We start from the raw sequence: 72,089 nt of genomic DNA on the forward strand, positions 1-72,089 counted from the left end.
AGGCAATGGCACCCAACTCCAGTCCTCTTGCCTGGAAAATCCCATGGGCGGAGGAGCCTGGTAGGCTACAGTCCATGGGGTCATGCAGAGTCAGACACAACTGAGTGACTTCACTTTCACTTTTCACTTTCATGCACTGGAGAAGGAAATGGCAACCCACTCCAGTGTTCTTGCCTGGAGAATCCCAGGGACTGGGGAGCCTGGCGGGCTGCTGTCTATGGGGTCGTGCAGAGTGGGACATGACTGAAGTGACTTGGCAGCAGCAGCTTGGTTTGTAGAAGTAGTTGATGAGTAAAAACAGATCAACTTTACCAGTGTCAGAGTTGAGCTCAGGTTATTCAGTCCCAAAGCCAGTGCTCCAGACCCGTCCACACAGAGTAGAGCTCCCTGAGCAGCAGCATCGGTGTCACCTGGGAGCTTGCCGAAGAAGAATCCTAAGAAGCCCTGTCCTAGTCAGACAGAATCAGAAACCATTTTAAGAAGACCCCAGTAATTCATATGCATATCGGAATTCTAGAAGTGCTGAGGAAAAGAGCACTGCATAGTCTCTCTAATTGGTAGGAGCTTGTATCAGTCAGTGATCTTCAAAGAAGCAGAACCAACTGTGTGTGTGTGTGTGTGTGTGTGTATGTGTGTGAGGTGAGAGAGAGAGAGATTTTAAGGAAGTGATTCACATGACTGTGGAAGTGCCAACCCAAAATTTGCAGTGTAGACCAGCAAGGTGGCAATCTAGGGAAAAATTGAAGTTTGAGTCCAGAGACTGTCTGCTGGCAAGAATACCTTTTTTCTTGGGAGAGATCACTCTGTACTCAATTAAGGCTTTCAATTGATTGGCTTTGACTCAAAGTCCACTGATTTAAAGGTTGTTGTGGTCTAGTTGCTAAGTCGTGTCCGACTCTTTTGTGACCCCATGGACAATAGCCCACCAGGCTCCTCTGTCCATGGGATTTCCCAAGTAAGAATGCTAGAGTGGGTTGCTATTTCCTTCTCCTTAGAATCTTCCTAAACCAGGGATCGAACCCGTGTCTCCTGCATTAACAGGTGGTTCTTTACCACTGAACCATCAGGGAAGCGAATTTAAAGGTTAATATCACCCAACAAACACTTACGCAGAGACAATGAGAATAACTTTTGATGGGATACCATGGACCAGGCCAGCCAAGTTGACAAATAATACTAGCCATCACAGCATCCAATAAATATTAGGTCTTTTTGTTCTTTTTAAATATTGAGGGAATTAAAGCCTGATTTTTCTGCTTGTAAATATGCAAGTTATACTGTTAACAGAGTTGTAGATGAATGATTCTGCTGGTTTCAGAATTCTAAGTAAAGAACTTCTGATCACATAGAGACCAAGGAGCGCAACTTGTAGAAGGAGAATCCATCTGAGCAGGAAGGTGTGTCAGTGGAACTAACTCATGCTTTGAATCCAGACAGGTCTGGGTTCAAATCCCAGCTCTGAAATCCCCAGTGCTGATCATGGGCAAAGTACCCTGCCTGTGTAAGCATCTGTTTCTTCATCTGAGACGGAGAGGAACAGGAAACACATTTCAGGGCTCTTGTGAGGGCAGAGGAAGGTACCATCTCTAGCGCACCACTCGGTGCCCGACACAGGCCTAGGGCAGCTGATTTAAAACTGACTCACTCATGAGTCTGCCTTTCCTCTCTCCCTCCCTCCATTCCTTCTTTCCACCCATATTTGAAGAGCTCATGAATACTTTTTTTTTTTTTAACTCTGGATACTATGGTAAGGTTGGTGGCACAGAATAAATAGAAACATGATCTGACCTTCTGTGGTTTACAACCTAGTAGGAGAAAAGCAAACAGACATGTGTGATGTTATGTGAAAGTCTGTTCAGAGTGAAGGTGTATTTACAATGCAATGATTTTATTGAAAAGAAGGCCAAAGTCCAGCTGAAGAGATCAATGGGGGGCTTTAGAGAGTGGGTGGTATACGAGGTGAGGCTCGGAGGATGCATCAGAACTTGCAGGCTGATGCTGGGAGACGAGAACCCTCTGGGGCACACTGTCATGAAAGTCTTTCCTGGGAAGGGTGCGTGCCCTGTGGTGTGGTTGGCATACAGTGTGGGAGGGAGAGAAGGCCAGAGGTGGGGCAGGAGGGGCGAACAGGTAGACACATCAGATGTGGAAGAGCCTTCATTGCTAAGTGTCCAGGAGCCTGGACTTCAACTGATAGGCAGTGGAGAAAGAGAGGAACACAATTGTTTATATTTATGTTTTACAGATGATCACTCTGGAGCACGGAGTAGTGTAAGAAGGGGAAGAGTCCTTGCCACTCTCTCTGTCTCTCTCCTATGACTCCCTTCTTTTTTTGTACCATGCTCCATACTCTTCTCTGTCTCTCTCTCTCTCCCTCTGTCTCTATTTCTCTCTCTCTCTTTCTCTCTCTCTCTATCTCTCTCACACACACACACACACACACACACACACACACACACATTCCCTCATAATTAGCATTTACCTGGAAAGAAGTCCAGGTGACCTGGAATGATCAGTCCAAATTCTCTCTTATTAAGTACTTCTGAGTCCCTCATTTCAGTAGTAGCCAAAACTTTGATAACCAGAGTTTCTGAGGCAGCTCTAAACTTAGCAGAGAAACAAATCATAAAACTAAAAAAGGAGAATTAAAGGAGGCTATATTTTTCAGTCTCACCTCCTTTCTTAAGCAGGTAGTATTTCTGATCCAGTAGAAAAGCTAAACTGCCTTGTGAATAAAAGTCACATACCCTAATATTAACACTTGCCCCAAAGCCCCAGAAGCAAGGCTCAAGTTATGCAGGGGTAAAGGCATGCAAAATTATTGGAGTATTAATTAATTAATTACTATAATAATTCTCAAGGTTGGAAACCACTCAAGTCCATGTCTTAAAGGTTCCCACAGAGCTCAGAATGTGGGAATGCCTTGGACTTGAGGCAAAACTGAAACAGAGGCCAAGGTTGCAAAAGGATGTGTCTGGCACCACCAGTCCTGTCGAACCTGTGGTGCAGTTCTCTGTCTCTAAGGACAAGATCAGTAGTACCAGGCCCTTGAAGTCTCTTGGGTCCTAGAAGCCAGGCAGACCGGCAAGAGAATCTGTCAGAGGCCGGGGACCAGAGCATAGACAGTGGAAGCAGACAGACAAGCCTGGGGTCAGGGCAGCTTTACACAGGGCATCCCTGTGACTACATCACTTCACTTCTCAGCACCGGCTGCCTAACCTATGAGATGTGAGGGAAAAAACCCATCTCACAGTGCTAGGTTGAAATGAAAACGAGATGGTATATCAAAAACACTGGGTAAAAAATTGATACCAAATAAATACTTTTTGAATAAATGAATGAAGGGATATATTGTCCGTTCAGTCGCTCAGTCCTGTCTGACTCCTTGCAACCACATGAAATGCACACGCCAGGCCCCCCTGTCCACCACCAACTCCCGGAGCTTGATCGAACTTTTGTCCATTGAGTTGATGATGCCATCCAACCATCTCATCCTGTGTCATCCCTTCCCCTCCTGCCTTCAATCTTTCCCAGCATCAGGGTCTTTCCTAAGGAGTCAGTTCTTTGCATCAGGTGGCCTAAGTATTGTAGTTTCACCTTCAGCATCCGTCCTTCCAATGAACACCCAGGACTGATCTCTTTTAGGATGGACTGGTTGGATCTCCTTGCAGTCCAAGGGACTCTCAAGAGTCTTCTCCAACACCACAGTTCAAAAGCATCAATTCTTCAGTGCTCAGCTTTCTTTATAGTCCAACTCTCACATCCATAGATAACCACAGGAAAAACCATAGCCTTGACTAGGCAGACCTTTGTTGGAAAAGTAATGTCTCTGGTTTTTAATATGTTGTCTAGGTTGGTCATAGCTTTTCTTCTAAGGAGCAAGTGTCTTTTAATTTCATGGGTGCAGTCACCATTTGCAGTGATTCTGGAGCCCAAGAAAATAAAGCCTGTCACTGTTTCCATTGTTTACCATCTATTTACCCAGAAGTGATGGGACCAGATGCCATAATCTTGGCTTTTGAATGTTGAGTTTTAAGCCTGCTTTTTCACTCTCCTCTTTCAGTTTCATCAAGAGGCTCTTTAATTCTTCTTCATTTTCTGCCATAAGGGTGGTGTTATCTACATATCTGAGGTTATTGATATTTGTCCGGGAAATCTTGATTCCAGCTTGTGCTTCATCCAGGCCAGCATTTCACATGATGTAGTCTGCATATAAGTAAAATAAGCAGAATGACAATATACAGCCTTGTCATACCCCTTTCCCAGTTTGGAACCAGTCTGTTATTCCGTGTCCAGTTCTAACTGTTGCTTCTTGACCCGCATACAGATTTCTCAGGAGGCAGATAACGTGGTCTATCTCTTTAGGAATTTTCCACAGTTTGTTGTGATCCACACAGGAATATATGAATGGACAGAAAAATGACTTTCCTCCAACTCCCAAAACTCAAGGAGAGAGAGAGATGCAGGTGACAGAGCAAAGATATGTTCAGCAAAGGATTTTGACCTGAGGAGGGCCATGGTTCAGGATGAGGGTGAGGTCCACTGGGGAAGTCCACCCACGGGCTTGCTGCTGAGAGAGAAGCCTATGAGGCTTCTGCCTCTCTGGTTCTTAGAACTTAGAGAGCTCACCCACTTCTAAGCCACTTTTTTTTAGAGTGACTCTTGAGAGAACCCCAGAAAATGTTCCCTTCTCATGAGAAGTGGTGCCGTTTCAGCAAAAATAAATAAATAAAATTTTAAAATAATAAAAAAGCCTCTGAAGAGATCCAGATAAGATGAGCCTCCCCTCATCTCATGTTAACTTCATCTCTTATTCTCCTCAACAACTATTCCAAATTCTATTTTCCTCTGCCCCACCGCTGACCAGTCAGCCCCTTATTTTGAGCCTCCGCTCTGAGCTGATGGCTCCCTCTCACTTCTGAGGAGAAGGGACTCTTTGGATCCTGTCTGTCTCAGTTTCCCTCGTCTCCATCTTAAGCTGTGTCTCACTTGGTCCTCCTCTCTCCTCCCCGCTTCTGTCTCACAGGAGGCAGCCTGCTAGAGTGAGGAGCCCCATGGGGAAATACAGAGCTGCGGATACCTGTAGATTTTGCATAATATCCTATTATCAGTTCAGTTCAGTCTCTCAGTTGTGTCTGACTCTTTGCGACCCCATGAATCGCAGCACGCCAGGCCTCCCTGTCCATCACCAACTCCTGGAGTAGTACTCACCATTTATATAAAATTGAGCCTCAGTATTTTCATCTGAAAAGTGAGGGGTTTAAATAACTTGCTCTATTTTTCTCAAACAGCATAAAATACATCCACTTGTTGGACTGTAGTTATTAAAATTAACAGCCATTCTAACTGTCCTTCCACACATCCACATATGTTCAGCTGTCCTTAATCCCTGTGTGGTTTATTGCATCCTCCAAAATTGTGTCAGTTGGGTTTTCATCTAAGCAGGGTCATTCATTTTTTGTCTTGTTTATTTGGCAGGGGAGGGAGGAGAAATCAATGAATTGAGGCATTTTCTGTATATTTTGATTAATAATTAAAAATGATAATATTTTACTTGACTTTTTATATGCCTGGCACTGTAATAAGTGTTCTCCAAGTTAAAATGTTTGGTGAAGTCCTCATACAGGCCTATGGAATTAGTACTATATTCTCCACTTTTTTGGTGCTGTATAAACAGGCTCAGTGGCACTAACTGGCTTGTCCAGGTTCACAAGACTAAGAGTGAGTCAGACCAGGATTCCAACCAATGTGCCTCGAATCTAGAACCTTATTCCTGAACTCCCAAATCTACGACCCCTTTCCATGATCACTTTGTCTCCTCCCCACCTTCCACATCCAGTTTCAGTTGGCTTCTCCTCCCCCAGTCTATTTACTTTTCCATCTCAGGCTCATGCCCAGTGCAGAGACTGTCACATGTACCGCCCATCGATCGACAGATTCCACAAATATTCACTGAGCCCTGCTAGGTTCCCCTTAGGAACATCAGGAATAAAACAAAATAGAAGAGCTACAGTAACAACAAAACAAATAACAGCAATGTGAGTATAAAAACGAACTACATTCCAAGTCTGGCGCAGCACAAAAAGGCTATGTAATTTATATCATTTTAGCATAGGGGCCATGTGAATCATCCAATATATGAGATGAGAAAATATTCTTTCTAAATTATTCAGTTGTTAAAAGAGTATGAGTGTATTTTATTTCTGCGACCATTAAACAAAAACATACAATTATTAAAAGAAAAAAAAAATGTAGAAAAATCTTCTAGAGCCACTACTGTGACTGGCCTGCTGGGTCCTCCTCTAGCTCACTCACATGAGCATTTGTTTTCAGTTGTACAGGTAATGTCCCAGCACACCTATCCCCACCACAAAACTCTTCTCTGTGTTATAAGTCAGAGAATATCAGTGGACATTTATGAACACCTCAGAGAATGAGGAGATCACAGAGAAGCCATGCATTCTAGAATACGGGGTGAAATGTAGAAATTTAGTCTTGCTAAAGGAGCATTGGAAAGACAACAGTGAGACCACTTCTTACTCCAGCTCTAAGTAACCATTAACTTGTAGTTTGACCAGGTTGACGACCCTCACCTGGGCTTGACCTCAATTTTCCTATCTTTAAAAGGAGGAGATGGATTAGATTTGGTTTGTGACGTTATGATGCACTGAAATATAGATTAGATCAGAAATCAAGGGAGAAAGACTCCAGGGAAAGATTCAGAAAATTATTCTAAATCCCTCCCTTTGACAAAGGGCCAAAAATTTAAAAGAAAGAGAGCCATGATTTTTCAGCTGGATAAGCAGGTCTTCTGTCCACCCTCACCTCTGGGACATTTCTGAACTGCAGTTCTGGTGACAGTCTCTGCTGAGGCAGGATTAGCAAGGTGACACAGAGGTGTCACCTTGATTCAAGAAGGAGGCAGTTAGATGAGGATCAGACAGCATCGTTATCTTCACTAAAGTGATGTCTCACCTTGTCTGTGAGTATTTGGCCGACATCTCAGTTCTCTGAAGCTCCCGATTCAGAATGACACCCTTAGTAGGACTCTTCTCTTCTAGAAATAATGCTGACTTAAATTGGTTACAATTTTACCTGGATGGTAAATGACAAGACAATCTTATGTCATTTAGCATCCTCTTGATAACATTTATGTGAAAACTGGAAATTGTTATTGCATCTAAACAGAAGAAAGCCATGTTTACAAAGTTATTATTAAATGTGAGAGCTCTGCCTTACCAGCTCCACCTGCCATCAAGCCTTTTTGGAAATGGAAGTAGATAATTATCTTATTCACACTTATTTAGCAAGCATTTTGCAGCAGTACTTGGAATTCAGAGAAGAGGAGACACTTGTGGGATGATGGGCTTTAGCAAATGCTTGGGCTTTGTTCAAGGGACCATTGCTGAGCACTTTATTCAGGAAAAAAGAAAAAAATCTCTAGGTCTCCCAGACAAATTCTTAAGTGGGGAAAGATGGCTGAAGTAGAGGATGGGTGTGAAAAAGGAATTCGACAGATTCTTTTTTCCCTTTTTCCAAAGCTCAAGTGCCCTGGTGAAAAGGAGGGGTATTTGTACATGGAGAAGCTACTTTAGGAAATTGAGAAGGCTTTCCTCTACTTACAGAGTGAGATACGTGAAGTGAGGCATGTAAAAGGAATTCACTTCAGAGTCTCTCCAGTCTTCACCCTTCTGCAAGGATGGTGGTGGTGGCAGCTGCCACTTGCAAGAGTTATTTTAGTGAGAATTAATCCCCACCGTCACCACTGAGATGCAAAATCACACATTTGAAGACCAAGGGAGACAGCCCAGTCCATTAAAATGAAAGCTGGTGCTAGCCTGCACTTTGCCTTTGACTCAATGTGTTAACTACCTAAGTCTTATTTTCTTCACCTGATTGGCATCTCTACCCTCCCATCCCTTTGCTTCAGTGTCTCTTTTCCTTCTAGAGCTTTCAAGTAAAGTTTCATTGCAGGCAAAGGGCTCCACTGCTAAAAGCATTTGCAAATCAAAGGAATGGATGAGCTCTAAGAGTACTTGAGGTTTTCCTATCTAGGATTCTAACATAGAAATTTCTACTGTTTATGAAGGCTCTGAGCAAGTGATTTTACCAAGCACTGATGTTCTCTCTGCCAGTTGGGCTACTATTCCTACAGGAGGCCCCTTCCTAAGAGTCAGCTGAATTCTTAGTATGAAGTTATGGTCATCAGAATTCAACAAACAGTTCCCTATGTTTTGTGACATTCCCTTTTGCTCCTGTACTACAAATTCCCAATGGCACTAAAAAAGCAAAGAAATGCACATAGTATTCTAGGAGAACCAATATATCAATTTATTGTTTTTGGTCAAGTCCAGGAAATGCAACGGGAGTCATTCTTATCATGCCCATTTTCCAGACAAGGGCACTGAGCCCTCGGAGTAGACTAACTTGCAGAGGGCAACATGGAGAGTAAATAGCAGGGTTAGGATTTGAGTCCGGGGCTTTCTGAACTAACTGCAAGATCTGCTCCATGAGGACACACTTGCATTTTGCACCACTCTATTTAGGCTAAAAGTGCAAAACTTCAGACAGCTCACCTAAGGTCTACACTGGAATCCACCCATCTCAGACTGTGGCTCCTGCCAGCAGTTTTGCCTGAGCCACAGACTCCAAAAAACCATTCAGCATGCTCAGTGCTCAGAGGTGGGGGAAAACCGGGGCCTCTTCTCAGAAGCCAGGGATGCTGAGTGTTACTGGAGGTTTTAAGGTAGTTGAGGAAAAAAATGTCAAATGTATAAATGAAAACAACTTCATTTTGTTAATCCTGAAATGCAACAGGTCTCAGACTGAGCTCAAATTAGAGAACAGATTTAAATATACACCCCAAGTAACTGACAAAATGACAATTGTTGTCATTCGGTTGCTAAGTTGTGTCCCACTCTTTGCAACCCCACAAACTGCAGCACCCCAGGTTTCTCTGTTCTTCTCTATCTCCAAGAGTTTGCTCAAACTCATGTTGATTGAGTTGGAGATGCCATCCAACCATCTGATCCTCTGCTGACCCCTTCTCCTCCTTCCTTCAATCTTTCCCAGCATCAGGGTCTTCTCTAATGAGTTGGTTCTTCACATCAGGTTGCCAAAATATTGAATGGATCATGGTAGAGAGTTCTGACGAAATGTGGTCCACTGGAGAAGGAAATGGCAAATCATTTCAGTATTCTTGCCTCAAGAACCCCTTGGGAAAAAAATGGCAGTAAGGATCATAATCACTATCATTTATTCAACACCTATTATGATCTGGGTCCTTTACAGATGTGACTTCATTTAAGCCTCCCAACATTTAAGCCTCACTGGCCTGTGAGGAAGATAATATAAAACCATTTTCAAATAAGGAAATTGAGGAATAGCAAGGCTTAGTATTCAGATGGTAAAGAATCTGCCTGCCATGTGGGAGACCCGGGTTCAGTCTCTGGGTTGGGAAGATCCCCTGGAGAAGGGCATGGCAATCCATTTTGGTGTTCTTGCCTGGAGAATCCCATGGACAGAGAAGCCTGGTGGGCTACAGTCCATGGGGTCACAAAGAGTCAGACTCGACTGAACAACTAACACACACAAAGCTTAGTAACCTACCAGAAGTCATATGGGGGGGTATGTGGAGTTTTCATTCTCTTTGTAGGAAACTCATTGTGATTCTATCGTTTTGTTCTGATTCCCTTCTGATCAAAGGGTGATAGGACTTAAATCTGTGCCTTGTACCTGAGTTCTTCCAGTTTAGGCTTTTTTTTTTTTTCCCCCTCCACTGGAACCAGATAGGATGGAATCTCATTATGATGATTGAGCCAAAGGACATTCTCCTTCTGTGTTTGGTACTTCATGTCTGGAATGATGGGAAGAAAGAAATTAGCCAAAAATTCATTTGCACACACAGTTCTCTGTCAGTGTCTGGAGACTTTTTTGATTGTCACAGTTGTGCACAGGGTGTAAGGGGGAAAACTGCCAGCATGTGGACATTGATAAACACTCCATCATGAAGAGAACAGTGCCCCACAACAAAGAATCATGTAGCCCCAATGAAAATAGTGGGAAGGCTGAAAAATCTTTCCCTATCTCAATGCCAGGTGCCTAGAAGGAAATAAGCAAGCAGCGCTTTCCTTACCATCCTAGTTAAACCTGCACCCCCTGGTCACTATTCTCTTACCAGTCTGATTTTATTTTATGCTTGTTCACATAGATGTCTGTTTACCTGACCTGGATACAAAAGGGCTTGAACTAGTTCTGCCTGCCCAGAGTTCTCTGTAGGGCACAGTCAGTAGAGTAGAAACTGAACTTTACAAACAGTCAGTGAATGAATGGATGAGTAATCACGGTGTAGAGTGTTCAAACAAGTTACATCTATTCTTGTAACTGAAGACAGAGACCACAGTTCTCCCATTTATCCACAAAGTGTGCTCTGGACTTTGAAAGCCCACTCTGGCTCCAAGCCATTAAACACCACACATTCAGTTTGGAATCCTTTATTCTCTGATTTGCTGGGCAATTTCATAGATCTAAATAGTTACGCTGAACCTTAGTGCCACTGTGTGATTTTCCTAACTAGGCACTTTACTGCTTCCTAAGACTCTCATCATTTGTGATTCAAGGAGAAATACTGATATCTACAGACACTTATCCCTCATAGTCTGAAGACTTCAGAGACTTGAGCCTTGAGGAAATGAGGCCCCTCTGAGACTCACGTGAAAGTGAGACACCTGGGGGGCACGTAATCCCAGCTGTAGATAGTACTAAAAGGAGAAGATGAAATTTGGACTAGTTCCAAATTGGGAAAGGAACACATCAAGGCTGTATATTGTCACCCTGCTTATTTAACTTATATGCAGAGTACATCATGTGAAATCTGGGCAGGGTGAAGCACAAGCTGGAATCAAGTTGCCCGGGAGAAATATCAATAACCTCAGATATGCAGATGACACCACCCTTATGGCAGAAAGCAAAGAGGAACTAAAGAGCCTCTTGATGAAACTGAAAGAGGAGAGTGAAAAAACTGGCTTAAAACTCAACATTCAGAAAACTAAGATCATGGTTTCTTGTCCCATCACTTCTTGGCAAATAGATGGGGAAACAGTGGCAGACTTTAGTTTCTGGGGCTCCAAAATCACTGCAAGTGGTGACTGCAGCCATGAAATTAAAAGACGCCTGCTCCTTGGAAGAAAAGCTATGACCAACCTAGACAGCATATTAAAAAGCAGAGACCTTACTTTGCTGAGAAAGGTCCATCTAGGCAAAGCTATGGTTTTTCTAGTAGTCATGTATGGATGTGAAAGTTGTACCATAAAGAAAGCTTAACATTGAAGAACTGATGCTTTTGAACTGTGGTGTTGGATAAGGCTCTTGAGAGTCCCTTGGGCTATAAGGAGATCCAACCAGTCTATCCTAAAGGAAATCAGTCCTGAATATTCATTGGAAAGGTTGATGCTGAAGATGAAGCTCCAATACTTTGACCACCTAAAGTGAAGAATTCTCTCACTGGAAAAGACCCTGATGCTGGGAAAGATTGAAGGTGGGAGGAGAAGGGGACAACAGAGGATGAGATGGTTGGATGGCATCATCGACTCAATGGACACGAGTTTGAGCAAGCTCTCGGAGTTGGTGATGGACAGTAAAGCCTGGCATGCTGCAGTCCATGAGGTTGCAAAGAGTCGGACACAACTGAGTGACTGAGTTTGACTGAGGTTTTAGGAAGAAACTCTTTCTGTTGCAACCTTCTTGTCAGGATTTTTCAGGGGTCATGGAGGAGGGAATCCAGGGAAAGTGTGGGTCAAAGTAGGTGAGGGATGCTGGGATTTATCTTGGAATAAAAGCCAGGATCTCAAGGTAAGTTAGCAAAAGATAAATTGTGTGCAGACTGGGCTACCGAGGGAAAGTGGCTCCAGGGGAACACTGTGGTCAAGATAAATATAGGCCTAGCGCAGGACTAAAAATCTGTATCTGGTTGTAAAAACGCAATCAAGAATGGAGATGAACCAGAGCCTGAAAGACTGAAGAGATAAGACCAGGTTTCCAGACAGAAGGCCAAATGGATGGGAGAATGGAAAGGAAAGGAAGATGGAAAGGGAAAGAGTGGACCTATGTATATGTATAACTGAATCACTTTGCTATATACTGGAAACTAACACAATTTTTAAAATCAGCTATTAGTTCAGTCACAGTCCTGTCTGACTCGTTGGAACCCAATGGACTGCTGCATCCCAGGCTTCTCTATCACCAACTCCTGAAACTTGCTCAAATTCACGTATATAGAGTTGATGATGCCGTCTCATCCTCTGTCATCCCCTTCTCCTCCCGCCTTCAATCTTTCCCAGCATCAGGGTTTTTTTCCAGTGAGACAGTTCTTCACATTAGGTGGCCAAAGTGTTGGAGGTTCAGCTTCAGCATCAGTTCTTCCAATGAATATTCAGGACTGATTTCCTTCAGTTTGATCTCCTTGCAGCCCAAAGGACTCTCAAGTGTTTTCTCCAACACCACAGTTCAAAGCATCAATTCTTCGGCACTCAGCTTTCTTTATGGTCCAAATCTCACATCCATATATGACTACTGGGAAAACCATAGCTTTAACTAAGCGGATATTTGTTGGCCAAGTAATACCTCTGCTTTTTAATATGCTGTCTAGGTGGGTCATAGCCTTTCTTCCCAAGAGCAAGCGTCTTTTAATTTCATGGCTGCAGTCACCACTTGCAGTGATTTGGAGCCCAAGAAAAGAAAATCTGTCACTGTTTCCATTGTTTCCCCACCGGTTTGCCATGAAGTGATGGGATCAGATGCCATGATCTTAGTTTTCTGAATGTTGAGTTTTAAGCCAGCTTTTTCACTCTCCTCTTTCAGTTTCATCAAGAGGCTCTTTAGTTCCTCTTTGCTTTCTGCCATAAGAGTGGATTCATCTCTCTATCTGAAGTTATTGTTATTTCTCCCGGCAATCTTGATTCCAGCTTGTGCTTCATCCAGACTTGCATCTCACATGATAGACTCTGCACATAAGTTAAATAAGCAGGGTGACAATATACACCTTTGATATACTCCTTTCCCAATTTGGAAGCAGTCTGTTGTTCCAATCCAGTTCTAACTGTTGCCTCCTGACCTTCATATAGGTTTCTCAAGAGGCAGGTCAGGTGGTCTGGTATTCCTATCTCTTTCAGAATTTCCTACAGTTTGTTGTGATCCACACAGTCAAAGGCTTTTGGCATAGTCAATAAAGCAGAAGTAGATTTTTTTTCTGGAACTCTCTTGCTTTATCGATGATCCAGTGGATGTTGGCAATTTGATCTCTGGTTCCTCTGCCTTTTCTAAATCCAGCTTGAACATCTAGAAGTTCACGGTTCATGTACTGTTGAAACCTAGCTTGGAGAATTTTGAGCATTACTTTGCTAGCATGTAAGATAAGTGCAATTGTTTGGCAGTTTGAACATTCTTTGGCATTGCCTTTCTTTGGGATTGGAATGAAAACTGACCTATTCCAGTCCTATGGCCACTGCTGAGTTTTCCAAATTTGCTGGCATGTTGAGTGGAGCACTTTCACAGCATCATCTTTTAGGACTTGAAATAGCTCAACTGGAATTCCATCACCTCCACTAGCTTTGTTCATAGTGATGCTTCCTAAGGTGCACATGATTTAGCATTCCAGGATGTCTGGCTCTAGGTGAGTGATCACACCATCGTGGTTATCTCGGTCATTAAGATCTTTTTTGTACAGTTCTTCTGTGTATTCTTGCCACCTCTTAATATCGTCTGCTTCTGTTAGATCCATACCATTTCTTTCCTTTATTGTACCTATCTTTGCTTGAAATGTTCCCTTGGTATTGCTAATTTTCCTGAAGAGATCTCTAGTCTTTCCCATTCTGTTCTTTTCCTCTATTTCTTTGCATTGATCACTGAAGAAGGCTTTCTTATCTCTTCTTGCTATTCTTTGGAACTCTGCATTCATATGGGTGTATCTTTCCTTTTCTCTTTTGCCTTTTGTTTCTCTTCTTTTCTCAGCTATTTGTAAGGCCTCATCAGGCAACCATTTTTCCTTTTTGCGTTTATTTTTCTTGGAGATGGTCTGATCAGTGCCTCCAGTACAATCTCACAAACCTCCATCCATAGTTCTTCAGGCACCCTGTCTCTTAGATCTAATCCCTTGAATTTATTTGTCACTTCCACTGTATAATTGTAAGGGATTTGATTCAGGTCATACCTGAATGGTCTGGTGGTTTTCCCTACTTTCTTCAATTTAAGTCTGAATTTAGCAATAAGAAGTTCATGATCTGAGCCACAGTCAGCTCCCAGTCTTGTTTTCACTGTCTGTGTAGAGCTTCTCCATCTTTGGTTGCAAAGAATATAACCAATCTTATTTCGTTATTGACCATCTAGTGATGTCCATGTGTAGAGTCTTCTCTTGTGCTTTTGGAAGAGGGTGCTGGCTATGACCAATGCACTCTATTGGCAAAACTCTGTTAGCCTTTGTCTTGCTTCATTTTGTGTTCCAAGCCCAAATTTGCCTGTTACTCTAGGTATCTCCTAACTTCCTACTTTTGCATTCCAGTCCCCTGTAATGAAAGGGATATCTATTTTGGGTGTTAGTTCTAGAAGGTCTTGTGCATCTTCACAGAACCATTCAACTTCTGCTTCTTCAGCATTACTGATTGGGGCATAGACTTGGGTTACTGTGATATTGAATGGTTTGCCTTGGAAATACACAGAGATCATTGTGTCGTTTTTGAGACTGTACTCAAGTACTGCATTACGGACTCTTTTGTTGACTATGAAAGCTACTCCATTTCTTCTAAGAGATTCTTGCCGACAATAGTAGATTTAAAGGTCATCTGAGTGAAGTTTGCCCTTTCCATTTTAGTTCACTGATTCCTAAAATGTTGATATCACTCTTGCCATCTCCTGTTTAACGACTTCCAATTTACCTTGATTCATGGACCTAACGTCCAGGTTCCTATGCTATATTGTTCTTTACAGCATTGGACTTTACTTCCATCGCCAGTCATAACCACAACTGGGTGTTGTTTTCACTTTGGTCCCATGTCTTCATTCTTTCTGGAGTTATTGCTCCACTCTTCTCCAGTAGCATATTGCGCACCTATCAACCTGGGGAGTTCATCTTTCAGGGTCATATCTTTTTGCCTTTTCATACTGTTCATGGGGTTCTCAAGGCAAGAATACTGAAGTGGTTTGTCATTGCCTTCTCCAGTGACTTTCAAATTATCCAGAAAATCAATTATACCCCAACATAGAATAAAAATTAAATTAAAAAGAAAAAAAAGCAAAGGATGTTCCTCTATAGTATGATGTGTGCTCTGCTAGGTCTTTCTGCTTTCTCAAAACTAGAGTTATACTCATTCTCATATAAAGCAGAGTGAGTCTTAGAGAAGTCAATTGGCTAACTATAGTCCACTAGAGAGTGAACTCCAGGAGGGAAGAGACCAGACTAGGCAGCTGTGTCTGTGGCTGCCATATCCACAGTGCCTAGAACATGGTAGCTGTGCCTAGTGGGAGCACAGAAAGTTCTTACTGGATGATTTGAAAGTCACCCCACTGGGAAGAGGTGAATAGCAGGAAGGTCGTATTTAAAACCATCAGCAGAAGGCGGTCTTCCTTGCACCAGCGGCTTTCTTAGCCAAAGGTGCCTGTGTGCTCAGTGACTCCATTGTGCTGACTCTTTGTGACCCCATGGACTATAGCTTGCCAGGCTTCTCTGTCCATGGGATTTTCCAGGTAAGAATATTGGAGTGGTTGCCATTTCCTACTCCAGGGGCTCTTTCTGACTTAGGGATTGAACCCCTGTCTCTTATCTCTCCTGCATTGTTAGGCGAACTTTTTACCACGGTGCCATCCAGGAGCCCAAAGTCATAAATCAGAGAGAACTTAACAGGAACAAAGATATGTAGGCACCCAGCTTATCTAAAATAGAGTTGTTATTTCATTTGTCTCCAAGCCTAAAAGGTCCAGTTCTTAATTTTTGTTACTTTGAAATAGATCAAACCATTTCAACATTCCTCTGTTTTAGGAGAAGAAATATTATCAGTTAAAAGAAAAACAACCTTTTTTTTTTTTTTTTTTGCAAGTATGTTGGTTTTTAGCCAACGTAATGAATGGCTGAAAGATTAGCATTATTTCAAACTACTGGTACTTTGCAAGTTGGCTTGTATCACTTCCAAACTGCATAAAATTATTTTGGAAGTACGTTATATATATTCCATGACAGGTTTTTATAAGATCAAATAAGGTCCCCATGGTATCAAGTGTCCAGTTGTTATTTGGCCATTGAAATTTCAGTTATAAACTTGGCCCTTTGTTTTTTCAATATAATTAAATTTAAAATATATTTATTGAAGAGCCCTTGTGTTTAGGGCCTAAAGCAGTAAGACATGAGGGAGAAAGTGATAGAATCCAACCAGGCTATTTCACTTGGACCACTTCCCCAGGGGAGAGTCACTAACAAATCCAGATGGCATCCTTAAGACCGAGAAGCCTGGAAGAAGCGAGGCTATCTACTCAGGGGTACAGGTGAAGTTACAGTCGCCAGAGTAGTTAAGTGCCACTAATGTTTGTTCCTATTAGCTGGGACAGAACAGACCATTTCCCCCTAAATCCTTAGAGTATTTCTGGAAATTTCTAGTCTGTACCCCCATGTGCTGTTTAGCCATTCTGATCTAGCTAGTCATTGCTGTTCTTTCCTGAGTGTTATCACTGATATGCAAACTGCACGGGGGACCTAGCAGAATGAGGGGCTTGACCTTCTCTTTTTCTTTAGGTTGCCTTGTAGAGTCAAGAGCCTGAAACAGGACTGCTTCTCTGTGTTCCCAAATCACTTACAACATTCTTGGTGAAACAGTTCCTTTATTCTTTTGTTTAATACAGTTTAGAGTAGTAGTTCAGAGTATACGTTTTAGAGTCAATCTTCCTAGGATCAAATCCTGGCTCCACCACTTGCTAGTTGTGTGACTGCTGAAATTATTCGTTTCTCTGTGCACTGGGGATAATATTAATTCCAGCTTCATAGTGTTGTAGTGAATGTTAAATGAAAACATATGTGACATTTAAATATGTCAGAAGAGCAAAGACAGAGTAGGCACTATATTTGTGTTAGCTATTGTAAACATTATTGTGAATTAGCAATGATTGCTCCTAAGTGCTAATAGCTAGATTCATTGAATGCTTACGTGTGTGCATGCTCAGTCACTTCAGTCACATCCGACTCTTTGCGATCCTATGGACCATAGCCCTCTAGGCTCCTCTATTCATGGGATTCTCTAGGCAAGAATACTGGAGTGGGTTGCCATGCCCTCCTCTAGGGTATATCTGCCTGTTTCTGCTGCACATCAGGCAGATTCTTTACCCACTGAACCACCTGGAAAGCCCCACTGAATGCTTGCCATGTGCCAATTAGTATATTAGGCATTTATACTTAATCCCCTCAGTATCCCTGAAGGCAAGAATTATTGTCATTCCACTTTTACAGCTGAGGAAACTTGCCTTAGAAAGGCAGACAACTGAGCCAACGCAGAGTTAGCACATGAACCCCACTCCTGGTTGGCAGGATGACACCAGAATCTGCTGGGCTTGGTGGGAATGTCATCTCAGGGCAGCTGCACACACAGCTTCTCTTCCCTGAAGTCTTGATCCTGAGTCAAGTGCACTGCATCTGAATCCTCCCTTAAGGCTGAGTTCTCTCCCAGGAGGCCTCTCAGATCATCACAAGAGCATCATAAATTTAGGGAACCTCAAGTCATTCAGTGGGACGAGATTTGGGATGAGAAAGAAAGATGGAAGATAAGGCTGATTTTGGAAGATATGGATGATGAGGACCTGGGTCATAAATGTTTGCCTTTCTTAGAAATGTGTAATTAACTCACTTAATCCCACTTTCCAGCATTTCCCAAACTGGGCTCTGTGAACAGCTCCTGCCAGTGCATAAAAATATGGGGAAAAAAAGAAAGGACAAAACAAATTCAATGATTAAAATGGCTATGAAATTCTAGGTTAAATCAAAATGTTTCTTTAACTGCAGGGCTTCTCAGAACAGTTAAGGTCCTGGTATGTATTCCAGAAGGAAGGAATAAAATGAAGTGATCCCCAGATATGTTATCCTGGAACCCTTCATGCCCAGCAGCCCACTCTCACCCCTTCCATTCCTGGCCCCAGAGCATTTCCCAGAACAAACATTTCCAGGGGCAGCTTTGCAGGACAGCTCTTTAAATGAAAGAAGATCAGTTAAGGGTTCTAATAGCAGTTTCACACCATCAGATATATGATAACCATTCTCCCAGAACTGTGGAAATTGTCAAGCTTAGAAACCAGAAGACTTTCAGAAGAAACCCCTGTGAAGAGAAACAGGGTCTAAATCAAGGCAGCAGGAATGAAGGTGTACAGAGAAGACAAATGTGCCTTTCTCAACCCTCCTTCAGCCCTACCAACGCTGGCCCTCTCCTCACCAAACTTCTCTGTCTTCCAGCTTTACTGAACCCCCATACACTTTGGCCTCCTTGCCTACTTAAAGTCTCCTTCTTGGAACAACTTCTTAATGACTCCCCAGAACACACGTGCTCCCACCACTGCCTGAAGAACTCACCAGGGACCTCTCTGAAGACTCTTACTTCAGGAAGCCTTCCCTGACCTTCCCAGATCTAGACGAGTAATGTTTCCTTAACACTCTTCTTCATCACAGCACTCATCCCAATGTTCCCAATGGTCCCACTCATTGCTTTTCTCCTGCTCTAGACTTTAAGATCCTGCCAAGCTTGAATCAGGTCTCAGCCTCGAGTTGCCATCACTAGACTGAGAGGCATACAGAAGAGGGGCAATGAGGGTTATTATAGGAATGAAGAACTTCACAGCAAACCTGAGAGGTAGATTTTATTTCTCTCACTTTATACGTAAAAACAGAATATCTGGTAGCTGCAGAAACTAAACTAAGCTCATCCAGTTAATGTTCACACTTAATAGATCTAATTCCATTCCGAAGAGCATTAAATGTAGCTTGAGGCTAAAGAGAAAGAGCGGTGACTTCTAGGCGGTATTCAGTGTGTATCTGTAAGGCTCCCAAGGCTCAACGCTGTCTTCCCCCCATGATCGAATTATCCTATAAGTTTCTTGAGCTCTGAACACTCAGAGAACACTGAGGACCATTATGAGGTCAAACAAATCATAGACAGTAAAATGGAAATGTTATTGAAAAAGATATCAAGGAACTTCAGAAGGGGCCTACAATAATTTAAAATGTAAGTCAATTTTCAGATTCAACCATAACAAAGTATTTGTTATCAATCTGCATATTTTCTGTCCTCCAGGGATATTCCAGCTAAACTAACACTGGCATAGAGAATTGGCTTTCCAATAGTTGACAATGCAGGCATGTTGCCTCCCTGAGGGTGCTGGAGGCAGGAGGAGCCAGCTCTTAGCCTTAGAGAGTAAAGCAGACTCTCTACAAAATGCCAAGAATATATTCTAATGGGGATGCATGTTTCTCCATTAAAGACAAGGTTAAGTGTCAATATCTAGGCAGAGACTGGGAGCAAGGAGGGTCCTGAGCTTTCACAGGGAAGGTTAGATGAGCGCCCCCAGCCACTACCTTTGTGAAACCACCCATGCATTTTGCAAGACTGTGACCTATGAGACAGTTGGGGTACTTAAAGGACCTAAAGGTACAAGTTAGAGCATACATCACAGGCAGAACTTAAAAGTTTCAAATGTCATTTTGTTTAGTCTTCACAGCATCCCTATGAGAGTTGCAGTTATTATATCCATTTTACAAATCAAGGAGCTGAGTCTCAGAGAGGTTACCCAGACTCGTAAACAGTGAAGCAAGAATTTGGTCCCATCTGTGCCTATCCATAGAGCCCTCAAACGAATCAATAAACCAACACTACATGCAGTAATACAGCTATTACCGATCTGGTCTCTGTCTGTTTCTTTCTCCCTTTTCCTCCTTCCCCAAGGAGTATTTTTTCTTTTCTTTCTTTCTTTCTTTCTTTTTTTTTTTTTTGTCAGTTATGCCAAGAAAAACTTCTCAATTTCCAGAACTGGAGAAGGAAAAGTGAGTGAAGGTTGAACCTAAGTGAGTGAAGGTTGTTAAATGCAAGACTATTAAATACAAGCTTTTTTTAAAAAATGAGGTATTAATGTTATGCTAATATATTGTTTCTCATAATGGCTAGATGATGGCACTAATTCAGCTTGCCATCCTGTTGAGTATTAAGTTTCTCAATCAACCAAAGGGCCTCCATCTCTAAAGTCTGCCAATTTAGTGAAGCAAAATATAATATTTAAAGTCACTATTAGTTGAAAAGAGGGGTTAGTTGGAACACTCCTGAGTGTTCAGGAAGACAGGAAGTCAGAAGCCCTGGCTTTGAGTGCTAGTTTCTCTCATAGAGAACACAAATATAAAATTGGGAACAAAGAAGATTTTATATATATATATTTATAAGTATGTATATATGTATGTATTTTGTAAACTAAAAAGGAAAGGGGGCTGATGAAGTGATCATGATATAGCTGCATATTTCCCCCTGAGTTGTAGCCACTGATAAATTAAATTTTAATCTATAAGTCATTTGAAAGCCTAGAGTGAAGGGTCGTCTTTTCATAAGAACCTGAAGGTGCTTGTTTTACCAGCTACTGGAGTTTCTTCATATTTTTGAAGGTCAGGCAATCTGTACCCAATCCCCAATCTTTAGTCATCCTTTTGTTCCATCAGCATTCTTAAATGGCCTCACAGAATACAGAATTGTATTATTACAAGGTTAACGATAGTGCTGGGGTAAGCCCGATTGAGAGGATGGAAGTGGACCATTAACCAATAATTTAAATTTGCATTAGTTTCGGTTCAGTTCAGTTCACTTGCTCAGTCGTGTCCAACTCTTTGCGACCCCGTGAATCACAGCACACCAGGCCTCCCTGTCCATCACCGACTCCCGGAGTTCACTCAGACTCACATCCATAGAGTCAGTGATGCCATCCAGCCATCTCATCCTCGGTCGTCCCCTTCTTCTCCTGCCTCCAATCCCTCCCAGCATCAGAGTCTTTTCCAATGAGTCAACTCTTCGCATGAGGTGGCCAAAGTACTGGAGTTTCAGCTGTAGCATCATTCCATCCAAAGAACACTCAAGGCTGATCTCCTTCAGAATGGACTGGTTGGATCTCCTTGCAGTCCAAGGGACTCTCAAGAGTCTTCTCCAACACCACAGTTCAAAAGCATCAATTCTTTGGCACTCAGCCTTCTTCACAGTCCAACTCTCACATCCATAAATGACTACTGGAAAAACCATAGCTTTGACTAGACGGAACTTAGTCCTTAAAGTATTGTCTATGCTTTTGAATATGCTATCTAGGTTGGTCATAACTTTTCTTCCAAGGAGTAAGCGTCTTTTAATTTCATGGCTGCAGTCATCATCTTCAGTGATTTTGGAGCCCCAAAAAATAAAGTCTGACACTCTTTCCACTGATTCTCCATCTATTTCCCAGGAGTGAAGGGCCCAGATGCCATGATCTTCGTTTTCTGAATGTTGAGCTTTAAGCCAACTTTTTCACTCTCCTCTTTCCCTTTCATCAAGACGCTTTTTAGTTCCTCTTCACTTTCTGCCATAAGGGTGGTGTCATCTGCATATCTGAGGTTATTGATATTTCTCCTGGCAATCTTGATTCCAGCTTGTGTTTCTTCCAGCCCAGCGTTTCTCATGATGTGCTCTGCATAGAAGTTAAATAAGCAGGGTGACAATATACAGCCTTGACGTACTCCTTTTCCTATTTGAAACCAGTCTGTTATTCCATGTCCAGTTCTTACTGTTGCTTCCTGACCTGCATACAGATTTTTCAAGAGGCAGGTCAGGTGGTCTGGTATTCCCATCTCTCTCAGAATTTTCCACAGTTTATTGTGATCCACACAGTCAAAGGCTTTGGCATAGTCAATAAAGCAGAAATAGATGTTTTTCTGGAAATCTCCTGCTTTTTTGATGATCCAGCGGATGTTGGCAATTTGGTCTCTGGTTTCTCTGCCTTTTCTAAAACCAGCTTGGACATCTGGAAGTTCACGGTTCACGTATTGCTGAAGCCTGGCTTGGAGAATTTTGAGTATTACTATACTAGCTTTTGAGATGAGTGCAATTGTGTGGTAGTTTGAGCATTCTTTGGCATTGCCTTTCTTTGGGGTTGGAATGGAAACTCACCTTTTCCAGTCCTGTGGCCACTGCTGAGTTTTCCAAATATGCTGGCATATTGAGTGCAGCCCTTTCACAGCATCATCTTTCTGGATTTGAAATGGCTCTACTGGAATTCCATCACCTCCACTTGCTTTGTTCGTAGTGATGCTTTCTAAGGCCCACTTGACTTCACATTCCAATATGTCTGGTTCAAGATGAGTGATCACAACATTGTGATTATCCGGGTCGTGAAGATCCTTTTTGTACAGTTCTTCTGGGTATTCTTTCCACCTCTTCCTAATATCTTCTGCTTCTGTTAGGTCCAGACCATTTCTGTCCTTTATCGAGCCCATCTTTGCATGAAATGTTCCCCTGGTATCTCTAATTTTCTTGAAGAGATCTCTAGTCTTTCCCATTCTATTGTTTTCGTCTATTTCTTTGCATTGATTGCTGAAGAAGGCTTTCTTATCTCTTCTTGCTATTCTTTGGAACTCTGCATTCAGATGCTTATATCTTTCCTTTTCTCCTTGGCTTTTCACTTCTCTTCTTTTCACAGCTATTTGTAAGGCCTCCCCAGACAGCCATTTTGCTTTTTTGCATTTCTTTTCCATGGGAATGGTCTTGATCCCTGTCTCCTGTACAGTGTCATGAACCTCATTCCAAAGATCATCAGGCATTCTATCTATCAGATCTGGGCCCTTAAATCTATTTCTCACTTCCACTGTATAATCATAAGGGATTTGATTTAGGTCATACCTGAATGGTCTAGCAGTTTTCCCTGCTTTCTTCAATTTCAGTCTGAATTGGGCAATAAGGAGTTCATGATCTGAGCCACAGTCTGCTCCCGGTCTTGTTTTTATTGACTGTATAGAGCTTCTCCATCTTTTGCCACAGAGAATATAATCAGTCTGATTTTGGTGTTGACCATCTGGTGATGTCCATGTGTAGAGTCTTCTCTTGTGTTGTTGGAAGGGGACATTTGCTATGGCCAGTGCATTATTTTGACAAAACTCTATTAGTCTTTGCCCTGCTTCATTCTGTATTCCAAGGCCAAATTTGCCTGTTAGTCCAGGTGTTTCTTGACTTCCTACTTTTGCATTCCAGTCCCCTATAATGAAAAGGACATCTTTTTTGGGTGTTCTAAAAGGTCTTGTAGGTCTTCATAGAACCGTTCAACTTCAGCTTCTTCAGCATTACTGGTTGGGGTATAGATTTGGATTACTGTGATATTGAATGGTTTGCCTTGGAAACGAATAGAGATCATTCTGTCGTTTTTGAGACTGCATCCAAGTACTGCATTTCGGACTCTTCTGTTGACCATAATGGCAACTCCATTTCTTCTGAGGGATTCCTGCCCGCATTAGTAGATATAATGGTCATCTGAGTTAAATTCACCCATTCCAGTGCATTTTATTTTGCTGATTCCTAGCATGTCGACGTTCACTCTTGCCATCTCCTGTTTGACCACTTCCAATTTGCCTTTGATTCATAGATCTGACATTCCAGGTTCCTATGCAATACTGCTCTTTACAGCATCAGACCTTGCTCCTATCACCAGTCACATCCACAGCTGGCTATTGTTTTTGCTTTGGCTCCATCCCTTTCTTCTTTCTGCATTTATTTCTCCACTGACCTCCAGTAGCATACTGGGTACCTACTGACCTGGGGAGTACCTCTTTCAGTATCCTATCATTTTGCCTTTTCATACTGTTCATGGGGTTCTCAAGGCAAGAATACTGAAATGGTTTGCCATTCCCTTCTCCAGTGGACCACATTCTGTCAGACCTCTCCACCATGACCCGCCCATCTTGGGTTGCCCTGCGGGCATGGCTTAGTTTCATTGAGTTAGACAAGGCTGTGGTTCTAGTGTGATTAGATTGAGTAGATTTCTGTGAGTATGGTTTCAGTGTGTCTACCCTCTGATGCCCTCTTGCAATACTTACCATTTTACTTGGGTTTCTCTTACCTTAGGCGTGGGGTATCTCTTCATAGCTGCTCCAGCAAAGCACAGCCGCTGCTCCTTACCTTGGATGAAGGGTATCTCCTCCCACTGCCCTTCCTGACCTTCAGCGTGGGATGGCTCCTCTAGGCCCTCCTGCACCTGGGCAGCCACCACTCCTTGGACTTGGGGTTGCTCCTCCTGGCCGCCGCCCCTGGCCTTAGGCATGGGGTTGCTCCTTCTGGCCGCTGCCCCTGGCCTCAGACGCGGGGTAGCTCCTCCCGGCTGCCATCCCTGGCCTCGGGCGTGAGGTATCTCCTCCCAGCCATCGCCTCTGACCTCAGACGGGTTCCATTATTCTCCTGGGCAGGTTTGTGCCAGATAGCCCCCCATCTGGATGTGCTGTGTGGAAGTGGCATGAAAGGAGGCGGGTAGTGAGGTGGGATTAGAGGGTAGAAGGTAAAAGTCTTGCTCAGAAAGAGATGTCTGTAGACTGGAGGGGACAATATACTGGCAAAAATAAGTGGTTCCAGTAGCCCTACATTAATGCAAAACCCAATGATGTCTCTTTCTGCAATTGGTATATTAACCCCTGCCTGGACTCCTCCTTTACAATCACATCTCTTCCATACATCCCACTTGGGCCACCAGATCTGATCATTTTACTTTATCAGCCGCAGTCGCCACAGAAAATGAGGAGCTTGTTAAAATTAGATCATTCAAGGTAGACTTAATAAGCAGACTATTTAAGATGGTGTGGACAGGACAGCACAGCCTCCCAGGGCTAATGACAGTGAGATGCACGATCCTTAAGCCTGGATTAAGGGAGCAGGAAGGAAAGAGAACTAGAGAACTGGCTTCCAAAGAGGATCAGGGATGTTGGTAGAGGGATAAACCTGTTTGGGGTGACCCTGCAGGAACAGAGCCTGAAAGGACCATATCTTCCCTTTCTTCTCTCCTTCCCTCTCCTCTCCTGTTGAGGCATCTATTGGCCAAATCAACCAGAAAACAGAGCATAAGGAGACTATTCATGTAACGGACAGAGTGGAAAGCCGATTAGGAAGGACAGGCAAAAGATTTCAGCACAGACCCTTTATTTAAAGCACATCTATGTGCTGGAAACACAAAGAGATGAAGTTCTTTCCACCCTGGAGGAAGCTTCAATTAACAAAGACTTTGAAGACAGAAGAGCTACAAGGAGTTTCCAACCCTGAGAATGTTATAAGAAATTTATTTCCATTTATCTGTTCTTTCATCAGCCCTTCCCTGAAGGCCTCCTCTTTGACAAGCAGATGCAGGCCCTGAGGACCCTGCATTGCAGGGTGTATAATGAGACACAACCCTTACTGTCTGTGAACTCATTATCTGTGTGCAGAGAAAGACGCGTAAGTAGTGAACTACAATACACAAAGCTCCAAGGTCTTCCTTTCAACAGCAGCTTCTTTCCAAGTACCCAAATGCCCAGCTCATAAAGCACAATTAGGTCTGTCCATCTTTGCACATGTTGGATGGTAAGTGGTTTGGACAGCAGCCTATGGTCATTAGGCTTAGAAACTTTCCTTGTCAGTTAATTTGATTAATATCAGAGAAAACTCAATTAGACTTGTCAACTTTTTGCATATGACATTTAATATCTATTAAAATGATGTCACCTCCATCAGCCAGGAGCTGTATCTTCAGTTTCTACAGACTGTCAACTTGAGAATGATGAAGACCCAAACAAGGGTGACGAAAATTTTATCCCTATCATTCTTTCCACAATTTAACATAATGATGAGAAACACAGCTACCCTGTTCATATGCCCCTTACTCTTATTTTCCTACAGAACCCCACTTGAAAGAAGAATCTATAAAGCTGAAGGTTAATTGTCCGAATAGTCCTAAAGAGTGAGGTAGCATAAGAGAAGCTTCATATGCGCAGGGAGAATAATTAGGTGAGTGGGATTGTTTGGGGGTTATTTATAGACCTGGTTGTCACTTCCAAACAACTATCCCATTTCTAGGTTAAAATGAGGCTATGAACTCCCCAAAGAATATTATTGTAATCCTTAATAAAACAGAAAAGAATGTAAAACTGTATATACTAGTGAAATTTCTTTATATTAGAAGCTTTAAAGCTCTAGATGAAATTACCATAAAATATGTAGCTCACATAGAAGTGTAACTGTATTACTCTACCCTTTCAAAGCAGGAAAAAAAAAGCTTAAGGATCTCTATATTTAATGTCTGTGTTTATCTTGTTTGCTTTTCTACAATAATTTGTTTCTTGTGCCTACTCCACAATTTACATTCTATCTGCTGGAAAGCTCAAATAATTAGCTCTCAGAAAGGAGTGTATTTGTCAGATTTGTTTGGGATATCTCCTTCAAAACACATACATTCACATCCCGATACAGTAGATGATGGTGGGGCCTGGGAGTCTCCATTTTGTAATGCACACAGCTTCTTTTAATGGGCATCCATAAACAAAAAAGAATGCACTAGAATGTCTGTCCCCAAATAGTCCATACTAATTCACATTTCTGGGCATTTGCTCAAATTCTTTCATGAATGTTTCTCTTGCTTGTTTGCCTGGCAAATGTCTAACGCTTTACTGAAGCCTGGCAATGTCTTTGAAGCTTTTGCCATCACACAAAGATAATTGCCCCACCCTCTTTATAGTTAATATACTTTTAAATGTAAACATTACTGCCTTGCGATTGAAATGATATCCAAAGGAAACTGTAATTCTAAATGTACGGCCACCCCAATGTTCTTAGCAGCATTATTTACAAAAGTTAAGACTTGGAAGCAGTGTAAGTGTCCATTGACAGATGAATGGATAAAGAATATGTGGTATATATATATATATTCAATGCACATATAAATATACACTCAGCCTAAAAAAAGATGAAAATAATGCCATTTTTCATGGCATTGGATGAACATGGATGAACCTAGAGATTACACTAAGTGAAGTAAACCAGACAAATGATATCTCTTATATGTGGAATCTAAAAATGAAACAAATGAATTTTTTCACAAAACAGAAACAGAGTCACAGACATAGAAAATTCACTTATGGCTACCAAAGCAGAAAGGGTGAGGGGAAAAATGGAGCATGGGGCCAACAGATACACACTACCATGTAAAAACTAGATAAACAATAAGGATTTCCTGTATAGTACCAGGATTCATATCCAATATCTCATAACAAACTATAATGGAGAAGAACTGAAAAAAAAATACAGATATATATATACACATATATATGGATAACTGAATCACTTTGTTGTACATCTGAACCTGTAATAACAATGCAAATCAACTACTCTTCCAAAAAAAAGTCAAATAAAGATAGAAGATTCTCTTACAAATCATTCAAAAAAAAATACTCTCTGAGATTCTTAAAGGCAGGGAATGAGTTTTACCTTTGTATTTTGAACAACAGTGTCTAGCCCATAATAACGGTCAATAATGCTGTTGACTAGCATTGAACTGAATGGATATTGAATATATTTAGGTCATCTATTACTTCCTTGGCTTTGCTACTCATAATTCATTGCTACTCAAAGATTATTTATACAACACTTAAAAATTTAGAGGCCTCATGTTGTTCAAGTTGCCTGGAGAATCCCATGGAGGGAGGAGCCTGGTAGGCTACAGTCCATGGGGTCGCAAAGAGTCAAACACGACTGAGCGACTTCACTTTCACTTTCACTTTCAGGTGGTTCACACTAACTGGGGTAGTATGTTATTAAAAAGAAAAGGAAATAGGAAGACTACCATCTTAAATCTACCATTGTAGCATCTGTAAGAGACATTAAATTAGATTCAATGTAACCACTGTGTGGCTTGCAGATATTTTCCTTCATCCCCTTCTTTCTTGATAGCTCAGACCTTGCAGCCACCCAAGCCCTTTTCCCCCTAGCTTTCACGTTTCCTAGTACCCTACCCAAAACGTCTTCTCTTTTCCTCTCCTTTCTCCTTTCTTGCTGCTACTGATTCCCTCTCTCTTCTCTTACTTTCTTCCAAATGTTTTAGGATACCAAGCGTCAGACCTACCCTCACTGTGCTTTCCCAGTATTCAGCCCAGCACTACTCTGGTCCTAATTCTGTAACTTGATCTGTGACTTTGTACAACCTCATAATTAGCCCTCAGTCAGATTCCTAACTATGGATAGTCCTCGGAAAAAAATTTGCATTTTGAGTTTCAAAATGTCAAAATACGATGATAAAGTTTGTGATGTATTTTAACTGTTTACATTTTATGAATGAACCCATTTAAGGTAAAATGGAAATGTATTCCAAGAATAATTACAGAACATATAAAAATCCTCACTCATGGTACACCACAGGTTGTGGATTTTGACAGTGGAACATACATTGAGTGTTATTTTCCTTTAATCCCTCCAATATATCTATTTATCTGGATGTCTTCATTTAGAGAGAGTATCTAAAAGACTTTATTTGGAGAGTGTTTGTAAAAAAAAAAGAGAGAGAGAGAGAGAAAGCAAACACAGCCTGTGCCCAATTTCCCTTCTGACCCTAACTCTCACTGCTGCTAATAAAAATCAGAAAGGAAAATACACATGGAAATATCTTGTGGCAAATCTGGATTCAAATCATTGCTCTTCCACTTCTTAGTTTTGTGATCTTAGGCGCCAAACCTTCACTTCCAAAGAGGGCTGTCTTGAAAAGAGAGAGATTTATGTTTTCCCTTTCCTGAAGGATTACTGTTTCTCAAGAAGAGGGTATGGATGGAATACTTACAGGAATGCCTGACTAGAATGAGAAAGTAAATACCAGAAGGTCATACAGGAGGGCTCTGGAGTCAGATGACTTATTTCCAGTGGCAGACAAGTTACTCCCTGGCTGAATGACTTCAGGCAAGTAGCAGCCTCTCTGAGACTCACTTTTCTCATTTGTAAAAGAACCATTAGCCAGACTCATCAAGAAACAAAGGGAGAAAAATCAAGTCAACAAAATTAGAAATGAAAATGGAGAGATCACAACAGACAACACAGAAATACAAAGGATCATAAGAGACTACTATCAGCAATTATATGCCAATAAAATGGACAACGTGGAAGAAATGGACAAATTCTTAGAAAAGTACAACTTTTCGAAACTGAACCAGGAGAAAATAGAAAATCTTAACAGACCCATCACAAGCACGGAAATTGAAACTGTAATCAGAAATCTTCCAGCAAACAAAAGCCCAGGTCCAGACAACTTCACAGCTCAATTCTACCAAAAATTTAGAGAGGAGCTAATACCTATCCTACTCAAACTCTTTTAGAAAATTGCAGAGGAAGGGAAACTTCCAAACTTATTCTATGAGGCCACCATCACCCTAATATCAAAACTTGACAAAGATGCCACAAAAAAAGAAAACTATATGTCAATATCACTGATGAACATAGATGCAAAAATCTTTAACAAAATGCTAGCAATCAGAATCCAACAACACATTAAAAAGATCATATACCATTACCAAGTGGGCTTTATCCCAGGATGCAAGGATTCTTCAATATCCACAAATCAATCAATGTAATTCACCACATTAACAAATTGAAAAATAAAAGCCATATGATTATCTCAATAGATGCAGAGAAAGCCTTTGACAAAAGTCAACATCTATTTATGATAAAAAACTCTCCAAAAAGCAAGAATAGAAGGAACATACCGCAACATAATAAAAGCTATATATGACAAACCCACAGCAAACATTATCCTCAATGGTGAAAAATTGAAAGCATTTCGCTTAAAGTCAGGAACAAGACAAGGGTGCCCACTTTCACCATTACTATTCAACATAGTTTTAGAAGTTTTGGCCACAGCAATCAGAGCAGAAAAAGAAAGAAAAGGAATCCAAATTGGAAAAGAAGAAGTAAAACTTTCACTGTTTTGCAGATGACATGATCCTCTACCTAGAAAATCCTAAAGACTCCACCAGAAAATTACTAGAGCTAATCAATGAATATAGTAAAGTTGCAGGATATAAAATCAACACACAGAAATCCCTTGCATTTCTATACACTAATAATGAGAAAATAGGAAGATAAATTAAGGAAACGATTCCATTCACCATTGCAATGAAAAGAATAAAATACTTAGGAATATATCTACTTAAAGAAACTAAAGACCTATACAAAGAAAACTATAAAACACTGGTGAAAGAAATCAAAGATGACACTAATAGATGGAGAAATATACCATGCTCATGGATTGGAAGAATCAATATAGTGAAAATGAGTATACTTCCCAAAGCAATCTATAGATTAAATGCAATCCCTATCAAGCTACCAATGGTATTTTTCACAAAGCTAGAACAAATAATTTCACAATTTGTATGGAAATACAAAAAACCTCGAATAGCCAAAGCAATCTTGAGAAAAAAGAATGGAACTGGAGGAATCAACCTACCTGACTTCAGGCTCTACTACAAAGCCACAGTCATCAAGACAGTATGGTACTGGCATAAAGACAGAAATATAGATCAATGGAACAAAATAGAAAGCCCAGAGATAAATCCACACACATATGGACACCTTATCTTTGACAATAGAGGCAAGAATATACAATGGAGAAAAGACAATCTCTTTAACAAGTGGTGCTGGGAAAACTGGTCAACCACTTGTAAAAGAATGAAACTATAACACTTTCTAACACCATACACAAAAATAAACTCAAAATGGATTAAAGATCTAAACGTAAGACCAGAAACTATAAAACTCCTAGAGGAGAACATAGGCAAAACACTCTCCAACATACATCACAGCAGGATACTTTATGATCCACCTCCCAGAATACTGGAAATAAAAGCAAAAATAAACAAATGGGACCTAATTAAAGCTTCTGCACAACAAAGGAAACTATAAGCAAAGTGAAAAGACAGCCTTCAGAATGGGAGAAAATAATAGCAAATGAAGCAACTGACAAACAACTAATCTCAAAAATATACAAGCAACTCCTACAGCTCAATTCCAGAAAAATAAATGACCCAATCAAAAAATGGGCCAAAGAACTAAATAGACATTTCTCCAAAGAAGACATACAGATGGCTAACAAACACATGAAAAGATGCTCAACATCACTCATTATCAGAGAAATGCAAATCAAAACCACAATGAGGTACCATTTCACGCCAGTCAGAATGGCTGCTATCCAAAAGTCTACAAGCAATAAATGCCGGAAAGGGTGTGGAGAAAAGGGAAGCTTCTTAAACTGTTTGTGGGAATGCAAACTAGTACAGCCACTATGGAGAACAGTGTGGAGATTCCTTTAAAAACTGGAAATAGAACTGCCTTATGACCCAGCAATCCCACTGCTGGGCATACACACTGAGGAAACCAGACCTGAAAGAGACGCGTGTACCCCAATGTTCATCACAGCACTGTTTATAATAGCCAGGACATGGAAGCACCCTGGATGTCTATCAGCAGATGAATGGATAAGAAAGCTGTGGTACATATACACAATGGAGTATTACTCAGCCATTAAAAAGAATACATTTGAATCAGTTCTAATGAGGTGGATGAAACTGGAGCTGATTATACAGAGTGAAGTAAGCCAGAAAGAAAAATACCAATACAGTATACTAATGCATATATATGGAATTTAGAAAGATGGTAATAATAACCCTGTATGTGAGAGAGCAAAAGAGACACAGATGTATAGAACAGTCTTTTGGTCTCTGTGGGAGAGGGAGAGGGTGGGATGATTTGGGAGAATGGCATTGAAACATGTATAATATCATATATGAAACGAATCACCTTTCCAGGTTTGATGCAGGATACAGGATGCTTGGGGCTGGTGCACTGAGATGACCCAGAGGGATGGTACGGGGAGGGTAGAGGGAGGGGGGTTCAGGATAGGGAACCCGTGTATACCTGTGGCAGATTCATGTTGATATATGGCAAAACCAATTCAATATTGTAAAGTAATTAACCTCCAATTAAAATAAATAGATTTATATTAAAAAATAATAAAATACCTGATGTTCCATTAAAAAATAAAAGAACATATTTCATAGGGCTGTGATGAGGATTAGATGTATTAAATGAGATAATTCATGAGCACATTAATTCAGTATCTGCATAGATTGAATAATCAATGTGGATATGTATGTGTGTTTCTGTATCTGTGGTTGCTTTAAACCCGTCTGTGTTTCTGCTCTTGCCTGGAGATCAGGCACCCTTCAGTTCAGTTCAGTTCAGTTCAGTTCAGTCGTTCAGTCGTGTCTGACTCTTTGCGACCCCGTGAATCACAGCACACCAGGCCTCCCTGTCCATCACCAACTCCCGGAGTTCACTCAGACTCACGTCCATTGAGTCAGTGATGCCATCCAGCCATCTCATCCTCTGTTGTCCCCTTCTCCTCCTGCCCCTAATCCCTCCCAGCATCCTTAGAAGGAATGAAAGAATTGCCAATGAAAACTAATTACTAGTCCATTTACCAAAATGTGAAAGTTTATTGGAGCCAAATTTGAGGATTATAACCTGGGAACAACTCAGAAAGCTTACAGAACTGCTCTGCTCTTTAAAAGTCAAGACAGTTATGCACATATATATGGAATCTAGGAAGATGGTACTGAAGAACCCATCTGCAGAGCAACAGTGGAGATGCAGACATAGAGAACAGACTTGTAGACACAGTGGGGGAAGGAAGGGAGATGAATTAAGAGAGTAGCATTGAAACATATATATTACCATATGTGAAATAGACAGCCAGTAAGAATTTGCTGTATGATGCCAGGAGCTCAAACTGGTGCTCTGTGACAAGCTACAGGGGTGGGATAGGGTGGGAGGTGGGAAAGAGGTTTAAGAGGGAGGGGACGTACGTATACCTATGGCTGATTCATGTTGATACATGGCAGAAACCAACAATATTTACACAATATTGTAAAGCAATGATTCACCTACTAAAAACATTTAAAAATGGGGGGGGGGGGAAGCATGCAGCAACCAGAATAAAAAAGTAAAATTTAAGAAAAAAAAGAGGCACAGTTATATAAGCATTTTGAGACAGAGGGCTATACAATAAATGATGTATTGACAGTTTACATAATCCAGATCTAAGCACCTTGTGACACTTTAAGAAATCGAGGAGGAATGTTATCTTCAAGGAATTGACTTGTTGATGCTAGGAGATTGCTGCTCTTTATGGTTGAGCATGTATTTCTGCTAATGGGGAAGGTTTGGTTGATGGTTAGCATAGATACACAATGTACCATAGAGGGGAGAGAAGACACCATAGTTCAGAGAAGAATCTTTTTATGTTTAAATATTTCTTTTTCCACAAAAAGTGAATTTTATTTCACAGAATGATAAAGAGAAATGGGGGAAGGGATTTGGCCATTAACAACCGATTTGTAAATTAGCCAGATAAGACTCCATTATCTGTAGATGAGCTGTACTGTTTAGGAAGGACAATAATGACTTCAGCTTTGTTTATTTAGTTCACTGATATAACCCAGGCATTTGAAATAGTGCTTACCATATAGTAGCTGTTCAATAAATACTTGCTGAATTCCTCATGCTAAGTAACCTCCCATCTTGTATACAGTAGGTCTTCAATCAATATTTGCTGAAATAATGTTAGCAATAATAAAAAATCACTATCTTTTATTGACCCTGATGTGTCCCACAGACTCTTAAGCTCTTCATGTATATACTATCATTTAGTCTTCACTTTTACACTGTGAGACAAGCACTTTTATTACTACTACTTTTCAGATAAAGGAAATGAGGTACAAATAAATTAAGGTCACTTGTGTGTTCACATCAGTTAAAAACTGATTAGCCCAGAATTTGACCCCAGCCACTATGGTCTGGGCAACTGTGCCTGAGGAATCCTGTTGATCCTCTTTGTTTCTAAGTTTGATAATGTCTGAAAAAAATGTTATGATTTTGGAATAAGAACAAGGCTCAGCTTGCATACTAAGTTGCTTCACTTGCATCCAACTCTTCGAGACCCTATGGACTGTAGCCTGCCAGGCTCCTCTTTCCAAGGGATTCTCCAGGCAAGAATCCTGGAGTGGGTTGCCACACCTTCATCCAGGGGATTTTCCCAACCCAGAGACTGATCCTGCCTCTCTTTGTCTCCGGCATTGACAGGAGGATTCTTTACCACTAGGTCTGTCTAGGAAGTCCAAGGCTCAGTTTGTTCCTCTGCCGTTAGAAATCACAGTGCTTATCCTCCTTGCCAAAAAGAATAACTTTGAATATCATAGCTAAGGTGATTCACCATGAAGTATAGTACATTTTACATTCCCTATACTGTAATATAACTGAAAGAATATTGACTTTAGATTTCACAGACCTATATTCAAATTTTGACCCCTTTTTACTAGTTTTATGGCCTTGGGCAAGTCATTCTGCTCTGCCTTTCTCTTCTATAAAACAAGGATTATGATATACAGACTTTGGGGTTTTGATAATCACAAATGAGTTACAGCATATAATACAACAACAACAAAAATAAGACACCATTACCTAGCACATGTATAGATCAGGACTAAAAGTTGTTTCTTTTTATTTATGTAGGGTGGCCTATCTTATCCATGCCAGTAATTAATTATTCAATGAATGCTGCATTTAGGAAAAAAAAATGTAGCAAGACTGTGAAAACATTTCTTGAGTACCTACTACGGGCATATCTCATATAGAGAAATTCAGTGAACAGAGCTCCTCACCCCCACACTCATCTTTCCCTCTGATTATTTCTGGAAATCCCTCTCCACTTCCTCCCTAGTACAAGGTGTCCCCCTGACCTCAGCCAAGCAGACCTTCTGACTGCTTTCTGCCTCATCGTCTGTAAAAGTAGCATGTGTTTCCAGTCTTGAGTGTTAATGAATATTTATGGTATAATTCATGCAGCTGTGAAGCACACAATGGCTCCTTTCTGCATCGTTCAAAGATCTGAAATTTTGTGTACAGAGGGGCAGTATTAGTGCCTAGTTTCCCTGGTTGCCATTAAGAAAATGTGTGCTGTAAAGTTTAGTGGAGTGGGACTCCAGGGCCTGATTCACAAAGCCTAGAAACCCCTTCGCAAAGACTTTTGTTTTCGTCTTTCCGTTTCACATTATGTTCCAAGAAAATGCTGATCCCATTTGACTTAAATATTAACTTCAGAACATTTTAGCAACTCATTAAGTCTTTTTTTTCTCACTTTACTCACAGGTGGATTTCATTATTGTCAAGCTGGAGGGAGTCCTATAATAAACACACATTCTGTCTCACACACACACACACACACACACACACACACACACACACACTGTTCTTATAAAAAGTATAAGACAAAATTTGTATCTGCATATAGACCAGTGGTTCTCAAGGTAGGCAAAGGGACATTTAGCAGTATCTGGAGATTTTTATGCAATTACAATAGAGGAGATGCTGCTGCTGCTGCTGCTAAGTCGCTTCAGTCGTGTCCGACTCTGTGCGACCCCATAGACGGCAGCCCACCAGGCTCCCCCGTCCCTGGGATTCTCCAGGCAAGAACCTGGAGTGGGTTGCCATTTCTTTCTCCGATGCATGAAAGTGAAAAGTGAAAGTGAAGTCGCTCAGGGAGGCCCGACTCTTAGCGACCCCATGGACTGCAGCTTAGCAGGCTCCCCCTCCCATAGGATTTTCCAGGCAAGAGTGCTGGAGTGGGGTGCCATTGCCTTCTCTGAGAGGAGATGCTACTGACACCTAAAGGATAGAGGCCAATGATGACACTAATTACCCTACAATGCACAGGAAACCGCTCCCCCCCAACAAAGAATTATCCAACCCTATATGTCAACAAGGGTTTCCCTGGTGGCTCAGGCAGTAAAGAATCCTCCAACAATGTGGGAGACCCTGGTTCCATCCCTAGGTTGGGAAGATCCCCTAGAGAAGGGCATGGCAACCCACTGTATTATTCTTGCTTGGAGAATCCCCATGGATAGAGGAGCCTGGCAGGCCACAGTCCACAGGGTCACAAAGAGTCTGCATAACCGAGCGACTAGACATGTGTCAACAAGGCCAAATTTGAGAAACCCCAGTGTAGGCTAAAGAAAAAGTACTTTGTCAACGATTCTGTTTCTAAGCCTGTATATTGCCACCACTGATGAAAATGAGTATCAAACTTTCCACCAATTTATTTTCTGACCTCAAGGAACCAATCCCACATTGAATGGTTTTGACCACATACAGCCAAGACTGAATCCTAGTGCCACAGTATTATTACTCTTGGTCATAACACTTCACATCACTGATCCTTGGTTTTCTCATCTATAAAATGAAATTAAAAAAAAAATGATATACCTCCTTTGGAAGCCCGTTATGCAGATTATATGAAATAATGTGTTTATAGCCCTAAAAGTGATCTGTAGCAGGCACCTGACAAATATTGTCATATACTGAAAGATCGCCAGGGACCTTTAAAACTGGTCTACTCACTCCAAGTATCAAGTTCTCATGAAGTCTGAAGGGTGCTTCCCTATATACACACAATTTCCACCTACAAATAAAATAGAGGAATGTTAAAAGTGTTGTACTAGCACCCCAGAAACCTTACACAGCAGTAGGGGAAAGACTTGCTTGAGAAGATAACAGACTTAAATTTAAACTTTTTATGATTCTAAGTGAGTTACCTAACATGGACTCAAAACAATTCTGTTAATTTTTTTCACTTTCACTGGCCTTAGTCATTTATTCCCTCAAGAAACAGTTGCTATTCCTATCATTAGTGATTACATTGATGGTTTAATTAAAATTTGAACATTTCATCCAATTTCAGCCACCTGCTGTCCTTTATATCCGCTCATATTTTAGAAGCACAGAATGTTTCCTGTTTTTAGAAGTTGGCCCTCCTGTGCTTAGAACAAGAAGCCCGGAAAGGCCAAGTTGATGGAGGCTGGCAAATGTGCATTGATCTGAGTTTGTGGCACATTTGTGACTTCCACACCCAAAAAGTATAGGCCCAGAAAGGTGTCCTTAATTACAACAATTACAGAGAAATCTCTAGTTAAAAGATTTCACTGTTAGTGGCGTAAAGTCAATCATCTCATTACTTATGGATCTATCTGTGTTCCTTTTAGCAACTGAGTAGATATTGAGATCAATGTAATCTTAGCCTTCAATTTCCTATTCCTGATAAAGATGTTGAACCAACATTGAAGAGATGAACTATTTTTATTTTTTTTTGTCTTGTTAGTAGTTTATTTTTTTTTATTTTTTAAATTCTAAAATCTTTAATTCTTACATGCGTTCCCAAACATGACCCCCCCTCCCACCTCCCTCCTCACAACACCTCTCTGGGTAATCCCCATGCACCAGCCCCAAGCATGCTGCACCCTACCTCAGACATAGACTGGCGATTCAATTCTTACATGATAGTATACATGTTAGAATTCCCATTCTCCCAAATCATCCCACTCTCTCCCTCTCCCTCTGAGTCCAAAAGTCCGTTATACACATCTGTGTCTTTTTTCCTGTCTTGCATACAGGGTCGTCATTGCCATCTTCCTAAATTCCATATGTATGTGTTAGTATACTGAATTGGTGTTTTTCTTTCTGGCTTACTTCACTCTGTATAATTGGCTCCAGTTTCATCCATCTCATCAGAACTGATTCAAATGAATTCTTTTTAACGGCTGAGTAATACTCCATTGTGTATATGTACCACGGCTTTCTTATCCATTCATCTGCTGATGGACATCTAGGTTGTTTCCATGTCCTGGCTATTATAAACAGTGCTGCAATGAACATTGGGGTACACATGTCTCTTTCAATTCTGGTTTCCTTGGTGTGTATGCACAGAAGTGGGATTGCTGGGTCATAAGGTAGTTCTATTTGCAATTTTGTAAGGAATCTCCACACTGTTTTCCATAGTGGCTGTACTAGTTTGCATTCCCACCAACAGTGTAGGAGGGTTCCCTTTTCTCCACACCCTCTCCAGCATTTATTGCTTGCAGATTTTTGGATCGCAGCCATTCTGACTGGTGTGAAGTGGTACCTCATTGTGGTTTTGATTTGCATTTCTCTAATAATGAGTAATGTTGAGCATCTTTTCATGTGTTTGTTAGCCATCCGTATGTCTTCTTTGGAGAAATGTCTATTTAGTTCTTTGGCCCATTTTTTGATTGGGTCGTTTATTTTTCTGGAATTGAGCTGCATAAGTTGCTTGTATATTTTTGAGATTAGTTGTTTGTCAGTTTGTCAGTTGAAGAGATGAACTATTTTTAAATGTGAAACAGTATGTCATTTGTGTGGTCACTAAATAATGGTATTTCTAGTTTGTAGCTATTGTGGACAATTAGAAGAAGAGATGGGATTGTGAACTGCCACAGGAGGGGCTGGGTGTGAAAGGCTGGTGGTAACTCCAGGGTTTCAACCTGAGGCTGAATTTTTTCCTGGTAAATATATGGAAGTTGTGCCTTCATTCCACTCTGAATAATGCAGGGGCATGAACAGAATTGAAATCATCTCAGCACCCAATATCCAGCACTCTGCCTGCCTGTAATAGACATCCAATGACTATTTGTTGAGTAAATGGTGTGTTCATATTATGAACCAGGACCCTGTGGGCCCTGGTTCATCCTCCCCTCATCCAGCTGGCAGAGCCAAAAACGTGGAACCACTCTTGGTCCCTTTCTTTTACCCGCACTCCACATACAATCCATGGACAAGTTATGTCTGTTCTATTTTTAAAACGGATTCCTAAATTCATGACTTCTCTTCACTTCCATCATGTCCTTACTCATCCAAGACACCACCATTCTCTGCTCACCTACCCTAAGTGCCCCTTTATCATCTTCCACTTCTAGGACCACCATGCCATCTCCTGGAGACCAGAGTGCCTCAGTTATTCCTCTGCTCAGAATCTTCCAGGGGCTTCCTATCTCAGTCACTGTAAAAGCCAAAGTCATTTTGAGGAACAACAAAACCTGGATGGATACCTGTCTTTTATTCACCCTTTCCCAGCCATACCAGCCTTCTTTGTTCCCCAAAATATAAGCAAGCTCCCAAATCAGAATGTTAGCCCCTTCTTTTCCCTCTGCCTTAAAGATTCACCTATAAGAATTCATGTGGCAAATACCTTTCCTTCATTCAGATCTCTGTTCAACATCACTCTGTCTAAAATACAGTGGCCTTACTCACTCTTTATTCTCTTCCCCTGTTTTATTGTTAATCCATAACAGTTATCCCATCCAGAAGTAGTTGTACATATATAGATATATTAGCTTCAGGGAATATATATACATATGTAGACATATGCATATTTGTTTACTGCTTTTTCCCTTCACTAAAATGTAAGCTACCTGGGGGATAGGGACATTTTTGTTCACTGCTAGATAGTTGGACGCGACTGAGTGACTTCACTTTCACTTTTCACTTTCATGCACTGGAGAAGGAAATGGCAACCCACTCCAGTGTTTTTGCCTGGAGAATCCCAGGGACAGGGGAGCCTGGTGGGCTGCCATCTATGGGGTTGCACAGAGTCAGACACAACTGAAATGACTTAGCAGCAGCAGCAGCAGCAGAGTGGCAATTAGTTCAGTTCAGTCACTCAGTCGTGTCTGACTCTTTGCGACCCCATGAATCGCAGCACGCCAGGCCTCTCTGTCCATCACCAACTCCCAGAGTTCACTCAGACTCACGTCCATCGAGTCAGTGATGCCATCCAGCCATCTCATCCTCTGTCGTCCTCTTCTCCTCCTGCCCCCAATCCCTCCCAGCATCAGAGTCTTTCCCAATGAGTCAACTCTTCACATGAGGTGGCTAAAGTACTGGAGTTTCAGCTTCAGCATCATTCCTTCCAAAGAAATCCCAGGGTTGATCTCCTTCAGAATGGACTGGTTGGATCTCTTTGCAGTCCAAGGGACTCTCAAGTCTTCTCCAACACCACAGTTCAAAAGCATCAATTCTTCAGTGCTCAGCCTTCTTCACAGTCCAACTCTCACATCCACAGGAAAAACCATAATAGCCTTGACTAGACGGACTTAGTCGGCAATGTCTCTGCTTTTGAATATGCTATCTAGGTTGGTCATAACTTTTCTTCCAAAGAGTAAGTGTCTTTTAATTTCATGGCTGCAGTCACCATCAGCAGTGATTTTGGAGCCCAAAAAAATAAAGTCTGACACTGTTTCCACTGTTTAAGAGCTGCTTAATCATAGGCTGAATGAATAAATGGACAAAAAGGAGGCCAGTATCATTGAGTTGTAAAGGAACAAAGGGAAAATGGACTACAGTAGTCAGAATGTGGAGGAAATATTTTGTTGGTCTATAAAATCTTGCTGTGGAGTTTGGATTTTATTCTAAAGATCAATAGAAAAGTCTTTGAAGGGTTTTATGTTGCACAGGGATAAAATATAAATTCTGTTTTTGAAATGTGAGCTACTTTGTAGTAAAATAAAGTAAATCAGCTGCCAGGTATGTAGTAGATGGAAGGAGAACAAGAGATGTAGGGAAACAAGTTAGAAAGGTCTTGCAGTAGCACTCACAAGAGATGAAGACGGTATGGCTAGCTCAGTGCTTCCAAAGGGACAGAGGGGTGAAAGGAAAGGGGAGTCTCTTTCAGAGACAGAAAGATCTGATGTTGAACTGAATGTGGAGCAAGGGGAAGCAGAGGAAGGAAAGAGAACAACTAGGGTTAATCCTCGGTTTATAGCTTGAACAACCTAGTAAATGACAATATGTTGTTTTTAATCAGAAAAGACTAGAACAAACATTTTGTATGAGGCAGTCAAATGTTCTGTTTTGAAACTTTTTTAAACATTCTAAGATTTAAGTGACTACTGGATATTGAATGAAGATGATTCAGAGGCCTTAAATATCTAAGCATTGGAAGTGAGAAAGATCTGGGATGCAGTTAGAGATCCATAAAACTATAGATGGTACTTAAAGTCATGAGGCAAATGAGATTGTTTAGGGAGAGACATAAATAGAAAAGAAGCCCTAAGTCCCATTCTCAGTATAAAAAAATAATGGAGTAAATACTCCTGCAAACATATCAGTCTATTACCCAAGCAGATGTCATAAGCAGATGTAGAAGATAGCGTAGTAGGGAAAAAAAAGGCTGATGATGAAAACCAGAACCAGAGGTTCTTCACATTAACAAGTGAAGGAATCAGCTGTTTCAGAGACAGGACACAAAATTACAAGGCGAAAAGAGTAGAGACATCAATGTGATCCAAGAACTGTCAGAATCATCATGAATTTGAATACGTGATCTAAGGATTCAGGAGGTAGTCAGAGAATGTGATGCCTTGAACATCTCTGCTCCCATGCTGCCTTTTGCCATTTAGCAATTTGTTTTGTCTGTGTTAATATCACCACTCATATTGACTTCAATTACAAATCTTAATCAGTACTGTGTATGAAGGGCTGTTTCTCTAAGAGTCTCTATATGTCTGATGCTAATTACTCATAACTAACAAAAGGCTCTCCTGTCTCTTTGTTAGCCTAGCATCACAAGCATCTCTTTCTCTGTCCTGTTCTGAATACTTTGTGCCCTGTTACCATCTGTGCTTGCCTCTCCTGAGTTTCTATAATTCCCCAAGGCAGTGAACAAGGTACACTCTTTGTGGAAAGAACAACGTGTTGGTTGAGACCCTAGCTCCCCACCATGTCACTTTCTGTGTAATACCATCTACTTCATTTTGTGCATGAATATCTCCAGAATAATCCTAATTAAGCACTTTAGTCTATATTAGTACCTGGCACAGCAAACAACTGAGTATAGTTTAGTTCAGTTCAGTTCAGTCATTTGGTCGTGTGCAACTCTTTGTGACCCCATGGACTACAGCACATGGGCTTCTCTGTCCATCACCAACTCCTGGAGCTTGCTCACACTCATGTCCATTGAGTCAGTGATGCCATCCAACCATCTCATCCTCTGTCGTCCTCTTCTCCTCCTGCCTTTAATCTTTCCCAACATCAGGGTCTTTTCCAATGAATCAGTACTTTGCATTAGGTGGCCAAAGTATTGGAGCTTCAGTTTCAGGATGAGTCCTTCCAATGAATATTTAGGACTGATTTCCTTTCAAATTAACTAGTTTGATCTCCTTGCAGTCCAAGCAACTCTCAAAACAACTGCTGCTACTGCTGCTACTGCTAAGTCACTTCAGTCATGTCCGACTCTGTGAGACCCCATAGATGGCAGCCCACCAGGCTCCACTGTCCCTGGGATTCTCCAAGCAAGAACACTGGAGTGGGTTGCCATTTCCTTCTCCAGTGCATGAAAGTGAAAAGTGAAAGTGAAGCTGCTCAGTTGTGTCCGACCCTCAGCGATCCCATGGACTGCAGCCTTCCAGGCTCCTCTGTCCCTAGGATTTTCCAGGCAAGAGTACTAGAGTGGGGATTTACAGTAACACACAGGCCTATTAGCTGAGATCAGCTCTTGTCCTGTCACCATCCAGCTGTACAGTCTTGGGCAAACAACTGAGTAGGTGCTAAATAAATACTTGTTGAGTCATTGATGGATTGATGCCTTTAACAGCTGCGTCTCTATCTCACATTGACCAAAAGAGAGCCAAAGATGATGTTTCAGGAAATCTAAACAAAATGTGACCTACAAATTTAAAAATATTCGTCTTTTGAACCATGGACACTCTCTTTAGCACACATACTGTAGACATTTGCTGCTGTTTTCCACATTTGTATTTGTATTATTTAAATGATATAATTACTTATAGTGCATGACCTATTTATAAGTAAATACTGTGTGTTCTTCACTTTCCAGGATACCTGGCTCTAGGTGAGTGATCATACCACCGTGATTATATGGGTTGTGAAGATCTTATTTATACAGTTTCTTCTGTGTATTCTTGCCACCTCTTCTTAATATCTTCTGTTTCTGTTACATCCATACCATTTCTGTCCTTTATTGAGCCCATCTTTGCATGAAATGTTCCCTTGGTATCTCCAATTTTCTTGAAGAGATGGCTAGTCTTTCCCATTCTATTGTTTTCCTCTATTTCTTGCACTGATCACTGAGGAAGACTTTCTTATCTCTCCTTGCTATTCTTCAGAACTCTGCATTCAAATGGGTATATCTTTCCTTTTCTCCTTTGCTTTTGGCTTCTGTTTTTTTCACAGCTATTTGTAAGGCCTCCTCAGACAGCTGGTTTGCTACAAAAAAAGATCTTCACCACCCAGATAATCACGATGGAGTGATCACTCACCTAGAGCCAGACATCCTGGAATGTGAAGTCAAGTGGGCCTTAGGAAGCATCACTGTGAACAAAGCTAGTAGAGGTGATGGAATTCCAGTTGAGCTATTTCAAATCCTAAAAGATAATGCTATTAAAGGGCTGCACTCAATATGCTAGAAATTTTGGAAAACGCAGCAGTGGCCACAGGACTGGAAAAGGTCAATTTTCATTCCAATTCCAAAGAAAGAAAAAGCCAAAGAATGATCAAACTACTTTACAATTGCACTCATCTCACATGCTAGTAAAGTAATGCTTAAGGTTCTCCAAGCCAGGCTTCAGCAATATGTGAACCGTGAACTTTCTGATGTTCAAGCTGGTTTTAGAAAAGGCAGAGGAACCAGAGATCAAATTGCCAACAACCACTGAATCATTGAAAAAGCAAAAGAGTTCCAGAAAAACATCTATTTCTGCTCTATTGACTATGCCAAAGCCTTTGACTGTGTGGATCACAATAAACTGTGGAAAATTCTAAATGAGATGGGGATAGCAGACCACCTGACCTGCCTCTTGAGAAATCTGTATACAGATCAGAAAGAAACTGGACATGGAACAACAGACTAGTTCCAAATAGGAAAAGAAGTACATTAAAGCTGTATCTTGTCACCCTACTTATTTAACTTATATGCAGAGTACATCATGAGAAATGCTGGGCTGGATGAAGCACAAGCTGGAAGAAATATCCAGCTCCAAGATTGCCTGAAGAAATATCAATAACCTCAGATTTGCAGATGACACCACTCTTATGGTAGAAAGTGAGGAACTAAAGAGCCTCTTGATGAAAGTGAAAGAGGAGAGTGAAAAAGTTGGCTTAAAGCTCAACATTCAGAAAACCAAGATCATGGCATCTGGTCCCATGACTTCATGGCAAACAGATGGAGAAACAGTGGAGATAGTGGCAGACTTTATTTTGGGGGGCTCCAAAATCACTGCAGATGGAACTGCAGCCATGAAATAAAAAGATACTTGCTCCTTGGAAGAAAAGTCATGACCACCCTAACAGCATATTAAAAAGCAGAGACATTACTTTGCCAATAAAGGTCTGTCTACTCAAGTCTATGGTTTTTCCAGAGGTCATGTGTGGATGTGAGAGTTGAACTATAAAGAATGTTGAGTACCGAAGAATTGATGCTTTTGAACTGTAGTGTAGGAGAAGACTCCTGAGAGTCCCTTGGATTGCAAGGATATCCAACTAGTCCATCCTAAAGGAAATCAGTCGTGAATGTTCATTGGAAGGACTGATTTTGAAGATGGAACTCCAGTACTTTGGCCACCTGATACGAAGAGCTAACTCATTTGAAAAGACACTGATGCTGGGAAAGATTGAGGGCAGGAGGAGAAGAGGATGACAGAGGATGAGATGGTTGGTTGGTTGGCATCACCAACTCAATGGACATGAGATTGAATTAACTCTGGGAGTTGGTGATGGACAGGGAGGCCTGGTGTGCTGCAGTCCATGGGGTCACAAAGAGTCAGACATGACTGAGCGACTGAATTGAACTGTGTGTTCTTGCAAAATAATACATGCATTGAATATCTGCTCCAAACCAACTACTGCTTTACTTAAAAAAAGAAGAAAAAAAAAACACAAAAAGCAAACATTTCATTAAAATATTTCTTCCTCTAAATAATATCATTATTTGGTCACTCTCTCTTGCAGAAAATCCTGGTTGCTGATACATAGTTTAAGAAGTAAGCTGGTGCAAATAGTTATATTTTTAAGGGACAGAAGCTAAGGTTCACTGGTCACAATGTCCACAAGACTGCCTGACAAATACCAGTTGCTCAATAAACATGCCTAAGTCAATTAATGGAGAGACAGTCTTTTATATGGATTGCAGTTCCCGCTAGTAGCAAAAGAGAATCGAGAGCTGAGAATCCAATGATATTTGCTTGTGAGTATGCGTACATGGTAGAAGGGTAGCACCAAATCAAAGAAGGTCACCTGCAATCAAATCAGAACTGAAAGACAGAATAAAAAGGCAGAAAGTTAAAATTTAGGAACTGGAAGCCAGGGGAGTCGGGCAATTCTATTTGACTGAGCTATTCTCCCTTCATTAGATCTTGATGGTCTATGGGAGACAACCACTCTTTTTAATGGTCCAGGAGAAGAGGAATCATCATATTTAGCAATAGAAAAGTTGTAAATATTAAGAATACACTTCAAAGTGGACATAGAAGTACTTACATAAAGTCGAGATAAGTGAGACCATATAGAATTTCATCAATGGGTTTGACATCTAAGGGAAGAAATTTTCTTTTATGATAAAAAGAAAGACTAAGTAGTAGTTTGAGTGTTTTATTATGCCAAAAATGATAAGGAGAACTTTGGATTGTGTTTATTCAACATTTACGGAACACCTATGATGGAGATGGCATGTTTCTTGGTACCGGGGGTAAAGTCTGGACAAAGCAAAATACCCACCCTTGTAAAGTTTCCATTCTTGGGAGTCAGTTGACCTATTGGAAATAAGAAGTTCCCAGGCTGCCGGACTTACATATGAAGAAAGAAAAACATATCATTATTTGTGTGCATGAACATAAAAAATTGACAGCATTGTCTGCTTAATATTGTCATTGACATCTGTTAAGCTATGTCTGCAATTCTGTGCGATAAGTGAGCATTAAGAGATTTAAATTTCAGAAATGACCTCGAAGCTGGAAGACCAGAAAGAAGAGGTACGATATTTTGTCAAGTGAAGAATTGGAGCACAGAGTCTAACCTCTAGTAAACATTCAATGTCAATTACATCTCCTTTATTTCTTCTATTGCATATTTTTTCCTTATACATTTATGAGGACCATCATCATGTTTAAAACTGGGGGAAACAGAAACATACATGCAAAGACTATAAGAAATGTTTTAGAATATATACTTATATGGGCCATTTTATTCAAGTGGGTAACCTAATTCAACCCTAATGCAGAAACAGGCAAAAGAGAGGAAGAGGTCCCCTTCAGACATGATTTACTGTCAATCATTTTCCACTAGTGGCTAAAGGGCAAAGGAAGTACGAAAGTTCTCATCCTGCTGATTAAACCAAGGACACATAGGTTTGAAGGGCATGGATGAAAGATTAGGTTTAATCATAGAAACTCAAGCAGAAGAAAAAACAATTAAGTTGATCAGCCTATCCTCTGCTGAGGAAGAAGAACATTTTTAGAGTACTACTTTGTCACCAGCATAGTACTAATAATCCAGTGCTTAACTCCCATTTGATTTATTCATTCAGCACATATTTATTGAGTGTCCATGATGTGACAGAAACTCTTCTAGGCACTGATAATAAACCTATGAGTGGTCAAAGTCTATAGCTTCATAAAGCTTATAATGAAATCCTGGGAATAGCCAACTGAAATATGTAAAATATTAGTAGTGATAAGTGTGGATAAAAATAAAACTTAGGCTCATAAATCCTGGAACATTACTTATATCACATTCTGTGGGGCAAGTCATTAAAGCCAGAAAACATCCAAGGGGAAGAAAAAGAAAATTAGACTCTACTTTTTAAAGAGGAATAACCAGAATGTACAGTCATCTTTTAACCACCACATGTGTGCATGCATGAGTGCTAAGCTGCTTCAGTCTTATTCAACTCTTTGTGACCCTAAGGACTGTAGCCCACCAGGCTCCTCTGTCCATGGGATTCTCTAGGCGAGAATACTTGAGTGGGTTGCCATGCCCTCCTTTAGAAGATCTTTCCCACCCAGAGATCAAACCCAAGTGTTTAAGTCTCCTGCATTGGCAGGCTGGTTCTTTACCACTAGTGCCACCTGGGAAGCCCCCAACCATCACTGACACCTTTAGAAATTGTGAGAAGGGACTTTCCTGGTGGTCCAGTGGCTAAGACTCCGTGCCCCCAGTGCAGGGAGTCTGGGTTCAATCCCTGGTCAAGGAACTAGATCCCACATGATGCAGCTAAGATGCAGCACAGTCAAACAAATAAATAAAAATAAATATTAAAAAAATAAATACTGTGAGAAGAAGAGTGATAGGATCTAACATTGTGAAAGGCTTGCTCTGATGACTCCTATGAAATGAAGGGGGATAAGGGAGAGTGCAGAGGCGGCAGCAGGAAAGTCAACTGTCCATTTCATCCTAATTTACTCTTAACTTTTGGGCCTCTCGATTCTCACTAAAATTATGAGAAAGAAAATAACAAGCAGGGAAGCACATGACTCAGGATTGCATATTGGTAGCATTTTCACATAGGGCACAATGTGTGTGCAATTTCATTTACTCATTCCCCAAGCATTTTATCAGCATCTATTATGTTCCCACTAGAGATACTGAGATAGGCAGCTGTAATCCCTGTCTTCAAGGAAGTCACCGTCTAATTAGGGGAAAAGATGAATAACATGTAAATTTCAAATGTCAGAGTGTTCGTCAGAATCTTGCTTTCTCAATATTCATCATAAAATGTCAAGTTAATCATTTGCTTATTTTCAAAGTATAAAATTCCACCTTTTTTTTCACAGTATAGAAATCTACTTTTCAGATTCTTACTCTAAATAGTAATCTCAAAAATTACTTTTATACTGAAATTGATAAAAGCCCAAATTAGCAACCAGTGATTTGTCTAAAGTGTGTGACTCTCTTCACTACTAGAAGAATCACAGGGAGGGAACTGACTTTGACCATATCAGCCTAGACACTCTCCTGAATGGTACTTCCACTGCACATCTGTAGTTTTTCCACTTAATGAAATTGTCGATTTTTAAGGTCCAGCTAAACATGCCGTCTCCTCCACTAAGCCCACTATGATCCCCTTCAGTGAAACTTCCCTAGTAGATTGTAATTACCTCTTTTTAATATATTTAAAGGTATATTGAATGCTTCCTTTTTAGGTAATCAATGGAAAACATGAATGAAGTAAAAAAGTTGCCCAGTTATACATTTTGATCACATAATGTGTGTTAATGTGTGTTATAGGAAAGACAAGGCTCCTGTATTTCCCTTAAAGTTAACAGAAATTCTTGAGAGGCAGTTAATATTGCATCCATTTACAAAGAAGCTGATGTTCAGAGTTTCTAAATGATTTTACCTAGAGTTACATAGTTAACAGTATGTTATGAGATCTAGGCTCAACCTTAGCTGGGTTTGGCCCTTGTAGTACATTAAACAGTGTCCCCCACCCCCATTCATGTCTACTTGGGGTCTTAGAATGGGAACATATTTGAAATGAGTGTCTTTGCAGATGGAATTAAGATAAAGAGAGAGATGAGGTCATGCTGGATAAAGGTGGGCCTGACATCCAATGGCAGTTTCCCTCTAAGTGTTAGAGTGGGGCAAGTACAGAAAGACACAAATGGAAGGAGGCCATATAAAGATGGGTAGAGATTTTAGCTATGCTGTCCAAAAAATGCTAGGATCCACCAGAAGCAGGAAGAGACTAGGAAGGATTTTGTCCTAGAGTCTTCAGAAGAATGTTGGCCTTGCTAACCACTCAGTTTTATACTTCTGGCCTCCAGAACAGTGATAGAACACATGTCTATTGTTTTAAGCCACCCAATTTCTGGTTCTTTGTTATGGTGACCCTAGCAAACTAATGGGCTTCCCTGGTGGCTAAGCTGGTAAAGAATCTGCCTGCAATGTGGGAGACCTGGGTTCGATCCCTGGGCTGGGAAGATTCCCTGGAGGAGGGCATGGCAACCCACTCCGGTATTCTTGCCTGTAGAATCCCCATGGACAGAGGAGCCTGGCAGGCTGTACTCCATGGGGTCACAAAGAGTCAGACATGGCTGAGCAGCTAAGCACACAGCAAACAAATACAGCCCTAAAGCCCATTCAATTCAGTTCAGTAGCTCAGTTGACTGAGCTTTGTGACCCCATGGACTGCAGCACGCCAGGCTTCCTCGTCCCATTATCTTGTCCTTAAACAAGCCCACTGAAGTGAAGTGAAAGTTGCTCAGCTGTGTCGGACTCTGCGACCATATGGACTATACAGTTCATGGAATTCTCCAGGCCAGAATACTGGAGTGGGTAGCCTCTCCCTTCTCCAGGGAGTCTTCCCATCCCAGGGATTGAACCCAGGTCTCCTGCATTGTAAGCAGATTCTTTACCAGCTGAGCCATAAGGGAGATCCAAGAATACTGGAGTGGGTAGCCTATCCTGTCTGCAGCAGATTTCCCAACCCAGGAATTGAACCAGGGTCTCTTGCATTGCAGGCGGATTCTTTACTAACTGAGCTATGAGGGAACCCCCCAGAAAAGCCCATTATATTGTCCTTAAAGCCATTAGAGCCTATTATCTTGTCCTTAAACCTCTTCCTATTCTAGGACTGCACTTTGATTTGTTCTAGGATTTCACAGTAAACTTTTATCTTTGACTTTGGACTTTGAACAATATCACCTCCTGAAAAAACTGTAGGAATGATAGAAATATTTCAGGAAGATTTTTATTGCAAGTTGAAAACATTCAACCTAAACTAGAGTACTTAGATTAGGAAATTTCTTGGTTCCTATCCCCAAATGGAAGAAGAGCAGGGATGTCGGGAGGCCGCCATTAAAACAAGAACCAGGATTTGGAGCTCCACCAGGCTTCTCTCTGTATCCCCCGTCCCCCCTTTCTTTTGCACCTTGCCTTCATCTCTCAGCAAACTGAGAGACAGACAGGACCTGGGGCTTGTGTGTGTGTTAGTTGTTCAGTCATGTCCGACTCTTTACAACCCCATGACAGTAGCCTGCCAGGTTCCTCTATCCATGGGATTCTCCAGTCAAGAATACTAGAGTGGGTTACCATTTCCTTCTCCAGGGGATCTTCTTGACCCAGGGATCAATCCACTATCTCCTAAATTACAAGAAGATTCTTTACCATCTGAGCCACCAGGGAAGTCCAACATCTTGCCAAGTTAGACCACTGTGAAGAAAGGGACACTTTCCTGATTTCCAAGTTGAAAATTCCTAAGGAAGGTTTGTGATTGGTTCTGAGATTCATTATTCCCACTAGGACCATGTGGTTATAGCAGGCTCAAGAAACCTTCCCCCAAGAATTAGGAAGCTATTATCAAAAAAGAGGTGTGTAACTGAGGCATGTATAAACATAGATATTAATGTAGATCGTTTCTATGTAGATAGTACTCAGCTGTGTCTCAGATAAGACTTCTGCTTGCATAAGACCCCAAAGAAGTAAAGCCAAAATGCAGACTTAATGACTACAAGCTTCCAACCCACTCAATATGCGTATCAATAAAGATGTTAGACTGTAATATAAGGCTTTTTTTTTTCTTTTTTCCAAAAGAGCTAGTGACTGGTGAGAACTCTTTTGAATAGACGTGGAAACGCAAGCAGTAGAAATTTCATTATCCAGATTATATAACAGAGACTTAGCTAGTGGAAGAGCAGTTTTAATAAATAATAGTGATTTGATCTTTTTTCAAATATTACAGATTACAGTATCTTCAGAGGTAACTTCCCCTCTGATTGCAAAGAAAGCACTGAACATAACAAAAGAGAGAAATGAGGGGGTAAAGGGCGAACCGCTTTCCAGCAACACCTGGTTCTCACAGGACTTGGCAACCTGGCCAGGGCTGGAGGCAGAATCCCTGCACCAAGGCATCTGCTTTCCTTGGAGGGCCAGGCAAGCTTCCTTTTTCCAAATGTTAGACAAATCCCAAAGCATTTGCTTCTAAGGTAGATTTGGTCATCTCTGAAGAAGATGGTTTGTGTCCAGAAATGAATCAACCTTAGAAGGGCCTTAGGTGCCCCCAGACTAAAAAGCGGCAGTCATGCTGATGCTATTTTGGAACAGAAGTGACATCAGGCCACCTCACATTACGAGCCCGGAAACCATGTCACTTTCCCAGGGAATCTTTTCTCTTGTAATTCTGGAATATGTCATTATACACCTTAAACTGTAAGTGTTTACATTTTTTTTTCTTCCCATTAGTCTGACTATGTGTCTCCATGTTAGGGACCTTCCTTTCTTTATGTTAACGTCACAGTCTAGCATCAAAGTCTGTACATAGGAATGACAATGCATTTGTTTCAGTAAAAAGCTGAAGGAGACAAGAAATTGAGGGGAGACAGAGAAAAGAAGTTACTTTTTTGTTTTTCTATCTCACTGGAACGTGGGGAAATGAGCAAAGAAGGAAGATTCATAGGAAATTATTTTATACCTTATTTTAGACATTTAGATCGGAGAAGGCAACGGCAACCCACTCCAGTACTCTTGCCTGGAGAATCCCATGGACGGAGGAGCCTGGTGGGCTGCAGTCCATGGGGTCACGAAGAGTCGGACACAACTGAGTGACTTCACTTTCACTTTTCACTTTCATGCATTGGAGAAGGAAACGGCAACCCACTCCAGTGTTCTTGCCTGGAGAATCCCAGGGACGGGGGAGCCTGGTGGGCTGCTGTCTATGGGGTCGCACAGAGTCGGACACGACTGAAGCGACTTAGCAGCAGTAGCAGCAACAGACATTTAGATAGGCGGTTTACCCTCTTTGCCTCATTTTATCATCCCCAAAGTGCCTCCATTTCCTTAATTATTCCTGTAACATTGATATATAGGATATTAATATATAACCCACTGAACTTCGTAGTATTGTTTCTACTTCGCTGATGAAGAAACTTAGGCTCAGAGAAATTAAGAGAATAATACAAGGTCACAGAATAAATGTTTTGCTTTATTTTTTTCAGTCTCTGGCCCCCTAAGGATTTGAGACAACCTAATGAGATTAATGAATATGTAACAGAAATATTGACCAATACTAGGAGCAGGGAGATGGCCTGTCAGTTAGAAGTGGGCCTGAATTTCATGGCTGGCTTTTGCAGACTGTGAAGTCCCTTTTGTTTAGACATTTAGATTGGAGAAGGCCACGGCAACCCACTCCAGCACTCTTGCCTGGAAAATCCCATGGACAGATGAGCATCACACTGAGAACAGTGCAAATAATCAGATCGTACGCTGTGCAGGGCATCACTACAGACTGGAGACGTATGAAGATGGTGCCGGGGATGTGAAATTAACCATGTGTTTACCCTGAATGAGTGGCACCTACTTGAGTGTTTGAATGATTTTCAGTAACTTAGATTTGATTTGTATATAGATGGGTTATCATAATGAGGAGTGTTAAAACATTAGTCTAATGGCAGACACTATACCCTGAGCACCAGCTACAGTTTGCCATTGTAATAAAATAATCAGCCATTCCTTAAAGATACCATGGTTAAGTGGTTGTTGGATGAATGGCTCAGAGTCTCCTGGCTTCTAATAGTCACCCTAGCACTGTTGCTTTCTCACCTGAAGGTCTTTGCAAAGTCCAAGCAGCCACCACCAGACTGAGGCCCTTCAAATGATGTTTTTCGTGTTTAGGAACACTGTCCTTTGGCGGGAATAAAGAGAAAATTTTATATATGTATCCACACACATACATATGGGCTTCCCAGGGGGGTCAGCAATAAAGAATCCGCCTGCCAATGCAAGAGCCACAGGGGACACAGGTTCGATCCTTGGGTTGGGATGATCCCCTGGAAGAGGAAATGACAACCCACTGCAGTATTTTTGCCTGGAGAATCCCATAGACAGAGGAGCCTGGTGGGCGATAGTCCATGGGGTCAGAGTCAGGCAGGACTGGCAAGTGTGTAGCACCTAACTATGTACACGCACAAACACACAAATTCAAATACACACATATCCTCATTTGCACATAAAATTTTCCTCCTGGCTCCAGGCTCTTCTTTACCTCCCTGCCCAGGGCCACATCATGGGTCTTGGGACCAAGTACTATCCCACCCAGGAGGCCTAAAACTCGTAGAATGGACTCTTCTGGAATTTTCCTCTCCTTGTAGCTCTGCCTCCAACACTCCACCATGTATATCCCTGCCCTAGTAGTTATCGACTCCACAGCTAATTCTAAATTTACTCTCTAGATGAATGCTAGAGGACTGAAAATTGTCTAAAAAGCTGATTTCGGACCACACTATATAACTTCTTAAGTTTTGCTTTTGACATTTCATTGAGATGGATAGTGGGCGGTTGCTTCATATATAACCGTCTCATCCACTATTTTTAAACACATTTCCACAGAACTTTCATTTCATGGGATGAAGTGATGATTGTGGTGAGGAGGATAATACTAGTGATCATAACAAGTGAAAATATAAAAGTTAATGAAGCATTCTGTGCCAGGCACTGCATGGGGTGCTCTTGATGTTCTATGTCCCTCTATCTTCGGTAATTATGATTCTCATTTTGATAATAAAATCTGAGGCTGTCAAAGGTTAAGTTACTTACTCATGCTGACTTGGCCTTAAAGGTGAAGAGGTGGGATTTAACTTCACGAGATCTGATTCCAAGTGTCAAATTCCTTCAGCATCCCCACACTTTTCTCTAAGGTTCTACACGTTTAATGGACATTTCCTACTGAGAGGCTAGAATAAGAGACGGGAGTTTGTATTTCTTCCCATGGCTTACAGGAATCAGGCCACTAGAACAAAATGATGAGCTTGACTGAGGTCAGGACCATGTCTGGGGCACTGAACACTTATGTGATAATAGGAGACATGATGATGAAGAGAAAAGCCGGTGTTTCTGACATTATAGACTTGCTCTCTTGTGAGGGAAACTCATCAATCAATAAATATGAAGAATTTCATTGCAAAAAGGAATGAATGTGAAAGACTGTGGTAAGTGATCCTGACTAGCTGGAGAAACAGAAAACTAATGGATTGGGGGGAAATAAGTTTTAAATGTGGGAAAAGACAGGTGAATGGGAACTGGGTGGTTCCAAAGAAGGTGATTTTCATTCAACGAGTACGTTAAAGAAATTTTCAAGATAAAAAAGGATCTGGGTGAGGACCAGCTGATGTAGGGCCTTAGTATTGTGCTCCTGAATGTAAGCGCATTGAGAAACCATCACAGAATTTTTAAAAAGGGAGGGATGAGGTCTGACTTATGTCTTTGGTGAGTATTTTATGGAGAACTGATGAGACATAAGAATTGACAAAGTAGAAGCAGGGGACACGTTAGGAAGGTGTGATGATCAAGACCTCAGCTAACCTGACGGTGATGAGAGAATCTATCCTTAGTATTGGTAGTATGCTGCTGCTACTGCTGCTAAGTCACTTCAGTTGTGTCCGACTCTGTGTGACCCAATAGACAGCAGCCCACCAGGCTCCCCCGTCCATGGGATTTGCTCAATGAATATTTGGCATGTGAATGAATAAATTATGGATGCATCCTAAGGTCTCAGTAAGCCTGCCAGCTCTCGTTTTGCCGCATGTCTTTATAATTAGGGTCAATAATTTGATAATTATAAAGTCAGTTGTCTTTATTAGCATCATTACTACTATTATAATTGAAAACTTGTTTATTTTATGTAAGGCTCTTGCAATGCATTCTAAGCATGCTACATATATGATTTGACTTAATCATTCAATAATTGGGTGTTTTAAAGCATTTTGTTCCCATTTTATAAATGAGGAAATCATAAGTGAGGGCAGGTTAAGAGCAAAATCTTATCCAGTCAATTATATCAGTCAGTAAGTGAATGCATACTTAAATTCAAAGAGGGTTTATGTTTATGGAACTTGTTATAAATGTATAGACAAATAAGTTATTTGTTTTTCTGGTGGCTCAGATGGTAAAGAATTTGCTTGCAGTGCAGGAGACCCAGGTTTAATCCCTGGGTCGGAAAGATCCCCTGGAGAAGGGAATAACAACCCACTCCAGTATTCTTGCCTAGAGAATTCCATGGACAGAGGAGCCTGGTGGGCTACAGTCCATGGGGTCACAAAGAGTCAGACATGACTGAGAGACTTACAGTTTCACCAAGGACAATGAGGAAAGCCAAGGGTGGCAGAAAAGAAGATATGATCCTACTTTTGAAAGGTTTAGGGGAGGAATGGATTACTAGGGCCTGGAATGAGACAGAGGCATGTTGAGCAGCCCATCTTGAAAAGTACTGTAAGCCTTGATCAAGGCACACAGGGATCCCAGAGGAGCTTTCTGAGAAAATAAGCATTCTGACCCTCACTTTACTCCCTCCCACTGATCTCCTAAGGGGTTACCATGTGTTGAACCCAATAGAAGCCAGAGTACGCAACAGCCCTGTTCATGTGGTCCCCGCAGGACAATCTCCTAGGACAGAGGGCAGAGTGGAAAGAAATGGAGGGTAGATATTGAGGAACAAACAGAAGGTACGTGGCGTACAAACCAATATTTGTTAAGAGTCTATTGGGATGGTTAGTTTTATATGTTAACATGGCTACGCTATGTTGCCCAAATGTTTGGTCAAACCCCAGTATAGATGTTGCTATGAAGGAATTTTTAGATGTTGTGAACATTTAAATCAGCAGACGTTGAGTAAAGCAGATTGTTCCCCATAATGTGGATGGGCCTCATCCAATTAGTTGAAGGCTTCAAGAGAAAATTGCTAAGGTCTCTGGACAGAGAAGAAATTCTGCTTCCAGATTATTTTCAGATTCAAGACTAATATATCAACTGTTCCATAGGTCTCTTGCCTGCCAGCTTGCCCTGTAGATTTTGGACTTTCCAGCCCTGCAAATCACTTGAACCAATTCCTTAATATCATTCCCCCCTTCCTCCCCCGCCCCCCGCCCCCGTCTTCCTCTTTCTCTCTCTCTCCCACTCTCTTCCTTCTTTCTGTCTCTCTCCCGGCTTGTTCAGGGGGAAGGTTTCTGTCTCTCTGGAGGACCCTAATACACCACTATATATCAAGTGCTGTGCTAGGCCTTGGTGATATAAACACAAATCTTCACAGCTCTGTCCTTAAGAAACTCACTTTCTGGTGCTATGATAAATCACATTACAAGGGTAATACAGGATGTGTTATGAGCTGAAGGAGGGACCTCCTTACTCAGCCAGGGCAGTGGTTGGGAGGAAGGCAAGGGGAGGTCAGGGAAGGCTTCCTGGTGTTAACTCTATTGAAACTCAGAGTTATTAATCAACTGGCAGAGCCCAGTACTAACCGTGATGGTCTAATTCTGAAACCAGAGCTATTTTCACCACTGTGATTTTTGCTCTTCTTCCCCACCCACCCCCTTCACCCTTGGCCATTTGAGCTCGCATTCGATGTTCATGAACCACATGTGGTCTCTGCTCCATTTATGGTAGTAACGACTTTCAAATGGGTACAGACTTCCGCATCTAATGCAAGAGGAAATCATAGCTCTTTATTCTTACTAAGAACAAGATCTTCTCATACCCTACTAGTAAACACAAATGTTCACAGGGGCCATGCAATTGGAATAAAAAGCTAACAAATTGGCTCAGGGGACCTGGACTGAAATCCTACTTTTGCCACTTTCCAGCTTTGTAATTACAGGTAAATCAATTAATCTCCCTCATTTTTATCAAGGGAAAAAAATAAGGTAGTATTTTGTAAACTTTAAAGTTTCTTACCTGTGGAATTAAAAATTAGTGTCGAATAATTTTTTTTCTCTTTTACTTACTCCTAAAAGGCCCTCACTGTGATATTTCTACTCCCCTCATTTTGCCTGAAAACTACCTTAAAAGCCTAAAATATTCATTATTTGATTCCTTGAGGCCTGGGATCTATCTGTGATTCGAAATCTTAAAGTAAAAATTTTGCTGGATCTTTCCTGAGATGCTGTTTCCAAGGGTTGATTTGCTTGGTTGGGAAAACGTGTTTTGTTAACCTATAGTTAGTCACATACTTAAGAATAATTTACAGCAAAGAAAGGGAATATATATATATATATATATATATATATATATATATATATATATATATATAAAGCATCTCACATCCTGGTGGGATGGTCTGGTCTAAGAAGAAAGGCATAGGCCTGGAGACAGCATATCAGTTGAATTCCAGTCTGAGAATAGCCTCAGTCTCAGAGCTGCCTGCTCTTGGCTAGGATGTAGCTGCCTTTACAGAGGTGAGTCAATGAGGCCAGACCCTGGCGCCAGCAGGCCCAGCGCCTCAGAATTACTCCGCACCAGCTTGCCTCCCAGTTTTACTGCCCCAGGCCTTATTTCTGTATTGACGCCTGTCTTGCTTGACCTCATACTATTACATAGGCTTTGACTCCCATGCTCAATTTGCTCCAATGTGTCATCATCTTAGTGCATTTTCTTTGTGTTCAGCGGCATAGCTGATTCGTTTCTTGTCCTGCTTCAACGTCTGGGCCCTGGCCTCATGTTACAAGCCTCACACATTAGTTTCAGCCCTGATCAGCGGTCTCACACCATGTGATCAGAAGACGACACTGGACATATGACCCAGTATGTCCTTCAACCTCCCTGCACTGAACTTCCTCCCCCAGATGGAAATAAGTTCCTCCCATCTCTGAGCCTGTGAGTCTACTTTGTAACCATCTTCCTGCGCCTCCCTACATGGCTGTGCTCCTAACATACGGGGGCGGGGAGCTGGCCCTGATGAGAAGGTGATGCAGCCTGTGCCCCGTGCCTCTTGTCATGGAGTGAGGCTCCATTTCTGACTCAACAGCAGAAATATCCCATTTGTAACCGTGCCAAACTAATGCATATTAGTCTACCTCATTTGAATGAGGCACTGTTTGTTTTCAAACCAGGAAGGCAAAATGCAGGTAATAAAAAAGCCCCAACTACTGCTGTTTTACATTTTTTACTGTATCCTCTGCCTGCAAAGTCAAAAGTGCATTAAAAAGTAATATTGTGCTGAGCTCAGACATATGCAAACGTCTCTAGATATCTTGTCTCAATAAAGTTTATAGAATGCATTCCCAAAGGTCTGACAACAAAACAGAATGAATCGCAAGGCTCATAAAAATATAATGCATGCTTTTTTTTTTTTCACTTTCATAAACAGGAGCAGATGCAATGAGAAAGGGAGTGTCTGGGCTTAAGAGGCGGCCCTTTCTTATAACAACCCCTTTTATCATTAGCTCCCAACAAGGCATAAATTGGCTCTGAAAGACACACAAACATGGAAACATAGGAAAGGGAAGGGAAAGATTGAATATATTGTAAATGGTTTGGATCCTCCTGACAGTCTTCGCTACTTTCATTAAATCACTCGGACCCCGGTCAATTTCTTACTCAACCTTTCAACCAAGTTTTATTGACTATCTGCCCTGCCACACATAACAGTAGGCACTCTGAATATGGGAGAAGACCATACAGTCTCTGACCTCAAGGAATTTATTCTTCAAATAAAAAGCACTTACAGAAAAACTAATCACAATTAAGTGCTACGTTAGGAACAGAATGCTTTACATTTTTCAATTCATTGATCAGATATTCATATTTGGATTAAGGCAAAAAAAAATTCAGTCCAGTTCATCAAACTAAATTGTATTATTGCATGTCGGACTAGCAGGTGTCTAACATGTTTGAGACATAGTGGACAACATGTATCGAATACTTGCAATGTGCTGAGCTCTTCTCAAAGCTCTTTACAGAATTAACTTCACACAACCCCAAAGATTTCATACTATTATCTTGTCCATATTTAAAGATGAGAAAACTTAGGCTGAAGGAAATTAAATGACTTGTACAAAGTTACATGGCTTCTAAGTGGCAGAGGTAGGATTTGAATCTTGACAGTTCAGCTCCAGAACCTGCACTGTTGGACGAAACACTCCACTGCTTCTCGTGGACTCATGGATGTGCCATGCAACATCCTAAGTTTGTGAGTGACTTTTCCCCCTTTTTCTGCTCAGTCTCTTGGCTGATAAGAAATAGAGCCAGGATTTGATGAGGCGATTTTAGCTATGTGGGACAACACCTTCCTCTGTACTGATTCACTCTGAAATGGGCGGGGCGGAGGGAAGCCTTATGCATTCACTTTCCTACTAGTTGCTTCAGTCATGTCCCACTCTTTGCAACTATATGAACTGTAGCTCACCAGGATCCTCTGTCCATGAGGATTCTCCAGGCGAGAATACTGGAGTGGGTTGCCATGCCCTCCTCCAGGAGACCTTCCTGACCCAGGGATCAAACCCATGTCTCATGTCTTCCTCACTGGCAGGTAGGTTCTTTAACACTAGCACCACCTGGGAAGCCCCTTCATCCACTAAGCCTTCATTCTTTTCCTTAGCAGGTTGACTCCCAGACAAAACTTGACAAGGCAGAAATGTCACACAGTTTTATTATGTTATCAATTTCACATCATGTTGTATCAGGATCTCCCTGTATTAACATTACTTTTCTCTGAAAGATCATATTACTGCATGTTTCCATCAGACAGAATTCTGAGTGTCCTGTAAACACAGCTCCTGGGTTGGTTGCAGTCTTGCACAAGCATGGCAGCTTCCTTGCTGAAAAAAAATACATGGGCAGGAAGCCGGGGACTCTATTTCCCACAGGTTAGCATCATTTGTAAGGTCGCAGACACTTCGAAATTACAAAGACAATGAAAATAGTGTTAAAGGAGCATTGGCCAGTATTTCTATCCAGTGGAAGGGAACCAAGCATAAGTTCTTAACCTGCATTTCCTTTTTTAATGCTGAGTATGGCTTCAAGGGGTTATTGAGCAAATCCCACTCCATAAATAAAAACTTAAGCTAATATCAAGAAAAGAGATTTCCCTGCTGCCATACAGATATTAGGTTACAGGCTCCAAGTTGTGCACTTATGTCCACAACAATCTATAACCTAGCTCCACCTCACCCTAAGCCCAATATGATTTCTTCATGTAAACTTCAGATAACAAGGCCTGAAACAAGTGTGAGACCATTACCGCTTATTCAGGCATCAGTGCCCCAGCATGGTGTGATGGGCAGATGCTGTTAGAGTGATGTACCAGTGTTGCCCCATACAGAGTAGCAGTGATGCATTAGAATGAGGACAGACTATGCTCCTCCCCTCCAAATAGACCTCACCGGACAGAAGAGTTCAATACAGAAGCCTGCCCATTCATTGTGCCAGTGTGTGTGCATTTCTCTCCTTTCTGAGGACTTCTAAGAGTGTTCTGTGGGCCCAAGGGGAAGATGTCTGCTGGGAAAATCCAAACTAGCACTTCAAAGTCTTCACTGCCTGGAATCCTTGCACCAAGACCAGAGAACCTGACACCTTTCATTAGGGATCACTGTAGTTTTTTGTCTTTACTCCCCAAGTATCAAGCAGACAAAAATAGATAAACGGAGAGTTAAAGACAAAAGAGATAGCATATATTCTTTTGATTCCCAGAAATAAGTTGATAACTCTTCCATGTTTGAGCAGGAGGAGAAAGAAAAGGGGAAGGGCTAGCATGTACTCTGTGTACTTTGGAGTCCATCCCGTCTCATAGCAGAAAGCACATGTTTCTACCGGAACATTGAAGGTGCTGGAAGTTTTGACGAGCTCGCAGGCATACAACTGCCATTATCATCAGTAATGAAATCATTATACTGGATGGCAGTGTGATTTTTCACTGGAGTTTTAATTTGCATATTCTATAAATTCCCAGGCTCCTGCAGGTATTTAAAGTTGAATTATAGGGTAGTTGTAAATGTCTCAACAGGCTGGTTGGGGCTGTCTTAACACCTGTGCCTGATAAGACACCTTGACATAATTCAGTTTTGAGGGCTCCCACTGTTTGTTCAGAAAGGTGTATGAACACAGGAGTTGACAGTGTGTAGACACATTGGTGAATATTCCTAAATAAAGGGGCACAGCCAGATAAAGGGCTACCGGAAAGAAGTTCAACTAAAGGGAAGGAGAAGGGAGAGATCTTGAATTGCTTCCTTACATGCTAATTGTCAAGCACTGTGGGGTGACAGGACCAAACATGGGTTTTGACATCAGACAGACCTCAGCTCACATGCCAGAACAGCTATCCCCATCTTTGGTCCAGATATTTAGAGATAATTAGCCTTAGTTTTCCTGTCGTAAAGAATATAGCTGAGTCCTAAGTGTATTTTGCAGTTTTTGATGGTGGCGGAGGGGGCAGGGGAGGATGAGAATTATATAATGAATGTGAGGAAGAATTTAAGAGATGTACATTTTATTCCTTTCTTTATGCATGTAATTTAATATATCTCTATAAAAGTATTGATAGGTACTTTAAACCCCATTTATAAAATAAGGAACCAAGATTTCTCAGAATAGTTGACAAACTTATCCAAGGTTGATTTTCAGTAAGTTCTGGGACTTTCTTAAGCCTCAAAATCCTCAACTGTTTTACTGGAGTAAGGATTTGGGCAGAAATCACACTACTTTTCTGAGCCTCTGTTCATTCATTGGCATAGTAGATCACAGAGGTTATTGAAGATTATTTTCAAAAGCAAGGTAATTTAAGTACCTAGCATGTAGTACTTAAATGCTCAAGAAGTGATCATTGTTGCTAGCGGCAGAAGTGGTAGAGACACCATTTTTGTTTTCTTCATCGGGTCATTGTGAAGATGAAGCACATAATATTAATTGTGAGGGTTTCAGAAATGCTAAGCATTCATAACAAGACAAGTAATTCTACCATTAAATTTCAAAAATATCTCCTCAAAATAGGTGGATAAGGACCTTCCTTCTCTCAGTGTGATGCCAACCAAATTATGGTTCGTACAGATCTCCACAGTCCCAAAGAGGATGGTTAGGATTCTGAAGGCAGCATTTCTCAAAGTTTGCTCTGGAGCAGTGGTGTCAACATTATTGACACCAGGAACCCATTTTGTGGAAAATAATTTTCCACAGGATGGAGGGGCCAGAGGATGGTTTTGGGATGATTCAAGTGCTTTACATTTGTTGTGAACTTTATTTCTATTATTATGATATCAGCTCTACCTCAGATCATGAGGAATTAGATCCTGGAGGTCAAATACTGCCGATCTAGAGAACATTAATTAGTCTAGTCATATCTTCCATTAATGTTAAGTAAAGGCTAAAAAATGTGAGCCACCAGGTAAGCCCATATAAAGGATCAGATAAGTTTGGATTATCAGTGTATATAACATACAGGCAAAAGAAGGAATACAAACTGAAAAACGTTTCCAATAAAGGGACATTTACTTGTAACTCATGTTAGGTGTTCTTACCACAAACAAACAAACAAACAAACAAAAAAGGACACAAGGAAACCCTGGGAAGTGTTAGTTATGTCTATTACCTTGATGTGGTGTTAGTGTTGTGGGCATTTGCGTATGTCCAAACTCACCAAGTGTACCTATTTAAATATGTCCAGTTCTTTGTGTGTCAACTACACCTCCATGAAGCTGAATGTTTCAAAAGAAACATTTACGTGAGTTTAGCTAGGATCCCAATTTCACTAAGCCAAGGAGTCACTCATTTATAGAATGGCCATCACGTGCCAAAGGAACACTGATGTGATTTTTAAACATTTGCTTAAATGGGTGGACTCGGGCTTGTGCCCTACCCACCCATGTTGGTTCTAGCAGATGCTCAATAGAATGTAAGCATGTTATGGGCCCAATTTTTTTTTTTATTTTATTAAAGCCATAATGACTTTTTAAATGGAGAGGAAACGAAGAATTTCCTTGAATAGATATTTTGGAGGCTGGAGGAATAACGGCTCAGGAAACGGGTCTTGTAAAGAATAAGGACATGTAAGAGTCTCTTGCGTATGACACCTGTCATCCACGTCTCATCAGGACACTCTGATTGACTGCCCAGGTCAGTGTCCTTTCTCCAAATAGTAAGGAGAAAGAGGTAAGACAGGGAAAAAGAAGGAAATGCTCTGAACTTTGGGGACTTCTGCAGACTTTGACACCATCATCATATTTCTCCCTTAGTTGTTATTTAAAGAGTGTGTATTATCAAGTATAGGTGATTGTTGATGTATTTTGTCAGCATTAAAATATCTAGTTGATCTGTTCTGTCTCTCCCTGTTTAGTGGAGTATCAAACAATAAAAGAGAGAGGAAAGAAGAGCAGAAAAAGGAGAAGTGATAAGAGAAGATAGGGTATTGATTTTTGCCCAAGTGAAATTAGCCCCCAGAGTAACAGAGACGAAAGGCAACAGTGACCTCAACTCTTTCAAAAGATTTCCAAGTGTCTTTCTTCCCTACTGGCCATCCAGCTTTGGCCTTACCTTCTGAGTGACCTTAGACCTGGCTTTGCTACAATGTCATACCTCGGGCCAGACCTCCTGGATTTCAGTCTCAAATTTTCTAAATGTTGAGCTTGCTTTGGAGATCTTCCAAACATTATTATTATTAAGAGGATAACTTCAAAGATTTGTTTTAAAAAAAATTTCTTTTTTATTTGTTAATGTAGTTCCAAGTACTTACTGTAGCGCTTAGAAATATTTTAGCATTTTACATTGGCAAATTAAGTTAGAATCCTGACTGTAATATTTTTTAATTACAAGACTCTGGGGAAATTACACAGGACTCTGCTCTTTGTAAAAGTTCTCAGGGCTTCCCTCATAGCTCAGTTGGTAAAGAATCTGCCTGCAGTGCAGGAGACCCCAGTTTGATTCTGGGTCAGGAAGATCCCCTGGGAAAGGGATAGGCTACCCACTCCAGTATTCTTGGGCTTCCCTAGTGGTTCAGCTGGTAAAAGGATCTGCCTGCAATGCAGGAGACCTGGGTTCAGTCCCTGGGTCGGGAAGATCCTCTGAAGAAGGAAATGGCAACCCACTCCAGTATTCTTGCCTGGAGAATCCCATGAACGGAGGAGCCTGGTGGGCTACACTCCACGGGGTTGCAAAGAGTCGGACATGACTGAACGACTTCACTTTCAGTTTTCACTTTCTTTTCACCCACTCCAGTGTTCTGGCCTGGAGAATTCTATGGACTGTATAGTCCATGGGGTCGCAGTGAGTCAGACATGACTGAGCCACTTTCAGTTTCTTTCCTGATCTTTACTTTCCTCATCAGTTAATCAGGATAATAACTACTTTATAGTGTGATGGTGAAGACCAAAGACTGATTTATATAAAGTATCCAGGTTTGTGTCTGTTGCATAATAGACCTTGTAGCTAGTAACTCCCTTTCTGCAACTCTCTGTGGATTGTTAGCATTTTCTTTCCTGCTGGTCATTAATGACAGACAGCTCATGATGATGTCAAGTCAGAAATATGGAAGATTCAATTCTGTGTGTACCCCATGCAGTAATCCCCAAGGATATTCCAATCTATTACTTTCCTCTTTTTCCCTTTCCCCTTCCTTTCTCTCTCTCTCTCTCCTCGTTCTTTCTCTCTCTCCCAGCCTCTCTCTCTCTCTCTCTGTCTCTCTTTTTCTATGACCTTCTTTCTCTCTTTATGTGTCTCTTTTTCAGTCCTTAGCCTGAAAAGAGAGCTGGTGGGGCAAGTAACTCAGAAAAGAACTTTTGCAAACAAGGTGGTAGCCTGATGTCCGAGAACTCCCTGCACTCGACTCTGTTGACTTCCTGTGCTTGTTTGTGACGCCAGCCAGGGCTGCACTGGCAGAGGTCAACCCCAGACTTCCCAACTCTCTGAGGTCCAAACAACCGTGATTTTACTCCCCAAACACCTCCCTCTCACCCTTGCTGCCATTTAGAGGAACTGGCTGAAAAATGTTTGAGACTAAGTCATGAGGGGGTGGCAGGGGGTGTTTTCCATGCCAGATCCCAGATATGTGGAAACTGTAGAGCTGATCTGCAGAAGGAAAAGCCAAACCCACGGTGGCCCTGGAGTAAGGATGCGAGTCTGCCTCTCACAACCTGGTCGACAGCCAGTGTTGATTTCTATTTCCATCTACCGTCTGGAAGCTGGGTCCCTGATGGCTGTACAACAGCCACCAAAGAGGAAGTGCTTAGAGAGGACAAAACACAGCCAAGCAAGCCGTAGCTTTCATTTCCACTTGCTGAATGGGAATAAACTCATTATAAAAAGCATCCTTTCAGTAAAAGAGCAATACATCCTCGTGTGTTTTAGTAAGAGTAGGTGGCATTTTTTATTTTAAATGTTGGCAGATCCATCATGAAAGTAGCCAGCCCACATCACATAATCTGAAGGATAGAGGATGCATCTGATAGTTGGACCAGGATCTTTCATTTGGAGCTAAGCAAGGGTTAGAAAAAGAGCCATAGATATTTAAGAGCCTGTCTCTGGGCCACTGACAAATACAATCTCTTTCTAAACCTTTATTCACTTGTCTGACATCCTACACTGTAATTTATCATGCTTACTTACAACACTAAATAAAGGGTAAATATCAGTGGGTATCACCATGAAAAACAAGAAATAGAAAGAAGAAACCTCTCCACTTCTCAAATCTTATTAGTAAAGAAATACTGTGTATTATATTTTTCCACAGAGAGCCAACACACATATTAACAAAGGAACTCTATTCTGGCAAGATGAGGTGGAAGAATTCATTTGAGCTGCACTACCTGAAAGTAACACTTACAAGAGTGTATTACTCCCCCAAAACAAAAATAAAAGAAGACAAAAGTAATATGTGTTGTAGTCTGGCATGGCGACTTGTTGTCTGCATTTTAGTGAAATGGAATATCTTAAAATCCTGTAGATGATCTTAGCATATGATCCTCAATGGAATCATAAACAAAATCTCATTTTTGAGATTTTGTGTCTAGCTAATTTGGTTGTACCTGAGTCTCTAACTTTGCCTTTTATTTCCTGTAACCCATGCCACCTACATCTTGTTAAAGGCTCTTAATAGGGTTTCTTATTAGAGAAAAAAGACAGATTTTGTGGGAAAAAGAAGACTCTAATTCAGAATAAAAAGCTTTATGGACTAATTAGAAATTGATAAAGGATGAGCCAATAGTAGCAGTAGCAGTAAGTGTCTACAAGTCAAGTCACAGAGTTCAGAAAGGGGTCTCCGAAAGACAACACTGAACTGTAGACAAGAAGAACAGCAGAGGCTTCAGTAGCCATGCCCGGGAAGCTGCCTTCCCAGTGATGGGCCGTAGGAAGTCCAGGGCCAGCAAGCGGTGTGCACGCAGAGTAATGGGATAGGACTCCGTGGGGACAGGGATCAGCAGGCAAGGGGTGTAATGGGCACATGAGGCCCCCTTGCTTGCATGGCACAGCCCTCGCTCTCTGGGCAATGCCAGGTCTTATGTAACTGATCTCCCAGTGTCTGCACGACTTCAGTGATTTGGGGAGTCACAGTTCCCTAGAGAAGAGGTCAATGAGGAAACGGACCTAGTCTCTAGGTAAAGATGCTCTTTCCCCTACAACGTGCCTTCTCCATAAATGAATGAGTGAGGCAGGGAATTCTGCCTTTGAGGAACATGCATTTGTCTAAATTTACAAATATGAATGGTATATTTGGTAATAGAGAAGGAGCTTGTTTTAAATGAAAATTTTAATTTTAGACCAGTTTTATTTTTACAGAATTATTGTGAAGATGTTACAGAAATTTCCTGTATACCCACACATTTCATACTCAGTTTCATGTGACACCCATTTTTGATGTGACTTCCTCAGTTTTTCCCTACTCTTCTTTTTCCATCACAAGATCTCCTCTTGGTTGTGACAGCTTCTCAGACTCCTTGTTTTAGATAAACTTCGTAGCTTTGAGGATTACTGGTCAAGGACTTTGTAGAAAATCCCTCATGTGGGAAGCTTCCCAGGGGGTTCAATGGTAAAGAACCTGCCTGCCAATGCAAGAGATGCAAGAGATGTGGGTTCAATCCCTGGATCCAGAAGATACCCTAGAGTAGAAAATGGCAACCCTCTCCAGCATTCTTGCCTGGAGAAATCCATGGATAGAGGAGCCTGACAGGCATCAGCCCATGGGGTTGATGGGGTTGATCCAACAAAGAGTGGGATATGACTAAGCACAGCACAGCAGCAGCCTCATGTAGGATTTGTGTAATTGGTTTTTCATGATCAGACTAGGTTAATATGTTTGGGGGGGTGGTGAAGATGAAGACCACAGAGATAAAGTACCATTCATATCACATCTTATCAAGGGTGTATACTTTCACTGACTTATCTCTGTTGATGTTAGTCCTGACCCTCTGATTTAAGATGGTGTGAGCCAGATTTCACCTCGGTAAAGTTACTATTTTTCTCCTCCTTTCCATATTTCACTCTTTAAAAGTAAGTCACTATATGTAGTCCACACTTAAAGAGTGAGGAACGCTGCTCTTTCTCTCTAAGTGAGGAGTAGCTTCGTAAACTATTTGAGATTCTTCTGCCTGAAAAATGTGCCTATTATCTCCTATTTATCCATTCAATCATTTATATCAGTATGGACTCATTTATTTCATATTTGGGGTTATAATCCAATACTACCCTATTTATTTTCTTGCTCAAGATCTTCCAACTTTGGCCGTTGGGAACTCTTTCAGTTGTTTCCTATATCCCTTTCACATATACTCAGTATTGGGGCTTATTTGCCTTTCTCTGTGTGTATATGTGTGGTTTTTGGAGCACTCCTTTCCTTTTTTCCACTATAAGATGCTCTAGGCTCATCTTGTGTATTACCTGCCCTAGTCCTAGAGTCAGCCAGCTCTCCAAGGAGTGCCGGTTCCTTTGACTGGAGTCTGGTATTAGAAACCAACATCTAGGTGTTGGTTTTGCCATTGCTACAGGATATTTTTGCTTCTGGGCCCTGTCAACTGACAGATCAAAGAAATATATGTGTGTATGTCACTGTACCTAGCACTTACTAAAGGGCAAGTAAAAATTATTGATTTTATTATGGTTTTAAAATTTTATCTAATAGCAAGAATTTCTAATTAATAGACAGGATCCTTGAATAATTCCACATCCTAATTTATGAAAGTAAAATGACTTAAAGAGTCTCATTTGTAATACCAGAAAAATCATTGAATATTTGCACAGAGGACTGGAGCCTCATGTACCCCCCACATAAACACACACATTTGTCCTGTTGTATATAAATAACCTACAGAAATATTAAGTTTATAATTGCTTTGTAATAATTATAGGCAATCTGAAGCATTTCCAAACATTAATCAATGAAACCAGAAATTAATTATATTATGCTTATTATTGCTCAGGTGTATAAAAGGCTACTGATTTTTAAATATATAATTTTGACTTTTTTGTGAAACAAATATGTGTGTGTGGTCTTTTATCATATTCTTAATGCTTATAGCAAGCTTCTATACTGAGAGAAATGGTTTTAAAATTAACGTAGTGCTCTTTTTCCTGTCTGAATGAATGGCCTTTGTCCTAGTAAGAAACATATCTATTTCCCTAGTGAAAATGTAAGACTCATTGTGGAAGAATGGGCTTCCCTGGTGGCTCAATTGGTAAAAGAATTCACCTGCAATGCAGGAGACATGGGTTTGATCCCTGGGTCAGAAAGATCCGCTGGAGGAGGAGATGACAACCCATTCCAGTATTTTTGCCTGGGAAACCCCATGGACAGAGGAGCCTGGTGGGCTACAGTCCATGATGTCTCAAAGATTCTGGCATAACTGAGTATACCATACACACACACAGTGGAAGAGTGATGAAGTAAAGAATGAGGAAACTAGAGAATAAGCAAAATTTCAGTCTCCAATATGCAAAAAACAGGATTTTGCTAAGTTTTATGAGAGAAGAGATTTTCCAAAATCTTTAGTTTCCGTTAACGTAGCAAAAGCTGAGTGTGGAGGATGAGACTCTTGTCCGCCATAATGAATGTTCTTTCCACCTGTGACCAGAGGCAGGCATGAGATAAAGGAGGTAACAGAAAAGACTGCTCCTTCTGCCCCAGCGTGAGGTAGGGAGAAAAAGAGAACTTTTATTTCACCTTTACTCTCTGTGTGCTTTAGCTGAGAAAGGCATCCCTGTACCAGCTTCATCAAGGATTGAAATGTCACCCCTACTTAAGGTTTGGCACTTTGGCAGGAAGTCACATGACAGGCTGAACCTTAACTGAGAGTGTGACCAGGAGGGATTTATTTTGAGGTTTAGATTTCACAGATTGCTCTTGGTTTCCATGTGGTATAAACTCAGAACTATTGAAGCTAAGGCACCCTAACCACAAACGGGTGATTTCACTTTATCATCATAAGTTTTGCTGGGGTTTTAAATATTTAAAACTTATTCTCAGTATTGTAGGAATCTGAGTTAGTTGAATCTTAGACCCATTCATTAAGTTGCATGAAAGAAAGAAAGAAAATGGGATTTCAAATCCAGAGGCCTAAGTGATGCTTGGGTTGTCACTTGTGTGTCATGTGACTTTGAAGGGGCCCCTGAACCCTTCTCCCAGCTTTGCCATTTGTAAATGGAAGCCATAAAGGTAATCACCTCTTATGTCGTGAAGATTCCGTGAAATAAGGCAAGTGAATTGATCCCTGAGCTCTGGATAAGGACACGATAAAGTAAAAGACATTTTAATCATTCAAAAATAACTCTTTAGCATGTGCCAGCTACTATTCCCGGTGCTTGAAACACCAGGCACAATTCCTACTCTGGATATGTTCTAAACTCCCAGGGGAGCAAACAATGATAATAACAGCTAACTTTTGTTAAATATTAACTGTGTCCCAGGCACTGTTCTAGCATTCCATTCATATTAACTCATGTAAATCTTACAGCAGTACTTTTGGATGGAACTCCATTTTATTTTGAGAAAACAGAGGTACAAACAAGTTAAACAACTTACTTTAAACCACGATATAGACAGTGGTTGATGGAACTGGGATTCAAGCTCAGGCAAGCAGTGTCTTACATGCATTGGTCATAACTACTATGTTATGCTGCTGCTGCTGCTAAGTAGCTTCAGTTGTGGCCGACTCTGTGTGACCCCAGAGATGGCAGCCCACCAGGCTCCCCCATCCCTGGGATTCTCCAGGCAAGAACACTGGAGTGGGTTGCCATTTCCTTCTCCAATGCATGAAAGTGAAAGTGAAGTTGCTCAGTCATGTTGTGACCCCATGGACTGCAGCCTACCAGGCTCCTCCGCCCATGGCATTTTCCAGGCAAGAGTACTGGAGTGGGTTGCCATGGCCTTCTCCAAAACAAGATTATGTACCTATGGTGCTAGTGGTAAAGAATTTACCTTCCAATCCAGGAGATGTAAGAGACGCAGTTTTGATCCCTAGGTTGGGAAGATCCCCTGGAGCAGGGCCCAGCAGCCCACGCCAATATTCTTGCCTGGAGAAGCCCATGGACAGATGAGCCTGGCGAGTCACAGAGTGAGACACAACTGAAGTGACTTAGCATGCACACAAAGTGATATAATGATCAGAACAGATTTAATGCATTTGTATCATGATTTGGCTTAAAATATTTTCATCAGGATATTATTCCTAGATGATTATTGGGGAGGTTGCATGCCATTCAGTTTGTGGGATCTCAGTTCCTCAACCACAGACTGAACATATCTCCCTACTCCCCTATCCTCGGCAGTGTGAGCCCAGAATCCTAACCACTAGGCCATGAGGGAACTCCCCAAGTTGACTATTTTATTTGACTCTTGGATTAGTTAAAGGTGTGTTGCTTGATTTCCAGATATTTGAGTTGTTCCAGATATATTATTATTAATTATTTATAATTTTATTCAATATGATGAAATTACATATACTATATGAATTCAATCCTTGCAAATTCATTGAGATTTATTCTAGGGCACAGCATACGTTCCATTTTAGCAAGCACTAAGAGTTGTCTTATGTATTACATCTCTGTATGTTATAATCTCCAGAGCTTAATTTTTTTCTTTAAACAGCCATATGTATTTTAAAGGAAATATAATGCTTTTTTATTTACCTACATAGCCTTACCAGTGGTTTTTTTAATTCCTTTCTGAGCCTTTCATCAGTCTTAATTCCATTTCATTCTTCAAGAATTCTCCTCAGCATTTCTTGAGGTATAGTTCTCCTAGCAGCAAATACTGTAATTTTTCTGCTATGCCTATTTCCAGCCTCCTTTCAGAGTATACAGTTGTTGCTACAATCTGGATATAGTTTTTTAAAATCTGTTTTCCCAAGTATCACGCTTCAAACAGTGTAGTTCATAAATTGTAGAAATGCTAGATTCTGTTATGTTCATTTGATGTGTATTTATTTCTTTAACAGACCATTAAGTTGACTGAACTCAAACTCCAAACTTTAGCTTCCCTCTGGTAGGCATCGAGTGAAATCTCTGCTTCATTTACCTTGCTTGGAAGCCAAGATCTACTCTATACCTTCATAGTTCAGAGGGCAGCCAGAAATATGAGTAGAGGTTTATATGCTTCAGAACTTAAGATTTTTATATGCTTAGGATCTTAAGATTCCTCTTCTTTGGCTTTTTGCTTTCTCAGTTTTTCTACTTCACTTTTTTCTACTCTTTTCATGACAGTAACTTCTCTCCACTGGTTCTTCAAGACATTAAGACCATGTATTTTACAACTGATGTGATACCAACAGGGCACTGATTTACACAAAAACACACAAAGAACTCCTTTTGGTTGCTCTTATGTGCCTTCAGGATCTTTTACTCCAGAGTTTAGAGCTGTCATCTAATAACTTTTACCCTGCAATCAGAACTGGTCCTTCCAATGTTTTAATGTGTGTGATTATTCCTAAATACATCTTATTATGATTTCCCTCCAGGGTACATTTTGAAAAAGAGTGAAGATTTTAAAACACAAAGAGGAAAACGCAAGGAGTTTGAGTGGAGGGGTCAGGGCATTTTTTGACCTTGGAGAGGGCAGAGGACTGTGTATATATGCATGACCATGAGTCACTACAGTGAGATGGGTAGAATTCTGGCCCATGGGCCTGCAGGCAGCAAGGACCACATGCTTAAGGCTCACCTGTCTGAAACAGCAGAGGTTCCTGTGCTACAGAATGGACAGAGGGCAATTTATGATAAAGAGATATAAAAGATGAAGTTCATTGCATAGGCAAAGTCGCAGATTGTGCAGAGATTTAGACTCGTTCTGAACAGTTGCACTTATATTCACAAGCTTATGGGTAAGTTACTAGCTGAGGAATAGCATTATTTCATGAGTGTTTTAGTAAGTTCCTATAGACAGCTTTACAAAATGAAAGAGACAGCATGAAACTCAGGCCAAAGGCGAAGAAACCAGTTAGAAGATTT

This window comes from Ovis canadensis, chromosome 21 (genome assembly GCF_042477335.2).
Source record: "Ovis canadensis isolate MfBH-ARS-UI-01 breed Bighorn chromosome 21, ARS-UI_OviCan_v2, whole genome shotgun sequence".
Classification (NCBI taxonomy): Eukaryota; Metazoa; Chordata; class Mammalia; order Artiodactyla; family Bovidae; genus Ovis; species Ovis canadensis.